Raw genomic sequence first — 72,089 nt, 5'->3', positions numbered from 1 at the left:
TTTTCCGACCTACGGTTCAAGAGTTACAGGCCAAAACGTAAAGTGGGGTGTTATGGCGCCACCATGCGGCCAAATGACACAATTATTTTTTATTTAATCCTTGAAATCATTATGAACCTCCTCTCCAAGTCTTGAAACTCTAGCCCCTATGGTTTGCGAGAGACAAATAATTGAATGTGAGTTTTTGCGATTCCCATTATAAGTCAATGGGGAAAATTAATTCACTAATAAATTAATATCAATTAAACTATAGAACCTTTCTCTTAGAAAAGTAATAGCCCACGATTCCCGAGTAAGCCGGTCGATTTGACATATGGCGCGAGTGTGTGGTGGCAAAACTGTGGGACTAGTGGCGTGCCGAAGTTTAGGAAGTTCAGGCTACATACACACACACAGACAGACACACAGACAGACAGACACACAGACAGACCCACACAGCCACGTATAGGGAGCTGCACACAGCTCCAAAAATAGCAGATCTACAAGCTTACAACGCCTCGCAGTAGATCGGCTATTTTTTGGCAAAGAGGTTTGCAAAGTACTTGACGGTTCAAGTGGTTAAATGTCTGAAAATACACTCCAACATGATGACAGTGCTGTCAAACAAGTCTAAGCTGTCTAAGAAATCTATGAACATTTCCTAATCTGCGACACAATTTTATACAACATGTAGGCCTAGTGGGGTTCCCTGCTTCATCTCTCTCTCAGCTAAGGGGTCCTTGGCCTGAAAACGTTGAAGACCCCTGTTATAAGTTACATTGAGATGCCTCCGGGCGACACATCTGGCCAGTGATGTTTATCAGACCAGTTAGGCCTACCTGTAACAGAGAGAAGTCCTCTGTTAGTGCATGGTCGGATTGGGACTCATTTTCAGCCCGGTTATTTGCATCAGACCAGCCCTGCATGCGAGCGCGCACAGCGTGCGATACATTTTTTTTAGCATTATTTATTAATATAAACAGTAACAAACAGCTATTCATACCGGCCGCTGGTGGCACAGCGGCCGACCGGGAATGCTTCCGGGTCTCCAGATGGCCAGTCCGAGCCTGTGTTACTGGTATTTGCACATAACCCTTATTGACTATTTGCACAGCACGGACACTTTACATGTTTGCACAGCACATTGGCACTTTAATTGTAAATGCAATGTTGAGTGTAATGTTTAGTGACAGAAGTGCAGGAGTATGTTTTATTGTTGAGTCTAATTGAATGCTTAACAGTACCTGGTGTGTCTTCAGTAGATTGGGCTGGAGTTCTGGACCATAGTCAGGATGGCTGAGGAGGGTTTGAGATGTGCTGTGGTTAATTATGTTGCATTTTAGTGTGAAGAAGGATAATAATAAAGTCCTATGATGTCTATGACATCTGACATAGGCCTATACAATCCCTTTTATGCCCATACATGGATATGTCTGTATAACCAGCCATGCACACAGATATGGGCTGTCTTGGCCATCTGTCTTGACCTTATACGGATTCTGTTAGTGTGGTATGTGGCCGATGTGGCCTCCATATACTGTATGGGCATTGAAGTCCTGTTAGATATGGGCTTATATTGATGACATTAGGGAACTCCATATATGGGCATAAAATGGATTCTGTTAGTGTGGTTCCCCTGACATTACGGTGAAGTCAGAGCATGATTTCAGAGCAGCAAACCCATTCTGTTAGAATGGTTCCCCTGACATCACAGTGACGTCAAAGCATGATGTCAGAGCGGCAAACCCATAGACCGGACAAAAGTGTACACGTCCGGGCGGACGGACGGAGTGTGCCGTTTCACATACTAATCTGCGACCTTAGGTAGCAATAACACACTCTACCATATTAATTAAAAAAGGTAAAGTGCTTTACAGACAAGGACAAACATCAGCAAAAGAGAGAGAAACAAAGGAAAACGAAAATGTAATTAAAAGAAGAAAAGATTGGGGGCAGCCCTCTATTCAGAAACACCCCTACTTAGAAACACCCCTATTCAGAAATACCCCCACTGAGGTTAGGTTGAGGGTTTAGGTTAGGGTTAGGTAACACCTCTATTTAGAATAACGGAAGTCAAGAGGTGTGTAACCGAAAAGATTAAAACAGAAACATTTTAGGAAAGACATGTGTTCTTAAGAGTGAAGTACATTAAAGGACAACTTTGTTTTTTTTACAACAAGGGTTCTTATTTTAGATTTTAATTAGAGAAAAGATCGCGTTTACCGTGCTAAAATGTGGGGCATGCGTACGCATGGGGGCATGCGTACAAGTGGCTAAATATGTCTTTTTAGACACAATAAGCCAGCAGTTTCTTTATTGCTATTTACTGTAACACTTCTAGCCCCCATAAGTCACATCCAACCATGAAAGGTTTCTTTGTATCTTGGGAATGGGCTTATTCTGTGTAAAATGACATATTTAGCCACTTGTACGCATGCCCCCAACCACTGAAATAAGAATCTCTAAAACAATAGAAAGAAGAAAATGAAATCATTTTAACACTCATCTTTTATATTATTTAATTACAATCTAAAATATGAACCCTTGTTGTAAAAAACTAAAGTTGTCCTTTAAGGGTGTACAACATAATACTGCATTTCATGTCAAATTGAAGCTTTTCCCACCAAAAGGTCAAAAACGTGAAGCTCACTTCCCTTGGCTGACAGAACATCACTATCACCATTTAAACAAATGTTCCAGGTATTGATTGATGCATGGATTCATGGATTGATTGTGGGTTTTGGGGTAGGCCTAACGATTAGTTTGCAGGGTTTAATTAGTTTTTAATGAGACGACTGTGCTTCTTCTCAAGGGAAATTTCAAACAGCAAGATCTTTCTGGGGAAGTTGTTTCTCAAACCTTTTCTTTCGTGTCAAGGACCCCAAAATGAATATGTATTTGGCTGCAGACCCTCATCTGAAAATACTTTGTGCCAACATGAACTCCCATTCAGGGAATATTATTATCATAATAATGTCAAATCTGGGAATACATTCCTTATCAAGAAATGTCTTCCCCAATAGAGTAGTGAAGTGTGACGTAATTTACACATCCTACCTGGTTCGGGGTTTTCTTCCCCCATTCTGAATTCCCATAGACCTTTTTCATATCGCGTCATATAAGAACTGTGTTCCAATTATAAACAAATGATCTCAGCGGTTTGACTCATATGGAAGAATCAACTGATGGTGAGAAAACGCTAATGTTGCTGTCGCCGAATAGTTACATTTTCGCTAGAAACAGGCTTTATCAAATACGAGTGACTGACTATCATAAACCACACAGAGCCACCTCGCCGACAATATTGCAAAGACTGTTTTTGGACCGCAATGCTTATATGAGACGATTTTAAGATGACTCAATGTTATTCTCCATAGAGAAATTACTTCATTGGAACCGGGGGATGAGCGAGTCACGTCATGACTTCGTTACTCTATATGTTTGTTTTTGTAAAGGTGTCTAGTAACACATCTAACACAGTTTGAAATTCAAAATCCTTAGGGTAATTTTTTGACAGCTGCTGAAAGTTTGGATCCTATTAACTTTACAAAATACAAAAAATAAGTCTGTGGCATGCGTGGGGTCAAGCTAGAGTTTTTCATGATTCTGAATCCATTGCAAGCATTTGTTTTGCACAAAAAAACATTCCTTGGGCTAAAAACGGCCCCCACAAAACTGTTAAAAGTGCATGACCAGGGCAGGAATTTCACGGCGGCCACGACGTTTCCCCTCTCTTTGGCCGTGTGCCCCTCGAAAAATGACATGTACCCACGGCCACAGTGGCCATGGTGCCCTGACTGGCGTCCACAGCAGTTCATTAGCTTCATTTTACCATTTTTCTTCTGTGTGTGTGTGTGTGTGTGTGTGTGTGTGTGTGTGTGTGCGCGTGTGTGTGTGTGTGTGTGTGTGTGTGTGTGTGTGTGTGTGTGTGTGTGTGCGTGCGTGCGTGCGTGCGTGCGTGCGTGCGTGCGTGCGTGCGTGCGTGCGTGCGTGCGTGCGTGCGTGCGTGCGTGCGTGCGTGTGTGCGTGCGCGCGTGCGTGCGTGCGTGCGTGCGAGTGAATTCATGTAATTTGGATCAAGCTGCTACAGTATATTGTGTATAAATGCATCATTTCTATATATAGAGAGAGATTATGTTTGCTCAGCAGTATCTCGTATCTCCACGTTTCAACTTTTTAAAATGTATTTCTTCATAAATAAATGCCCTACTTCATTGTACAAGTGTGTCACACAAAAGTTGTGATCTGCTGTTTCCGCTATACTCCAAAAAAGCTTAGAACGTGAACGTGGTTGTGTGTGTGTGTGTGTGTGTGTGTGTGTGTGTGTGTGTGTGTGTGTGTGTGTGTGTGTGTGTGTGTGTGTGTGTGTGTGTGTGCGCGCGTGCGTGCGTGCGTGCGTGCATGGGCGTGCGTGCATGGGTCGAACGTAATGCACATTGTGCTTTGGATCGAATTCAAGGTGCTATATTGCGTATAAATGTATCATTTCTATGTATAGAGATGTAAGTTTGTTTGGTCAGCAGTATATGGTTGTATCTCTCTTTCCTATATAGATTAACACCCTACTTCATTGTACAAGCGTGTCTCACAAAAGTTGTGAGCTTCTATTTTCGCTCTTTACTCCGAAAGTGGTCCATATTGGAACACAGGTCCAGGGGTCATCAATATGTCCTTACGGGGACAAATGTGTCCATGCCAAAGACCTGGTCTTGTCTGTGGCAAACTTTAGATTTTCTGTTTTACACACCTATAATATTCTTATTTTGATCATAATGCCCAATTACAGTACTGAACGTCAAGTTTCCAGGTTTTTAAAGGCCAAATGCCAGGGCAGGAAGGCCATCAAATAAAACAAGATGTTAGTTCATTGAAATAATTATTTGAATTTAAGGGTTAAAGATTTTAAATGTAATATGTAGACTATCTGCTGTGAAATAAATAAATTGCTATTTACAATGATCCGATCCATGCTCAGCCCTGCACAAAAGGACACTGTGTTTCCAAGACAAGAAAGAGACACGGCATGGTGTCCATATTGTCAAAACAGAGACAGGAGAAAGTGGTACAGTCAGCTTGGGCATTAAGGCCTCTGTGGCCATGCCAATTTTTGGAGGGGCACAAGGCCAAACTGAGGGGCAACGAAGGCCATGGCCTTCATCAGGGACATGCTGGGCCCCTGATTCAGCCCGGGAAAAAGAGTTGGAGAGGCCCTCATAGCGCGCTATAGAGAGAGAGAGCGCTGCTGCTACTCAAAGATTTGCCATTTCAGATCATGACAAGTGACAAGCCAGTGGGCCAAATACATGAGTTATATTTCGTCGTTGTCGGGTGGAAACCTTGTATGTCCAAAACCATTTTAAAAATGATTTAAACTAGTGAAAACAGCAGATCTACAAGCACACAACGCCTCTTGTCGGGTGGAAACCTTGTATGTCCAAAATCGTTTGTTTTGTATTTATCATTTTAAAAAGGATTTAAACTAGTGAAAACAGCCGATCTACAAGCACACAACGCCTCGCACCGCGAGGCGTTGTGTGCTTGTAGATCGGCTGTTTTCACAACTTTTGTGCGACAACCTTGTATGATGAAGCAGGGCTTTGCTTTGCGAAGAAATCTACAAATTTGAAACTTGGAGATACAAGGTTTCTGCCCGACAGTGACGATTTACCTTGTTGGCCACCCAGCCAATGGAACGAAGGCCGACATTTTATTTAATTTTTTTTCCTAATGGCCGGCCTGGGCCGGCCGGGAATGAACCGGTCGTTCGGGAGTTGTCCCGCTTTTCCCAATGGCCAGCACGTCCCTGGCCTTCATGGCCTCCATGAAATTCCTGCCCTGAATGGAATGGAAGTTCAGCGTTACAGACCTCTTAGGGTCATTCATTCATTCCACTAATTATTGTCCACTAATGGCAAAAAAAGGAAAAGCCGAAAAATGGCCACCACAAGCCAGCATGGCGAGTTGGCGACGACTCCTGCACGGGTCGTTCTGGACATACAAGGTTTCCACCTGGCAGCGACAACAAGCAGCTACACGTGAACCATGGATTGCGCTCCCTGTATTTTGGTGGCATTTATACTTTTCAAATCTTTGACCGAAAAGGATAACGAGTGTCTGAAACACGCCACTCCGTCCCCAAAGACATCCCTGGCGTCCGCTCTAATTGGGAAGTGATGGTGCAATAAGCAAAAGTATTAATACCACAATGTACTCCAAATACTCGATTATACAAGGCCGGCGTTCAAGAATTCGTCTTGAGGAAAAGCGCAAAAGCATCTGCGTGCGATGTGTTGTGAGCTTGTAGTTCGGCTTTGTTTTAGAATCGCCAAAGTGTAAAACAGGACTTTATTTCTTAATGTACGCAATAATCTAAATCTGCAGATTAACTGGTAACAAAAAAAGTAGCTATCGCCTCTGAGATGTAGAAGTACAAAAGATCTCAAATACTCATTAAAGCAGTGGTTCTCAACCAGTGGTCCTTGAGGGGGTTCCAGGTGGTCCCCAGATAAATGATGAAAGAGTTGGTAACCAAATTGACCCTTATAGATGTCTAACTCTTTAAACCTTTAAACCTTTATGGGTCAATTTGGTTTCATTTTACGCTCTCAAAAGTTAGATTAGTGTCAATCATCTGTATTAGGCCTAATTTACCAGAAGTCTGAGAATGTAGAGCAAGGGTCTTCAACAGGGGGTCCGGGACCCATAGGGGGTCCTCAGAGTTACTACAGGGGGTCCTCGAAATCTTTGTGTGATAGAAAGAAAATAATAAGCCAGATTTTTTACCAGATTCTGAGAATTTCGACCAAAAAAGATTCTGAGAATTTCGACCAGATCTATAAGCTTACAACGCCTCGCGCTGCGAGGCTTGTGAGCTTGTAGATCGGCTATTTTCGGCAAAGAGTTTTGGTGTAGAGGGGAGAAGTATTGACAGTTCAAGTGGTTAAATATCCGAAAACACAAATTGACATGAATCCAAAATACCCTAATGACTGTGCTGTCAAACAATGAAAGGATATGGAATCTTTGACAAGGTAGTGCGGGGGTCCCTGCTTCATCTCTCTCTCAACTAAGGGTCCTTGCCCTGAAAACGTTGAAGACCCCTGATGAAGAGGAATTGTTATTTTGATCAACGTTTGCTTGTTATCTCTCCTCAATCACATCAATACAGCATGGAATTGTGGTCAAAATCGTATCCAACGATAACAAAAATATTCAAAGCTTTGGGTCAGAGTCTGAGAGGTTAAATCTCATCAAATGGTGGTCCGTGGCTCAAATGCCAAATAATGGATTATTTGATACTTTAGCTATATAGCAGATCTACAAGCTCACAGCGCGGTACTCGGTGCTGCGCTGCGAGCTTGTAGATATGCTATTTTCTGCTATAAAGTTGTGAAAATATGTGCAAATCTTTGAATATATGGATTTTTTAAGCGAACATTAGTAACTCAAATTTTGCTTCTGGGGGGTCCCTGGAACTAAATATTGGGAAACGGGTTCTTCAAAAAAAGCTTAGAAGGATTTGAAATATTCACAAAGACGATTTTTCAAAAATAGTAGATCTACAAGCCCGCAGCGCGGCAGTGAGCTTGTATATCTGCTATTTTTCAACAGTTAAAGCACAAAATAATGCGTAATAATGCATTCCCCCTATGAAGAACATTCATGGGGTGCCCACAGTGAATCTTTATACCCATGCAGGGCCCAGAATTTGGTGCGACACCCCTGTCAAAGCACCTCGGACTTTGGTTACCCGAGTAGCGGTACGGTACTCTAGTAGAAGTACTCGGCTACCTTTCGAGCGGTGTAATTGGTCAGGGAAGGGTTGGTGGCATTTCGCTGGTTAGAATTCCCCAAGCTCCCCTCTGATTGGCCCAGCCGCGGCCGCGACGCCGTTTGTCAACGTCGCTGCGCTTTTGCTGACTAGTTTGTTTTCGCCCGTTTGGGCCGATAACGATCTATCAGCTGTCACGTCTAATTGGCGCTGCTACCATGTCCTGCACGCGCACACACACACACACACACACACACACACACACACACACACACACACACACACACACACACACACACACGCGCGCACGCGCGCGCGCACACACACACACACACACACACACACACACACACACACACACACACACACACACACACACACACACGGTGTCCCCTGGGTCCCAGTACCCCTCCCCCTCCCCGGGTTTTAGCTCTGTTTCCGTTCCCACCATCTTCTATAATGATAACTCCTTCAGTAAACCCACTACTCCATACGGTTCTCAAAGTGGGGTCCGGGGACACCTTAGGGCAGTGGTTCTCAACCTTTTCAGGCTGCAACCCCCAAAAGAATCATATTTGAACTGGGGACCCCCCCAGCACTAAGATTTGAGGCATTACATTTTGTATAACACGGTTCTATTGTGAAAATAGACGATCTACGTGCTCACAATGCCTCACGTTGCGAGGCGCTGTGAGCATGTAGATCGGCTATTTTCACAATTTCTGCCTCTAAGATATCACAATTTGGCCAATGTTTAGTTTGTCATTTTAGAGGTATTAAATTGTCACTTTAGAAATGCGCATATATCCTCTATACAATTAAACTTTATGTTGATTTGTTTACTGTTGAGTGAGAAAACAATGCTGCACATTAAGTTAATGAACTGGGGACCCCCCATTATAATTTGGGGACCCCCCTGGGGGTCCTGACCCACAGCCACAGGTTGAGAACCACTGCCTTAGGGGTCTTTGGGGGGGGGGGGGGGGGGGGGGGGGGGTTCCACGGGGTCCCCATAAGCATCTATCTTTTCTCACAGGTTTTGTGAGAAAAGACACGGTGACAGAATGGTCAATGAACTTGATGACATGAGGATATTGGCTTTTGTCTCCCATTAGCAGCAGTGTACAAACCATGAAAAAACTGGTCAGATATTCCAATATTCCTGACAGGCACGAGCACACATAGACACCAACGGGGGCTTCAGCCCATATGTCCTTTTACCCGCCTGTAAAAGCTTGAGAAAGGTCTTTTGACCGAAACGTTGCTTAATAAATTCTCTGAAACGGACAAGCGGCAGTGTGCGGGTCTTTCGTCTTTGTATCTGTCTACTCCTCGTCAGATCGCCTCCTCCTACATGTTTTGGTACCTATGCACCTGCTAGAGAGGAACTGGGTGTGCGAGAGCCTTCTCTTCACCCGTCTGTAAAAAAACCCTGCCCTCTCCACACCATGAATGCAGTTTTTACTATGGTGAAAGATATCATCGCTGTTGGCCAGAAACCTCGTATCTCCAAGTTTCAACATTCTTTCGCAAAGTGAAGCACTGCTTCATCACACAAGGCCGTTGCACAAAAGTAGTGAAAACAGCCGATCTACAAGCACACAACGCCTCGCGGTGCGAGGCGTTGTGTGCTTGAGATCATACAAGGTTTCCACCCGACAACGACGATATGCAAATCCTCCCCCTTTCCGTGCCATACCTGAAAGCAGCATTCAAGAGAATTGCTCCTGAACTTGAATGCAACATTTTGCGTTGAAAGAATGTGTCCTACAGTATGTGTGGAAATCCTCAGATCGACAAGCTCAAAACGCATGTGTTTTCGAGCTTGTAGATCTGCTATTTTCGCTACTTTTGTATGACACTAGTATGGCAAAGTAGGGCAATAATCAACCAAAAACAAAAAATACAATACAATGTGGAAATATGAGGTTTCTGCCTGACAGCAACGACATGCTAGATACAGTTTTCTAAGCCAGTGGTTCTCAACCTTTTAAGGCCGCGACCCCCAAAACAATCATATTTGAATCGGGGACCCCCCATCCTGACGAGCACTAAGAGTTGAGGCATTGGATTTTGTATATCACGGTTCTATTGTGAAAATAGCCGATCACATGCTCACAACGCCACGCGTTGCGAGGCCTTGTGAGCATGTAGATCGGCTATTTTCCCAATTTCTGCCTCTAATGCTTGACAATTTTGCCAATGTTTAATTTGTCATTTTAGAGGTAAAAAGTTCTTGAATTGTCACTTTAGAAATGTGTATACCAATACCCTCTATACACTTAAACTGTATGTTGGTTTGTTTACTCTTGAGTGAGAAAACAATGTTGCACATTAAGTTAATCATCTGGGGACCCCCCAAAACAATTTGAGGACCCCCTTGGGGGTCCCGACCCACAGGTTGGGAACCACTGTTCCAAGCAACATGTGGTAGTCGGGTAAAGGGGGTACTTTGATCCAGAAATCAGGAAAAAGGGGGAACTGAAGCCTAAAAGGTTTGAGAACCACTGGACTGCTGAGTATATCCTATGCACAGTGGTGGACAACGTTTTCAACCCCAGTACTTGAGTCAAGTATAAGGTAGTCCTACTCATCCACAAGTGAAAGTTTTCTGTGTCAAATGTGTGCTTGGTTTGAAGTCCTTATTCCTACTTGCATTTTCTCGAGTATTCAAATCCACAAAAATATATTTCAAAAGTATACAATAATTACAATGCAACATTAATATCAATGCATTGCTGTATTGAAATTAGTGCTGTACAATATATCGTTATGGTATCGTTATTGCGGTATGACCATGCGCAATGGAAATCTCACCGGCTTCGACTGCTCTCTTCGCATTCAATCCGACTTTTTCACCATTTCTCAGACGTTTGAATGCAGAGAGTATGCACTGGGTATCCACGGAGGAGTATCCACGGTATCCTGTTCTCCGTGCACTTTGAAGTACGCATGCGCCGATATCTCTCGCCTTGAATATTATTCCCCTCAGGGGAATCGAACCCAAACCGTGGTTTTGTTGCATCCGTGCTCTACTGACTGAGCTAATGAACGGATGATGTGACTCCTTTTTTGTGCATTTATCTTTGACGTGGATAGTGGGGTAGGCGTGGATAGTGAGGGACTGAATATTTACTATTCTGTCCATAACGGCACATAACTCGGTAACGCGGCTGAGTGGGATTGGGCGCCGTTCCCACCGCTCGTCGCGGCAACTCGGCTCGCTAGCGCTCGCCTCGGTGGCGACTCACGGGGGTCATCGGCGCCCAATACCGCGCCGCTCCGTCGGGGTCTGTGGCGTGGGCCGTTACACCGGGGAACAGAGCATACTTGGCATCTGGTTCGAGGCTGGGATTCACCTCAGGTTTTATTTTTGCGCTCCTCTGAGGTTGACCACTAGATGTCGACATTTTACTACTAATATCTCTGCATTGGTGAGATATTGGATACTGGATATCCAAGTATCCTGGATACTTTCTGCATTGAAGAGTCTGAAAGCACGTGAATATTTCGCATTAAGTGCGTTGATATCATTCGAAACAGGTGGAAATCTGGAAGTCTCAGTTGGAACTGTTACCCCCGCGACCCGATTCCGGATAAGCGGTTGAAGATGGATGGATGGATGGATGGACATTGGGAGGCTTTAACTTGCGACCCATACAAATGGGTTTGGGACCCAAAAAGTAGGGGTCGACCCGCTGTTTGGGAACCACAGGCGTACAGGACAAATACAAGACTTGAGAGGACACACACAGGGGCGTCACAAGGGGGGGGGGGAAGTGGGACTGAGTTACTAGGGCCCAAGGTGGAGGGGCCCTAGTAACTTTAGCTATTGAAAAATAGCAGATATACAAGCTCACAGCGCGGCACCGAGTGCCGCACTGCGAGCTTGTAGATCTGCTATTTTTTGAAAAGTCGTGAAAATGTGTGCAAATCTTTGAATAGGCCTATATGTATTTTTTTAAAACGAACATTTGTAACAAGATTTTGCTTCTGGGGGGTCCCTGGAACTAAATATTTTGAGATGGGGGTCCGTGGCCTAATACATATCATCTTGGGGGTCCTTGACATAGAAAGGTTTGAACACCACTGACATGGAAACATAGGTTTCTTGCACACATTTTAACAATTAAAAAAAAAATAGCAGATCTACAAGCTCGCAGCGCGGCACTCGGTGCCGCGCTGCGAGCTTGTATATCTTCTATTTTTCAATAGTTAACATTCATGTGGGGCCCGCAGTGAATCCTTGTACCCAGGGCCCAGAATCTGGTGTGACGCCCCTGGACACACGCTGGCTGGGAGGAGGGGGGGAAAATGACACCGGAGGAGCCGTCATTGACCTTCCTTCAGGCGGTGTGACCTTGCAGTTGAAAGAAAGCCCATCAGCCTTTTCATATCAGAGCAGGATCAATGACGGAGCTGATTGATCACCTATCAAGTGCAAATGTGAGGCTGGATATCATTTAACAATGAATAAAAAACTGTAGTCTCTGGTACCAAAGTCTGTGTGCCCTCTAAGTGACGGACAGCCTCGAGAGTGCCGGTCACAACTAGAGCTGGACAGATGTATCTGTATGGCCGATATACTGGAAGTTATTTGACTTTTATATTGCTGACATCAGCAGACCGATGCCTAATCAAAGGCTCAGAACATCTGCTGCACTCAGGCTGCACTGCGTGAATCTTGTGAAGCCATGTAAACAAGCACACAGCGTCATTTTCAACTAAACGTTGCTCTCAATAATGTTTTTGAAAACATTTGAAGCGAGAAATAGACAATGCTGTAACCAAATATATGGATTCTATTTGATTAACACTCTTCCTTGTTTGCGTCGAGGCGAGCTCAGGCAACGTTGCACTCAGCGGACGGCCAGTGCAACACTTTAACGTCTGTAAGCAAGGAAATATATATATTCTTTTACTTGGGTTAATGCATTAATTTATTTAGTAAGTAACCGTGCAATAAGCGGGATAACGTCTCGCTCAGCGGTCGCTATCGAGTGATAGGAGCCGTAGAGTTTGATATGCTACCTCCGCTCCGTGTCGGTGGAATATATCGACCACTGAGCGAGATGTTGCCCCGACGTTTAGCCACTTTCCACCTATTGTTACCAATCCAATACCACAATGTTACAAGTACAAGTCCGGTATTAAAGATTTAGTTGAGTAAAAGTACAAAAGTATGTGCATCAAATTTACTTAATGTACCAAAAGTAAAAGGAATTAGTACACAGAATATCCCATTTCACAAGTTTTCAAAATGTATAAAGATCCTTGAAAATAGCAGATCAACAAGCTCACAAGCATTTAAATGAAGTCATTTGTGTTCATTGCTTTTATTATTCATTTTTACATATTGTTACTTGAGTTAAATGAGCAGTTTATTTGAATGATCAGTCGATGGCTTGAATCAATGGAACTAACTTAGTAATATTTATTTATCTGTGTCACAATGGAAACTAATTTTCCAAGGTTAAAAAAAACAACTAATACAAAATCATGAATTCTTTTTTTTTATTAAAATGTTTGTGTTTTGTCAATCATTTGGGGGCCCACTTGTAATACCCTCACGGACCACCAGTGGGGCCCTGCCCCATAGTTTGGGGATCGCATGGTCTAGGACACTCCAAAATCGGTATCGGCATCGGACCCAGAAAACGTGCATCGGTCGTACTCTTTAGTCACCTCCTCAGCAGCCCTGAACGAGCTGTAAGCACGTGAGTGTGTGTGTGAGAGTGTGAGAGTGTGTGTGTGTGTGTGTGTGTGTGTGTGTGTGTGTGTGTGTGTGTGTGTGTGTGTGTGTGTGTGCGTGCACGCGCGCGTGTGTGTGTAAGCACGTTGGAGCGCCTCCAAATGCTCCTGAACTGTGTTCACAAGAGCATCCTTCACTATATCCTCCCTAATGACTTGGTTATCCTTGATCTTGGGCCAGGAAACTTGTATCTCCAATTCTCCATACTTCCACTTTTTATGCCTCTTCATAAGTTCATGCCCTACTTCCTCATACTATCAGTGTCGCACAAGAGTAGCTAAAGTAGCGGATCTACAAGCTCAGGCTAAATGCCTAAATTGTATTAGAGCATTAGTGAGGACCAATTGTATGAGGATTAGGGCTGTCACGATGTGACATTTTACATGCCGATTAATTGTCACCCAGATAATTGCGATTAACAATTCAATTGTGTTTGTGACAATTACATTTATGTTTGGCTTTTAGTCTTTGAAGTTGCACCTGTCAGATATGATACACATACAGTACAAAGAGATTACTGACATATTTGACAACTTTATACTTAGAAAAGAACATTGATAGTGGAAATAGCAGATCTACAAGCTCATAATGTGACGCGTTGTGAGCTTGTAGATCTGCTATTTCCAATTGATATTTTTCAAAATGTTTGAAAATATACAAAACATTTTCAACATGGAAATGATTTAACGATTATGACAAAATGATTGCGATTATGTTACATTATTGCGATTAGATAATTATGTAATAATTGTGACGGGCCTAATGAGGACAGGTTGAAATCGTCCTTTACGATAACAGAGATACTGTACAGTACGAGGTTGCTACCTGACAGGCAGCCACATCATAGCAAGAGAATAACGTTCTGTAGTCATAGTTATTTTTAGGAGCAGTTACAGGTAGCGCATGACGATGGAACCCTTCCAAAACAAAGACAAGGAGGAACTGGTGGAGTGACGGTGACAATTATTACTGCTCAGCACTATTCTGGTTCTGAACCACTTCCAAGCTGGTGTCCCTATTCTGGGCACATGTCCTTAGTTAAAACAAAAATAAGGGGGAAAAAAAGTGAATGACAATTAACAGAAATAGTGACAAAAAGACAGCAAAAACAAACACACACGCACACACATACAGACAGACAGACAGACACAGGTAGGCCCTAAAATAGTCTGCTAATTAGTCTGGCCAGGCCGGGCCTTGGACCGTCCTAGTTAGGGCCCAGTTAGGGCCGGGCCTTCATTTTCAGACCCGCTGAGAACTCTTAAGGCCCTATCAGAGTACAGTCTGCAGTGATAAGTCATCACCACAGTGTAGTTTTCTAACTATGACCTATAGCTTTGTAATACATTTTAGGTGATAGCTAGAAAACTACAACGCGGTGATGACTTATCACCGCAGACTGTACTCTGTTAGGGCCTTTACACACACACACACACACACACACACACACACACACACACACACACACACACGCACGCACGCACACACGCATGCGCACACACACACACACACACACACACACACACACACACACACACACACACACACACACACACACGCACACACACACACTTAGATACGAGACATCAGCGTGAACTTTACTGTATCGCAACGGACCGCCATGCAAGCCTCCATTAGAAATAATGGGATGCGTGCGTTCACACACGCATCACAGAGTTGGTCTGAACGGCGCTTAACTGCTGTAAGTAGCAGCAACGATGCAGCATACATCCTATTCTGTGTACTGTATACTGTATATGAACATGCACTACTGTACAGTAAGCATCCCTGTTGGGAATCACTGACCCTGATATGTCAATAGGTGTACCTTAAACAAACTGCTGCAAAGCACCAAGAGACTTACAGTGAAGAAAGTAAAGCAACACAGTTTTGAAATGCACAATGCTGGTTGCAAACTTAACCAGAAAATACACGGGTCCGCATCAGTGTGCCGATGGGCCGGTATGCTGACACTAAAAACTAACCCTAACCCTAAAGGCCTCTCCATACTTTGACCGAAATGTTCGGTGAGTTGTGTTTTCCGACGTGCAAATTTCCGAACTCTCATTCGGTCCAATGCTTTTCAGAAGTCCCGAGGGATATAATTTTATGGTAGAAAAGGACCTTTTGACCGAAAACGGCGGTTTCGGTCGAAGTATGGAGAGGCCTTAACCCTAAACTTAACCTCAGTAACCGTGACGAGTAACTAACCTGCCTACGCTACGTCGGAACAGCGGCCCGTCGGCATATTGAGCGGACCCCAGAATACACTAGCATTCGAGCCCTGAAGGACTCCACTCAATTCAAAACATATGTTTACATTGCCAAAGCAAGTGTCAAAAATAAAATAAGGACAGTTGAAAATGGGGAACATATAAACAGCTGGAGGGGGTACAGCGTTGTGTATAGGGTTTAAAGGTGATACACCATGCATTTAAAAAGTATTTATGTCATATTGTTTATAAGTCCCAAAAACGTTTTTCAAAAGGTTTGAGGCTAAATTACCACTCCTGAATAGAGAGCCTCTCACATTTTTGAATGGCTCTCAGAGCATTTCAGCTGCAGTACCACCTTTGGCCTGAACTGCGCCACCCCCCCCAAAATCCTTTTGAAAATAACATTTTTTTTGAAAAAAGTTTTTTTCTTGATTTTTTTTTATTTTTATTTTTTATTTTTTTTTGTGATTACGTCACAATCGGCAGATGACGTCACAATCGGCAGCAAATCTGGACAGCCTGTTTTGAGAACCCGTGGGATACTTTTAACCTTCGCCTTCTCAAAACCAGAGAAAGACACAACGGTCAGAAATGGGACTTTGTGAGGATAGAAGGTGCTATGGGACCCCAAAAAAAGGTTTTAAAATAGGAAAAGTGAAATTTCATGGTGTATCACCTTTAATTGGATAACTGTCAGTCTGAATTCAAACTTCAAAGTAAAAATAGTAAAATACCAATCTACACACTCGCAAGTTGGCGCGAAGTGACCCGTTGTGAGCTTGTCTCAAATTAAAGTTGAGAATCACAGACCGCCACTGTCACAACAAACAGTCCACAGTTGGACATATCTGGTATAATATTGAGTTATTTGTTTGTTCCTAGGGATTAGTTACCAAGCATTGTATTCTCACCAGCCTATTGTTGAATGCTTAGCTGTAAAAGAATAAATAACTAAATAAAAGAAAATACCTTCCTTGGAATTACTGTCAAAGCGTATCACAAACAAAAAAGCTACTAGTCTGTTATGGACGTTGCTTTTGACATAGACCTACTATATTATGTTTACTATTCCAGCTGTTATTCTTCTCCTGTTGAATATTGGTATGGGGCTGTTAAGTATGACATCATTTTGTAGGCAGAGAAGCATTTCTGCCCCCAGTTTCCGTGAATCTTTTTACTATTTTTACTATTTACACGTTTATCTTCTCTTTGTTGTTGAAAGGAAAGTGTTAGAATTATACTTTAGTCGTTATTTTTGTCTCGGATCTGTTGAAATAGCGAGGGACAGAAAATGCTCTGGGGGCAGAGTTCTCCTCTGCCTACAAAATGATGTCACGGCTTAAAAGCCCCAATGAATGGTAAGAGTCCTGTTGTGACTTAACTATTATATTGAGTATTTACATTTTGTTGAGATGATTTGATTGGATGTTGTATATGTAGGGAATAGAAAAGCAATGGACTGGACTGGACACTTGTCAGTTTCTTTTGTGCGACTGTTCTGTTGGTATATGGAATAATGATTTTTGGTGATTACTTACAGTCTATTCTTATATTGGCATGAAAGAAAGAAAGAAAGAAAGAAAGAAAGAAAGAAAGAAAGAAAGAAAGAAAGAAAGAAAGAAAGAAAGATTGGTAAAACAAACAAACAAACAAACAAACAAACAAACAAACAAACAAACAAGTGAAATGTACTCGCGGACCCCAAAAACGTTCCGCCTCGCGACCCCATTCGCGGGTCGCGGGCCCTATGTTGGTCACAACCCCGGAAGTGAGCGCTTGTGTTTTGTGGCCGTGTAGGAAACGTTCCTGCACAGCACAGTGCACACACACAGATGGCGGATGATGTAGACACGGAGAGCATGAAGAACTACCAGATCGCCTGTGAGAAGATCGACCCGCAGCACTGCAGGTTCCCCTACTGCGTGGTCTGGACGCCCATCCCCGTGCTGTCGTAAGTGGTGCGCGTGCGTGCGTGCGTTTGAGCGTGCGTGCGGATAGACACACACACAGAGAGAGAGAGAGAGAAGGCAGACAGACTTCTAGGGACGGGAGTGCGCTGTGCAGTGACGGCTGGGAGCCGTGTTGCCATGTACCGCTGATTATAAGCCACGTTGGGCTTATTTCTCTATAGTTACTTAGGCTAAATATTTACTTGTTTTTTTTTTATAAAAATAAATATATATTGATATTTCAAGATTTCCTTTTTTTAATATAGTCTATATATATATATATATATATATATATATATATATATATATATATTTAATATTTTTATACATTTTAAAACAAACAAAGTCCACATTCCTTAAATACAAAAGAATTAGACTGCACTCTGTCGAGGTGCCAACTTGCAACTATGCACTCGTGGCCATGTAGTATGCACTCGTGGCCATGTAGCACCAGCAGAGCGCACAAGTACTGTGACCAGTGCTGTCTGTATGTTGGTGGGCAACTTGCACCTTGTTATTTAGATCAGATCCACTTGTTGATGGTGACATGACGTCACCAAGAATGATATTTTGTAAATATATATGGAATGGAGAAGAAGAGTCCCGCACACTGTCTTCACTCACAATAGATTTAATACAACGTTTCGGTCGTTCAGACCTTCATCGTTCAGACCTTCATCAGGATGCCTGATGAAGGTCTGAACGACCGAAACGTTGTATTAAATCTATTGTGAGTGAAGACAGTGTGCGGGACTCTTCTTCTCCATTCGTTATTGTCACTGTTCCAACGCACCTGTCCCTGTAGGTGTGCATAAGGCCTTCTCCTGTAAATATATATGGGGAAAATTAATGGGAGATTCTTTTTAGTGGCACCAGTAATCCACACCCACTGCTATGCCCTATAGTTTGTTGGTTCTCAAACTGGGGTCCAGGGACCCCCATGGGTCCTTGAGGGAGTTCCAGGGCCAGGGGGTCCCCAACAAAATGATATTTAGGAACCAAATGAACCCTACTGGTTCAATTTGGTTACATCTGTACACTCTCTGAGTTGAATTAACATTGATTTTATAATATAAAATCAGAGATAACAATGTCACTAAATGGGGGTCTGTAGCCTAAAATGCATGTCAAACTGGGTCTGGGGGCTCTTAAATTAAAGTTGTAGGGAAACACAGCTAGAGCCATAAACATCTTCTCTTAATAGTTATGGGGGTCCCTCCCTGGCATATCTTTTCAAATGGGGGTCCGTGGGCTAATAAGTGTCAAATTGGTGTCATTGACATGAAAATGTTTGAGAGGCACTCGCTCTGGGCTTGTTTTCACAGACACTGGTTCCTTGTTTCTGTCGCACTCGCAGAACCTGGCAACAGTGGTTGTGGAGCTGCTGTAGCGCTAGCAGAGCTGCTAATGTCGCTGTTATAAAATGATAAAGAACAAAAGGAAACAATATACATTAGTGTGACGTTGTTCTGTCGGCTCTTTGAAGAGGGAACAATGTGACGCTTTTTCTTCCTTTGATGTCTGAGAACGTTTCAGCTTGGCTTTTTGCAGAATGACTGCTTCACTTTGTTAGTCAATGTTGTGTCCACTGCTCTGTTGCTGTGTGTTAGAGGAAGCTGAACTTAGTTTAATGAATAGGCCTACTTTAGTACTTTAGGGCTACATTTACAATGCTATTTTATTTAAAATAATCTGAATTGTAACCAATAGTTTATGTTATAACTTATAAGTGCAATTAAACTTTTGACTCAAGTTAATTGTTGTTGGATAAAGCTCTAGCAGTGGCGTCAGTTCAGCAAAAGCTAGGGTATGGCAAAGATGGGAGGAAAAAAAAGGTTTTCCCTGTTTTCCCTGGGCCGTTTCTACAGTTTCTTGGGCTGGATATGGCAGCCTGGAACGGTTGTTCAAGTGCAGCTAAACTTGGCATGTTAGTAAACGTGCCACAATTAACAATAATGCATTGCACCTGTGCAGCTGACCTGCGGAACCTGGGAATATACCATTCTGTCAAGACAGGGAGAATATAAGTGTGGAGTATATAATTATAATACCTTGTTAAAGTGACCATTTTGTTAAATTTTGCATTTGTAGTTATTTTACTGTAATTTAACAACATAATAACCAGCACAGATAGACAAAGAGACATCCATGGATTCATATTTAAAAGTAACTTTTATTTTCCCCCCTGGACCCAGAGTATGGCAGCTCCATACCCCTGCCATACCCAATTGACACCCCTGAGCTCTAGTCTTGTGATAGCGATCATTGCTATAGAGCAGTGGTTCTCAAACTTTGACATTTTAAGGTCTCCTGTCTGCTCTTCTTTGACAGTGTACAAATGGAACAGAATGGACCTGTTAGGGTCCATTTGGTTCCATTTGTACATTTTCAAAGTTACAGACTTGTAAGGGTCAACTTAGACTCCCATAAAGGAACCTAGAGAGTCCCTGAAATCCACTTGGAGAAGCAGTTCTTGAACCTTGACATTTCAAGGTGCCTTCCTTAACTGTCTCTGACACTGCAGAATTGGAACCATACACTGTCAGAGTTACAGACTGCAAGGGTGCATTTATAACCCCTAAGAGGAACCCTGAGAGTCCCGGGACTCCACTTTGAGAACCGTTGTTATATAGAGCAGGGGTCAGCAACCTTTTGTAATCTCTCAAGAACAGACTTTCTAGCCCTTTTTGAAATAATTGCCATGTTTTTATTTTCTAGATAGTCAGCGTGCCGTGTCAACATAAATTTTAATGACACGCCTTCAAACATTCTGACATATTTTGATTGTCAGGACATTGTTATAATGATCATTAGAACCCACCTATATCTCCCCGACTCCCTCCCCAGTCAGAGTTTTAATGAATGTAGAATGATGTGCAGGATGGAAATATGCTGTAAATCAGGTGAATTTATTTAAAGCTGTACTGTGGAAGCTGCTCAACTAGTGGTCAGTAGCGGTATTGCTTTTTTCGGCCGGTGGTCCGCGGACCACCGCGGCCGTCGCGAGCAGCTCCGCCTTGCCGATACGATTCCGTAGAGCCGTCTCCCATCATTTTTAGACCAGAATTGAGGGAGTAGCAAGCAAGATTCCTTCACCAATGTAAACACAGTTGCTGAGGGAAGCTACTTCCTTTAGAGACAGCAAGACTCGCTGTGATTGGCCGGTGGTGTATGATCGGCGCTGTGATTGGCCGGTAGTGTATCATGTGGGAGATGACATCATTTTGCCGGGAAATTCACCCCCCCTCACAACTCATAGAAAACATATAAAGAGAAGGCTTCAGAAGCTGAAAATAACAGAGTGGGGGTTCTAAAACTTTAGCGATTTAACAGTTAGGACAATTTTAAGATTTGTTTTATAAAAAAAGTTACATGGTATAACTTTAATTGACCACGTTTAACTCCTGATATATAGTGTCTGTTCATTCAGTAGTCTAACTGGAGTGTCCTTGTCTCAGCAGCTCTTTATAGACAGAGCAATACATTTTCAGGTCGCTATACCACGTTAGCAAATAAGGAGAGTTAGCTTGTACGGCATGCGGGTATAAACAATTGAAACCAACATTTGGAAGTGATGACACATACACGAGGAACCACACGTCCAGAAACAGACAGTCAGAAAACTGTTTTTGATTGATTGATTATTTTATTAGAGAAGAATTGAGAACAGTACAAGTATGGTCAATACTATTGAAATGTAGTACAGTACATGTACAGTTGAACACCCTGCCTAAAATGAACATCCCAAATAAGACCTTTTACTGTATTTTTATATATTCTTTTTTTTTACTTTGGAAGCCCGTTTTAAGTTGGAAGCCCTCAGTATTTAATTCATGGACAAAATAAATAGCAGATGTCATCATCCGTTTGTCATGTCTGTCCATGAAAATATATTTTAAAGTAACTACATTTTAGTTTTTGAATTCCCATTTCTGATCATCAGCAAGCCATGCAGTCTTATCATAAGAAAAACTAGACTAAATGTTAACATGTTAGAGAGATCCAGTAGAAGTGAAAGACAAGTCATTTTATGCTTGGTTGCGCTTGGTCACATTTTCACATTAGAAAATATTAAAACACTCAATTGCTGACTATATCTCCTAACATAATGTACTTTGGGTTGGACCATAACAAAGTCACATACATACACATGCACGCATGCACGCAATTGTGTCAGGTGTGTGCTCTGAACAAAACACACATTACTCACATTACTAATGTAACCAGATGTGCAAGGTAAAAGAATATAGCATAATAGTCTTTCTTTGACCCCTTCAGAATGAGACAACAGGGAACAAGGAATCCTGACAAATTATACTATAAAATATTCATGTTTAACGGCTGTTAACGTCATATGATGGTCATATGATGCAAAATGCTTCATATGACCAGTTGTAGCATGCTGAAAAACTAAAATATCTAAAAACATAAAAAAATAACTCAGGATTGTGTTGATCATGTCCCAAACAACAATAAAATAAAATCTGGTTGTCCCAGAGGTGAAGTGGTCCTTTAAAAGGATCCCTGGCTAATACGACAAATATCCCTTAATACATTATAATTGTCCTCTATAACTACAATGTACAATTAAAAACACCTTAAATATTTTATTTCTTCTAGAAATAGCTAATCTTTCACTCAATAGGGGAAATGCAAGTTGATGATGTCATCAATGTCATGTGTCATTTTTATGGCATGCATGTGCAAAAAAGAACAAAACACAAACACATTTGAAATATTGTTTTGATGCTCACATTAACCATAGGAAGTATTACGTTTGTTTTTATTTGCACATGCATGCCATAAATTCCATAGGGATAGATCACAAATTACATTTATGACATCATCAACTTGTGACGGGCATTTCCCCTATTGAGTGAAAGATTAGCTATTTCTAGAAGAAATAAAATAATTAAGGTGTTTTTAATTTTACATTGTATTTATAGAGGACAATTATAATGTATTAAGGCATATTTGTCGTATTAGCCAGGGATCCCTTTGAGGCTCCTCCACCTTGGGCCCTAGTAACTCAGTCCCACTCCCCCCCCCCCCCCTTGTGACGCCCTGATGCTCTCAGACGGCCGCTTCTGTTCATCGGACACATGTATCATGTTGTTATCATGTTGTTATCATGTTGTTAACATGTTGTTAACATGTCCCTTCCTCTCAGATGGCTGTTTCCGTTCATCGGACACATGGGAATCTGCACGTCCGCCGGCGTGATCCGTGACTTCGCCGGACCTTACTTTGTCTCGGTGAGTAGTCATGACCAGAGCCGTGTGTGTGTGTGTGTGTGTGTGTGTGTGTGTGTGTGTGTGTGTGTGTGTGTGTGTGTGTGTGTGTGTGTGTGTGTGTGTGTGTGTGTGTGTGTGTGTGTGTGTGTGTGTGTGTGTGTGTGTGTGTGTGTGTGTGTGTGTGATTGATTGTGTGCTATATTGTGTATAAATGCACCAGTTCTCTATATACAGAGATGTACGTTTGTTTGCTCGGCAGTATCGTTGCTGTCGAGGAAGAAACCTGGTATCTCCGAGTCCACATTCTTCATAAATAAATGCCCTACTTCCAGTGATGGAAAAAGTACTCGCATGTTTTACTTCAGTAAAATAATCAATGCTGCAATGTTGAAATACAATGTTATAAGCCAAAGTCCGGGATTCAAAATGTACTTTAGTAGAAGTACAAAAGTATTGGCACCAAAAAATCACCAAAAGTAAAAGTATAAAATGGTTGAAAATAGCAGATCTACAAGCTCACAATCTCAATGCGTTGTGAGCGTAAATCAGCATAAATCAGCTATTCTCAAATAGCCTAGTGTCTCCGGGTGGTAGTGGCTCAGGGGTAGAGTGGGAGGCTTAGAACACGGATGTGTTCCCGAAGGGTTCCCAGTTCGATCACCAAGCTCCCCCGGAGTTAGTGTTTTAGAGTCCTTGAGCAAGACTCTGAACCCCTAGTTGCTCCCGGTGAGCAGGTTGGTGCCTTGCATGGTTTCCTCCGCCATCGGTGTATGAATGTGTGTGTGAATGTGTGTGTGAATGGGTGAATGTAATGCACAATCTATGTAAAGCGACTTGGATAAAGGCACTGTATAAATGCACCTTCACTTAATCCGGCCCTCACGTTAATGTCGGAATACTGATATATTATTGATTTCAGCTGATAGAAATCCAAACAACATGACCCGCTTTAATTACTTCAATCTATAGTAGCTTAATAACTATTACCAGTCTTTTTTTATGTCAATGTATTTCTATTTAAGTTCATAAAGTTAACGTAAGAACATTTCAAATTATATAAAAAATTTACATTTCAGGAATCCAATTAAAAAATCACACCCGTGTGAACTGAGCGGTGGTCGTGGAGGCTGCGCAACAGTCTTGCAGAAAAAGCATCATTTGTTCTGGTAGCTACAGAGAAAGGTCCTTGTCTTGTGTTTGTGTGTGTGCGTGAGTGAGTGAGTGAGTCCTTTGAATTGAATTGAAATTGAATTGAGTGAGTGACCCACCAACCCCCCCCCCCCCCCCCCCCCCCTTCCCCCCTGTGTGCGTGTGTGTGTGTGTGTGTGTGTGTGTGTGTATGTGTGTGTGTGTGTGTGTGCCTGGCCTGGCCTGAACGTTTGTGTGTGAGTGTGCCTGGCCTATCCTGAACAACAGCGCCCCTCCCTTAACATGTGTGGTCATAAAAGGTACTGTAGGCTACAGACACGCAGACAGACAGACAGACAGACAGACAGACAGACAGACCCACACACACGGCCACGTATAGGAGTGTTGTGACCACCGCTCAAAAATAGCAGAAAATAGCCGATCTACAAGCTCAAAACGCGTCGCAGAGCTTGTAATCTGCTATTTTTGACTGTAGCGTATGCATTGTGGCCCTCTGGAGTGAATGTGAAAATATAGTGGCCCTCACCATCATCAAAGTTGCCCACCCCTGATTTAGAGCAAGAGAGTCGTGTCCTGCTTTGATCTCGCCGCTCGCTCGTTCTATGTCAACAAGGAAGTTCCAAACATTGGAACCATAGATGGAACTATCACATTTCCACATTCCATTCTTACAATGGTCGTCACTCTCATACCAGATCATGCTGGTCATGACCAGGTCATCTGGGTTCATGTCGTGCAGTGATATGTCTTTATCCGAGTGTGTGTACTTGTGTATCGGAATAGCCGTGTGTGTGTGTGTGTGTGTGTGTGTGTGTGTGTGTGTGTGTGTGTGTGTGTGTGTGTGTGTGTGTGTGTGTGTGTGTGTGTGTGTGTGTGTGTGTGTGTGTGTGTGTGTGTGTGTGTGTGTGTGCCAGGCTGAGTGCGAGTGTGTGCTGTATCGTGTGTAAATGCATCAGTTATATATAGACTAGAGAGATGTACATTTGTTTGCTCAGCAGTATAGTGTTGGTATCTCCACATCGTTCATAAATAAACGCCCTACTTCAGTGTACAAGTGTGTCACACAAAAGTTGTGTGTGTGTGTGTGTGTGTGTGTGTGTGTGTGTGTGTGTGTGTGTGTGTGTGTGTGTGTGTGTGTGTGTGTGTGTGTGTGTGTGTGTGTGTGTGTGTGTGTGTGAGAGAGAGAGGGTGCGTACGTGCGTGTGTGCGTGCAGACATTTTCCGGTTCAGGTCATTAAGGCAAGTTTGGCCAATTTAAATCGGTGGCCGGCCGATAATAGCAGTGGTTCTCAACCTGTGGGAGACAGTGAAGTGAAAATGTAATGACTTATAAGAGCTTTTTAATGATTAAACAAAAAAGGGAGAAAAGTAAAAGGCCATTAATGCATCAATAGTTATCAACAAACTATTCTATAAAAAACTGGTCAAGCATTGGCCAAATTGTCAAATAATGAAAAGAGGCAAGAATTGTGAAAATAGCCGATCGACAAGTTCACCCGCGAGGCATTTCGAGCTTGTAGATCTGCTATTTTCACAATATTTATCCGTGGAGCCAAGTCGAACTAAATGTAATGCCTCAACTCCTACAAATGTCATGGTGGAAGGTCCCCAGTTCAAATATATTCAAATCTGCAATTTTGTAAAAAAGTTAGAAAACCTTTTGATTTTCACCTACAATTACATGCCCAAAAGTTGTAATTGTAGTTGGTATGAAATGCCATTGATGATGAATTAATTCCATGAAATTATAAACATTGTTTCTGAATGTGTTTTGCACAGGAAGACAACATGGCCTTTGGCAGACCAACAAAGTAAGTCCATTAAAAAACATCAGACATTTCTCTTCTTTTTTTTTTTGGATCAATTAATTCCAGTCGGGCAAAATGTGTTACAGCATCACAATCATTTTACCCACTTTAACCATATTTAAGTGTCTATTCAAACTACAGCCACAGTTTGAGAACCACTGACTTACTGTACGATGCCTGTAAATGTTGATGTTTCCAGGTACTGGATGCTGGACGTTAGCAAGGTGTACGCCAACGGTTCCAACGCCTGGGACACGGCGGTCCACGACGCATCAGAGGAGTACAAGAACAGAATGGTACGACTGCTTTACTGATCTACTTTTGTTTTACGGAGCACAAAAACTTTCATTTTTATATAGTTGAAACCTCGATCGCATCTCTATAGTTCAGCCTCCCCCTATCTTTTTTAACACATTTCGTGCAGGAGATCTTTTTTATTTTTTATTTTTTTTACACATTTCGTGCAGGAGATCTCATTTTTTTTAAGGTATCTGTTTTGTGCCGAGGTCGGAGATCTCCGTTGTTTGATCTTTTTGAGTATACACAATGGGTGCTAGAAAATCCCAGACTTCATACCTGGTTGCCATGGTTACCAGGTAAACAGGTGCCAAATAGGGTCAGTTTTCGCTGCAGGTGAGCTAATAACACTACATTTCCCATGCGGCCGCCCTCGAAAATAGGTTAAAACACTGAAAAACCCTGGCAGAAGCTACTGAATTAATGAATCAATACCCGGCACTGTTTGCGTTTTAACAGTTTGGCTGCTCTCGGTAGCCAAACACGTTCACAGACGAGATAAGGTTTCCATGGTAACCCGCATCTCAGACGCTTGCTACGGGTGCTGGTGAAAGAAAAAACTGCATACGTCATGACGCAACGCAGCCAGAAGCAACCGAGAGCGGCCATTATCCATTGACTCCTATTCTATACTGAAACATAAGAACGGCTTTATCTCGAAATAAGGTGCAAATAACGCCGAGGAGGCCGAGATCAGCTTGTCTTCACGGCGACACTATGCCGTGATGGTCGGCCCCGGTTAGGATTTTAGTTTTCGCGAGCGTTTGTAAACAAACAGACGTCCATCTTGGATCGTCAGTGTACACCCACGTGCACACGCACGGAGCTTCCGGGGCTCTTCAAAATAAAGCGTAAGTGAATGGTGGCGTCCTGAGTGTTCACTCATTCTGAGCCCCAGACATTAACGGATTATAATGTCCAAAGTGCCTCCTTCAGGTCCCATTCACTTGCGTTGTCTTATTTTGAAGGCCAGAAGTCCACACGCGAATCACTTCCGGTCTGACGTCATCGGATCGTGCGCTGGAACCGTTCCGTGTCCACGTGGAGTTGTGTAATGGCCGACCGGGAGCTTTTATAACTGTGTAACATAAGCGAGCATCTGCCTCCATCCTAGCTTCTAAAGTGTAGTTTTGAGATAATGGACATTAAAGATGAGCTCCCCCATCCACCTCAATGTTATGGATGGGACTATTTTGTGCTCGTGGAGCCGTGATGATGCGAAATCAGCGACGGATTTCGTTTCCGGACCTCCGGCCATTCTTCTCGGTAATGTACTCGCCGTTACAGTAATAGATTACTTTTCCCGAGATATCCCGTGAATGGCACTACTGTAATAGATTACATTTCGCGAGACATCTCGCGAATGGCACTAAATGAGTTAATATGCATGCTTCAGACCTTTTTACCCACATTACTGCCTCTTTTCAGATCAAAGTAAATGTTGCGTTTCGTTTGGAAATCAAAAGTCCCTAGAGTCTGGAGGCAGAGTGGAGAGAGCACACAGCTAGGATCCAACATGATTGAAGTCTAGTGTGAAGTTTCCACAGGCAGTGATGTGGTGTCACTGCGTGTTATTGGGTCCAGAGTCAGAGGTTTGTCTCAGGGCACCCCTGTGAACAACCTCTTCATCCACATCACCCCTGGATTAGGGCTGTCACAATTATTACATAATCGTCTAATCGTGATTATTTGACATTATCGCAATTATTTTGTCATAATCGTCATAATCGTGAATGTTGAAAAATGTCCGAAATAGTGGTAAAAAAAAATAGTGGAAATAGCCGATCTACAAGCTCACAACGCGTCGCGATGCGACGCGTTGTGAGCTTGTAGATCTGCTATTTCCACTATCAAAGTTATTTTTTAAGTAGTAAGTTGTCAAATATGTCAGTAATGTCTTTGTATATTTAGGTTATGTGTCATATCTATGTGTCATATCTACCATGTACAACTTCAAAGCCTAAAAGCCAAACAGAAATGTAACACAATTAAATCGTTAATCGCCAATTATTTGAGTGACAATTAATCGTCATGTAAAATGTCATATCGTGACAGCCCTACCCTGGATTACATTAGTTACTTTATAGCAAGGTTTCCCAAACCTTTTTGTCTCAGGGCACCCCATGAATATTCTTTTAATCCGAGGCACCCCTACATTATAATGTTCACTCCCAGCACCTTATATTTACAGCATATCCTCGTTGTCAGGTGGAAACCTTGAACGTTCAAAACTGTTCGTTTTGTATTTATCATCTATAAAATGTACTAAACTTGTGAAAACAGCCGATCTACAAGCACTGCGAGACGTTGTGTGCTTGTAGATCGTCTGTTTTCACTAGTTTTGTGCGACAGTCTTGTATGATGAAGCAGGGCTTTGCTTTACCAAAAGACGTACACATTTGAAACTTGGTGATACGAGGTTTCCGCCCGACAGTGACGATATTTTAGTGATTATGTTGCGAGGAAAACGTTGAGATAATAGCCATTTTGGTTAGAACTGACTGAAAATAACTTTGTACTTCAAGTTTAAAAGGATACTAAATATTGTGTCCAAATAAATTCCAAATATTATCAAATTATCTCGCGGCACCCCTGGACTGCCGTCACGGCACCCCAGGTTGCCCCGTCACCCACTTTGAAAACCCCTGCTTTATAGCACCGTACATTTATGTTGTGTAAATCTTTTAGTTGGGGCAAATCCGATACTTCCGTGACCACGAGAGCGAAGGTCCGTTTCTCAATGGATTTGTCATCTAGGAGGGTTATTAAACAAATTTGGCCGGGGTGTATTTTTTTTAAATGGCGGGGAAAATGTTTGACAGCTTGGGTAATTTTCAGTCTCATTCACTTACTATACACTACACCAGGGCTACTCAACTTGAGATGGCTCAGGGGCCACTCAGCAAAATACCAAAAGTCCAAAGGGCCGCAAGCTAAAAATGACGGTCCTATTTTGGACATTTACATTGATTTTGTAACACACTTCATGACAAGTCTAATAATTAAGGAAACGCACAGAAAACAGCCACATTTCCATCTATATAAGCCAGGCCAAACCTCATTGAACCAAAAGATTGTCATGGATGGAATGATGAAATTGATGACATTTGACATTTTTATCAAATTAGGCTTTATTCACAAAATGTTAAGTGAAAATGAACAGATCTGGTTCAATCTTTTTGTAACCCCCCCTGTGTCTGGGTATGCAAGGCTAGTGAACTTTGGCAATGTAAAGGTATGTTTTCTCATGAGTCATGCCACTAACACTCCTTTTCATTAACTCAGTCGGTGCCATATTTAAAGTGGGATGACCTCTTATATTGCCGGTTCACCAACAAAGGGTTAAAAAAATAGTGTGCACGCTGGTGCACACATTCGTGCACAGATCATGCACTATGCATGTGCATGCTTTTCACAGCTTTCAAACAAAAAAATCCGCTTGGAAATCCGTTCAGGCATTCAGGAGAAAGGGACCCTTATGTTTTCTTCAAATGTAAACAAACATGGCTGCCATGTTTGAAAGATGGGGTTGGTATGGGGGTTAAACATGCAATTTCGCGATCGCGATCATGCCTAGTACACTGTTGGAGGTCCAAAAATTTTTTTTTCAAAACATTTTTTTTCAATTTTTTTTTTTTTTTTTTTTTATTATTTTTTTAAAAAAGACGTTCAGAAGACGTCTGGCAGGGAGGTCCATAGTGAAAAAGACGTTTTAAAGACGTTTTTATCATAGAAACATATTTTTTGGCAGGGTATGAGTTAATAGGACAATTTAAAATAAATAAACGTTTATACTTATTATTCAATCACTCAAACCCCAGCATCCCTATTCTTGGGGGACATTTACCAAAAATAGCCGATCTACAAGCTCACCACAAGATGCATTGTGAGCTTGTAGATCGGCTATTTTTGGTGAAGAGAGTTATTGTATGGAAAAATAACTCAAGTACAGTTCAACTCAGCCTCAGATGCACTGTACTTGTAAAACAGTTTGATGCTTTGAGCTTTGTAAAACACAGCAGCTCGTTGGAGGAGATTTGTGGTAATAAGCATAGTTCCTTGGCTGCTGCACGATCTGTTCATGCTTGCACTGTCTGTCGGTGCTGACTGGCGGAGTCGCGGAGGCAGAGACAAGCAGCCTGAAACATGACGATCGCGACCGTTCATATCGCACGACCGTCATGCGTCTCCACTCCAGTGAGCCCGACTGTGGTTGTCTGCTGCAAAATCTCCGCAGATTAGTCTGTCTGACTGTCTCGTTGTACTATTAGCTCTAGTGTAGCCGCCTGCATCTCCGCACTGCTGTGCTCTATGCATTGACTACATTCGCTTCCTGACTCTTATCCCTACCTACGGAGTGCACGGAGGCTCAAATATCACCGCGTTTTGCGTTACGCGTTAACTTTGACAGGCTTAGAAAAATCATATTTTTATTGGCATGATCATGACGGGCCGCACAGACATGCGGAAAGGGCCGCATGCGGCCCGCGGGCCGCGGGTTGAGTAGCGCTGCACTACACTATAAAGGAAAAGATTACTCCCAAAAAATCTGCTTTAAGTGAGATGTGAGGGGTCAAACTAGGGGTTTTTAATTATTCAGAATCCATTGCAAGCATTTGTTTTGCATGAAAAACATTCCTTGGGCTAAAAACGGACCCCAAAAGACTGAAAATTGATGACTCATCACTAAACCATCATTTTGTGAGGCAATTTCTTGCCCAAGGAATGTTTTTCGTGCAAAACAAATGCTTGCAATGGATTCAGAATAATTAAAAACGCCTAGTTTGACCCCTCACATCCCACTTAAAGCAGATTTTTCTTCAGTCATTTTTTTCCCTTTATAGTGTGTAGTGTATAGTAAGTGAATGAGACTGAAAATGACCCTAGCTGTCAAACATTTTCCCCACCATTTTGAAAAATACACCCCGGCCAAAAAAGAATTATAACCCTCCTAGATGACAAATCCATTGAGAAACGGACCTTCGCTCTCTTGGTCACGGAAGTGCCATAAATGACCCAGCTATTTCCCACTAAGATACAGTCAGGCAGGAGTTCTCAAACCTTTTTCTAGCACAACCCCATATCATGAGGGATTTGTTTTGGCTGAGCCCATCAAAGCCCTTTTTGTTTTGTTTTCTCCTCAGCACAACCTCTGCTGTGACAACTGTCACTCTCACGTGGCGATGGCGTTGAATCTGATGCGCTACGAGGACAGCACGTCGTGGAACATGATCAAACTGTGCGCGCTGGCCCTCGTCCACGGCAAACACGTCAGGTAAGACAGGACGACGTGAGACGGCTCTCGTAACATGTTTTCGCCAAGGGCCCCCTGAGTGTTGGGGCCCCTGAATGTTAGGACCTGTGAACATTAGGGCTTGGGGCCTCCTGTATGTGAAGTTGAGGCCTCAAAAGATGGAAAACCTTTAGAAATATTTCATATTTTATTTTTAGAAATTTGAAGAATTGTATACATTTTCAGACAAAACACGCAAACACATCTAAGAAATTCCATAAATAAAATATAATTATAAAAAGTAGTGAAAATAGCCGATTTGTAAGCTCTCAACGCGGCGTGAAGTGACACGTTGTCAGCTTGTAGATCTGCTATTTGCACTACTAGTTTGGGTCCCGGCCGAATGTCTAATTTCTCTTTTTTTTTAATTTGTTAACCACTGTTTTAGAGCGTCAAATTATAGTATATATAGAGTTTCAGGTGGTTGTAGAGAGTTAAATATGTTTGAGAAATACTATTCCCACCCTGCAGCGTCCTCGTGTTCTGCCCGCTGCGCGCACCCTCACATAACATAACCCAGCCTGGCGAAGATCTGTGCTCTCAGGAGCGCACCTTTCTCTTGAACTGTTTTTTTTTTTTAATTCCCTCTGAGGAGCGCACTCTTCTAGTTGTGATTGTATTCGTGCAGGGCCCTTGACAGTCTCAGGTAAAGAACAAGAGAAACTCTTGCTGAGTTAAAGCCTTGAGCTCTTCAGTCACCTCAGGCTTTTTTGGCCCGCCTGACGCGCGGCTCAGCGATGTTGTTTAGGGTTTGGCGGGTTCACTCTTTGCTTTAGTCACGTTGCTGTGCTGAGAGGCGCTCCTTACTATTCTGTGTGCGTGTGCGTGTAAGCGGATCTGTACCCCGCACAGGTGCTGTGTGTGTGTGTGTGTGTGTGTGTGTGTGTGTGTGTGTGGGATGGTACGATATGTACGTGATTTACGATGTTATCGCGATAATCAAAATTCAAAATCCATAATCCTGGGGCGTAACATTTTGCCAAAAAATAGCCGATGGCGTTGCGACACGTTGTGAGCTTGTAGATCGGCTATTTTTTTGGCAAAGACATTTGATAAAGAGTGAAAAAAAGACTATATCAAGCACGTATATTATACCTTAAGTACCTTTTACCAATTATAGAGGGTTTAAATGGTACCGAATATGCAGCTCGGCAAATAAAAAGGTGAATTGATCCCAGTGCATGACGGAGGACGATATCATGATAAACTAGAAGCGGTGCTCTTCCGAGCCAGGTCTCCACCAGGCCAGGCGGCCTGTTATAGCACCACCATGAGGCTGATTTGAAAAGTTTGAAGTGGCATTTCTTCCTCGGCCTAATGGGAATGTGCGTGCACAATTTCACAAAAATTGCACGCTGTGTTCGTGATTTGAGGCATTTTGTTCAAAACTGACCAATCTTACAAACTTTGAAAGCCAATCTCAGCCAATCAGGATGGAATATGTAAATCTCCACGTTACGATTATCGTGAGTGTTTTTTATCACGATAAACGATAACATCGCTTATCGTCCCATCCCTAGTGTGTGTGTGTGTGTGTTTGTGATCCACGCAGCACACTGAGTGACTAAGTAGGCCTGTGTGTGTGTGTGTGTGTGTGTGTGTGTGTGTGTGTGTGTGTGTGTGTGTGTGTGTGTGTGTGTGTGTGTGTGTGTGTGTGTGTGTGTGTGTGTGTGTGTGTGTGTGTGTGTGTGTGTGTGTGTGTGTGTGTGTGTGTGCGTGCCAGTCCCCTGGGACTGTGCCATGGGTGGGACACAGTGTGCTTGGTCGGGGTACACTGTTGTCACAGAGAACCTGGTTGTTCTGGGGGCGGGGGGGGGGGGGGGGGGATCTATTTAGGACACCGTTTTTTCTCAAGCGTGTGTTTTTATAACACCGTTTGTCAACATCAGGTCCGGGGACCAACCTGGGGTCCCTTATTAACACATCTGGTGCCAACCCCGAGTTTCCCGAGTTTGAAAAGGTACTACCGCTGTGCCAACCCCGAGTTTCCCGAGTTTGGGCCGTTTTTGATTTTTTTTTTTTTTTTCAAAAACATTTTTTTCAAAAAAAAAATTTGGACCTCCAGAAATGTATTAGGCATGATCGCGATCGCGAAATTGCATGTTTAACCCCCATACCAACCCATTCTTTCAAACATGGCAGCCATGTTTGTTTACATCTGAAGAAAACATAATGGCTGATAAATCATGAATGCCTGAACGGATTTCCAAGCGGATTCTTTTGTTTGAAAGCTGTGAACAGTGGGCACACACGTGGTGCATCATCTAGGCATGGGCGTGCACTTTTTACACAATTGCGCAATTGCATGGAAGTCTATGGTAACCATGGCAACGTGGGACATTGAAGAGAAAAAATCATAGCAACATAAGTTAACAGGGTCTGTAGTAGGGATGGGACGATATGAAAATGTCATATCACGATTATTGTGACAAAAGAAATCGCGATTTACGGTATGGAGATCAGCAATTTTTTGGCAAATACATTTGATAGGGAGCGGGAAAAAAAAGACTGTATCAAGTACGTATATTATAAGTACCTTTTACCAATTATAGTTAAGCTCGGCATATAAAAGGTGAATTGATCCCAGTGCATGACGGAGAATGATATCACGATAAATTAACTCTTTTACTGCTTCGGACCTTCCCGTTCGCCCCAATTTTCAACCCAGCTCGTTGCCAATACGGCTCGTTCTTTTTACCTTGTCTGATGACTGTAATCTGATGAGGGGTCGCGCCGCCGTGTACAGTAAAAACATCTCCCGTAACGCTGCTCTCAAAAATCCACCGCACGTTAGCAATAATGGAGTCCCAAATCACTTCCTGGCTATTTTCTGTGGATCTGATCTAGAAAATGCATTTCTATGCTCTGAGGCTGCGCTCTGCCGCCAGCTTGGCTAAAGTACACAAGCGTTATATTGTAAAAAGAACTAGTTTTGAAATAATCAATAGATAATTTTCTATAACATCGCAAAGGTAAGCTGCTTTTTGCTGGCACCAGCCCCAATAAAGAAATAATAAATCTGGCAATAGAACTGTTAAATCTCCAATATACGATTATCGCGAGTGTTTTTTTTTATCACGATAAACGATAATATCGCGTATATAGTGCCATCCCTATAGTCTGTAGCTCTGAGAGAGGGGGTACAAAAACGCCACAATATGCAGGGTCAGTCCGGTTCCGTTTCTGTACCCCCCCTCTCTCTCTCTCTCTCTCTCTCTCTCTCTCTCTCTCTCTCTCTCTCTCTCTCTCTCTCGGAGCGAGCCGGTTCAGGATGAGGAGGCACAACAAGCCCCGGAGACGCAACGCACAGCGAGAGAGAGAGAGAGAGAGAGGGATAATCGTGACTTTGGGGCTGCTGGTTGCCATGGTTACCAGACAGTGAGCACGGGATGGCCGGTGATGCTGAGAAGCAGGAGGTTTTTGGGGGTTGCGGGGGGGGGGGGGGTTGAAGCACGACGGTTTGATGAGCACTCTAGGAGCATGGGGTGGGAGCAGGGGCGTCACACCAAACACCAAATTCTGGGCCCTGGGTAGACAAGGATTCACTGCGGGCCCCCCCCCCCCCATGAATGTTAACTATTGAAAAATAGCAGATATACAAGCTCACAGCGCGGCACCGAGTGCCGCGCTGCGAGCTTGTAGATCTGCTATTTTTGAATTTTTTTTTAAATGTTGGGCAAGAAACCGATGTTTCCATGTCAGTGGTGCTCAAACTTTTTCATGTCAAGGACCCCCCCAAGATGATATGTATTTGGCCACGGACCCCCATCTCCAAATATTTAGTTCCAGGGGACCCCCCCAGAAGCAAAATTTGAGTTACAAAGTTAAAAAATACATAGGCCTTGTTCAAAGATTTGCACACATTTTCATGACTTTTCAAAAATAGCAGATCTACAAGCTCGCAGCGCGGCACTCGGTGCCGCGCTGTGAGCTTGTAGATCTGCTATTTTGTAATAGCTAAAGTTACTAGGGCCCCTCCACCTTGGGCCCAAGTAACTCAGTCCCCCCCCCCTTGTGACGCCCCTGTGGGGTGGGAGCCCAAGCTTTCTGTTACCCACGCACAGGCACAGGGGTGGACACTAACTAAGCACACTTATGGTTTTAAGTGCTGTAATTAAGTGCAATTTTGAGCTACTTTTGCTTTACTTGTGTATTTCTTTTTCTTTTTTTCTAACTGTTTGACAGCTTTAGTTACGAGTTGCTTTGCAGATTTGGATTACCGATTACCGGAAAAAACTACAGCGTATTTTTCCGTTATATGCTTAATGAAGTCGGTCGGAGGCGGTTATTGTCGGTATATAAGCCGAGATCGCTGGCAGTCTATCGGCATTTCCGACAGTCTATCTGGGTTTCACACTGCGCTAGACCCCTGGGAGATGGTATAATTGCGACCGTTAGATCGCAGGTTACTTACACTTATACTATCCAAACCTCCACCGGCTGTCAGTCCGTCAGTCACGTCACACGTCACACTTTTCCCCTACTCATATCTCCGCCACCGTTGTCCCCATCCATGCCAAGCTTTGCACCCACACTCCTTGGCTGCCAAATCTCAACCCCCATCCCTCATTTCTCACATAGCCCTCTTCTAGCGCCACCAGGAGGCCGATTCTTGCAAGACACATTTTTGGACACTGCTCCTACAGATTTTGCCCTAAAATCACGCAAACCAGTACACAGTATCTCTACAGTCATGTCATCAACATGCATCGCTCCCATCTAGCACCACCATCTGGACGATTTTTGAAAAACACATTTTTGGACACTGCTCCTACAGATGTTGGCCTAAAATCACGCCAACCGGTACACAGTATCTCTACAGTCATGTCATCAACATGGATCTGTCCCATTTCCCATATTACCTCCTGATTGCCTACCATTGCCTTCCAAAGTTTGTGTATGCGACCTGACGGTCGCTTATCTCCCAATTTAGGGAGTCTTACTGGTCTACTCACTCTTTGTCTCAAGAGCAGGGCTGTGGTCAGTTCAGAATCCTCGATGGGGGATCCAAGATAATTAGAAACTGCAGGCTTTCTATTCCTGGGATGTTAGCTATAATAGGAAGCCATTGTTCTCACGTTAATTAAAAGCTGCCTAAAGATGATTTCACGGGTTTCTGAAGAGTAGAAAAGAATTCGTACCATTTTATCATGAACATTAGTGAGGAGCAATTATATGAAGATAGGTTGAAAATGGGTGAAGTCGTCCTTAACGGTTAATTTATAATCCCTGTAAGTTAGGCTTCCAGGGAGACATAACATCTTCAGGTCTCGGCTAAGAAAGTTTGGGAACGAATGCTTTATTTGACTTTATCACGTCTCGTTTTCATCATTTCCTCTCATCTCGTTGACCAGTGGTGGAAAGTAACTAAGTACATACTAGAGCATTAACGAAAAAGTCGACAAGTCGACTTCATTACACAAGTCGACTCCCACCAGAGAAAGTCGATGTTGAAAAAAAAAAAAGAAATCCTTTGTATTTCATTTAATATTACAGTTAATATTAAACTCAACCTCAGGCCGCAACCCCCAGAATAATCATATTTTAACTGGGGACCCCCACCCTGACGAGCACTAAGAATTGAGGTGTTACATTTGGTATAACACAGTTCTATTGTGAAAATAGCAGCTCTACATGCTCACAACGATGCGAGGCGTTGTGAGCATGTAGATCTGCTATTTTCTCAATTTCTGCCTATATATTTGACAATTTGGCCAATGTTTAATTCGTCATTTTAGATGTATTAAAAAATTGGCACAATAGAAATGTGCAGATACCCTCTATATACTTAAACTTTATGTTGGTTTGTTTACAGTTGAGTGAGAAAACAATGTTGCACATTAAGTTAATCACCTGGGGACCCTCCAAAATAATTGGGGGGTTGTGTGTGATGTGATGACATCATCAAACGATAAAGTTGACTTCAACTCAACTTTTTACTGAGTCGAGTCGACTTGCAAAAATCAAAAGTCGTAAATGCCCTAGTACATACGTAATGTACTTGAGTAGTTTGAGGTATTGTTTACTTGAGTATATTTCCAATTTCCAATACTTTTACCTCTACTCCACTACATCTGGGATCCAAAGATTGTACTTTTACTTATTTGAAAACTTTAGTTACCTTAGTTACTTTGCAGATATAAATTATAATATTATAAAACATAAACCTTTAACCATAAACCACTTTACCCTTATTTTATACCGTGGCTATTTGAAAATAGCCGATCGCGATGCGACGCGTTGTGAGCTTGTAGATCTGCTATTTTCAAACATTTGAATGCCAATACTTTTATACTTTTACTCAAGTAAATTCTGAATTCCATACTTCTACTTGAGTATTTCTACACTGCAGTATTGATACTTTTACTTAAAGATGCGGTGCCATGATTTCTTTCCGTCCTAAAACATGATGATCAGGTATTATGATTATACTAGGAGGAAGAATCTTTCCAAAAAAGTGTACAGAAAGTGTTAAAATGAAGGTTTGTATGTGGCCACACCCACCTGTTCATAAGTATGCCTGGTTGTCAGGTGGGTGGTAGTCTGGGATCACTTCACTTTTCGGGCTTGTAACCGGTCTGGAGCGGAAACCACAAAACGTCATGTTGTAGTACTCAAAGGACTACAATTTGGCCGGAACTATCCACCGGAATCAGTTTTAACCCAAAATATTCCCCTGCGCTCAAGGACATACTTTTAGTGCCTACCTAATAAACTCCTTGATGCGGAGTAGTTTTGCTTTTGAAAAATTCGTTTGGTATACATGCATCTTTTACTCCAACTGTTAGCGACTGGCAAGACTACACTAGACTACTCCAGCATTTTAAAAAGGATTGGGGAAACAAACGGAGGGAACCAAATCAAAGCGACGCCGCTTCTTCTAGTGGTTTCCGCGCTTTAGGCGGAAACCAAACGGCCTGTTGTGAACGAACACCAGGCTGGGCGAGTTTAGGTGGGTGGTGTCCCAGCTGAAGTTAGCCACACCCACAGTGTTGGGTGCATGGTAAAAGGGGATGGGATGATTTTATGACACCCAGTGTTTTTCAGTTGGGCCTTTTAACTCCGAAGCTTTCAGCTTTCAGGAAGTAACCAACAATACACAAGCAATGTTTCCATAAACTTATTCGAATTAGGGAAGCGAATTATCAGAAATGCGCATTAAGACAAAGCGAATTTAGCCTGTTTCCATGAAACTGATGAAATGCGATTCTTGGGAGATCCTGCCTGGGTCCGTCTGACCAACCTGCTGTAAATACTTCCCACGGCCTTGCACACAGTGCACGGAGCTGGGATGGGGCTGATTTTTTTTAGACCGAATCCGAGACGTGAGCACTGCTGTGACTCGCTACACACTCATCCTGCAACGTTGCGGATGCAAGCTGCTGTGAGCTTGTAGATTTGACACGCAACACGGTGTGATGACGAAGGGTCACTCCGTGTGTAACAACCAGTTTGTTTTGTGGGCTAACGCTATACAATGGACGATAATTACGTGGCGGGGGAAAGTGTTATAGGAGGACGATATGGACCAGAACGTCATAATTTATTCGCATTTATTGTCTGACCCGTTTCCATTCACAAATGTGCGTTTAGTTCATTCGATAAAGCCTCAAAATCTTTGCGGATTTGTGGATAATGAAAGTTTATTCAAAGTGTTTCCATAAAAAGATTTATTCGCAAAACCCTTAATGCGCATTAAGAGTTACCTGGTTAATAAACCAGACCGAACACAACAACACCCCCTGGCGGTAGTGGTGTTGTAGTACGGTCTGGCACCGATCCATTGAGATTCTATTTCCTCAACCAGCTTCAAGGGTTGGCCAATCAGGGTTGTATGCTTGGGGCACGTGGTTTCTGTAGGCTTGGGGCATGTGGTTTGGGGCAAACCCCAGAAATGAAAACTCTTCCTGAAATCCCAGACTCTCTTCCCAAAACGAAGTGTGTGATAGAGGCTGGCAACGCCAGGCAACATTAAGAGGCTTTATGGAAACACAGCTACAGACAGGGAAGGCAAATTTGCACATTATATCCCCAGCCTGTGGTCTATTAGAGTAATGTTAACTTCATAGACACATACAAAACAGAAAAAGTACAAAACTATGGCACCACCTCTTTAACTCATACCCTGCCAAACCCGAGGAACCCGAGAATTTCGCGATGTCCCTCCCTGCCACGCCCGAGGAACCCGAGAATTTCCGCCATTTTGAAAAAAAAAAAGTTTTGGGACCCCAAAAACGTTAGTAGGCATGATAGCGATCGCGAAATTGCTTGTTTAACCCCCATACAACCCCCATACAACTCAGGTAGCAGACCTCCAAGCTCACAACAGTGTAAAACATAATGGCTGCCATCTCATGAATGCCTGAACGGATTTCCATTCGGATTTTTTTGTTTGAAAGCTGTGAGCAATGTGGACACACGTGGTGCATTATCTAGGCATGGGTGTGCATGATCCGTGCACTATGAATTACATGGAAGACTATGGAGACGAATGGCAGTTAAAGAGTACGAAGGTATTGTTAAATGGCAGCATATGAGTTAAGTAAAACCTGTGCATACTCTTCCCTCCACTGTGGTTGACATTACAGCTGTGCAGGCTTCCTGAAGACCTGGCTGCCTTTCCTCATGTTGATGTCCATCATCCTGACCGTGGTCCTGGCACTCAACCTGCGGTGACCACAGCGCCACCGCCCTGTGACGGCAGGGAACTGCAGGTCAGTCGCTCACAGCTTGACCTTCTTAAGCCAGTGGTTCTCAAAGTGGGGTTCCGGGGACCCCCAGGGGGTCCTTGAGGAGGTTCCAGGGCCAGACCCTCGCAAAACGAGTGAATAGCGTCACAATCACTTAAGCTACTTTAACCCAGGGGTTCCCAAACTTTTTTGGCTTAGGGCACCCCTATAAATATTTGTTTCAACCGAGGCACCCCTATATTATATTCATCATTTTCACTCCCAGCATCTTATATTTATTCCATATTTTAGCGATTATGTTGAGGGGAAAACGTTGAGATAATAACCATTTTGGTTAACTGACTGAAAATAACGTTGTACTTCAAGTGTAAAATGATACTAAATATATTTTTAAGTGTCCAAATAAATTCAAAATATTATCAAATTATCTCGCGGCACCCCTGGACTGCCGTCACAGCACCCCAGGGTGCCCCGTCACCCACTTTGAAAACCCCTGGGCAAGACCTAGCCCCGTTGAGCATCTAAGCGGAAGTACCAACATCTGACGGAAGGGTAACCAGTATGTTGGGTTCGATTCCCGCCGGGGACGCTGGGGGCGTGTTCTCTCCTCCGCGTCATCAGTTCCCACACCCTGGGTGGGGTTGGCAAAAGGGCCTTTCTGTGTGGAGTTTGCATGTTCTCCCCGTGTCCCCTAGGGTAGATACCCTCACAAAAAACATGCAGTAATCCTGGTCTCTATAAAGCCTCCCCCTGGCCAGCCGGGGCGCCTGATGGAGGGCAAAGAAACTGGTTGGAATATCGTTGCTTCCACGCGCTACGTCCAAACCGGGGAATCTCCCCCTGTCAGGTGAAAAGAAGCGACTTGGACTCCTCATGCATAGAAGGAAGCATGAGGTCAGTCTGTTGCTCTCCCCAGGTTGGCAGAGGGAGTGCTCTGTTTCATGGCAGTTAACAACATTAATCTTCTGCTTTTCAGATGGGGGCTCTGCGGACAAATACATATCAGTTTGGGGGTTCCTTGACAGGAAGATGTTCTAAGCAGCGTGGGATTCATCGCTCTGCCAAAGACCAGGACCCCCCTCACTCACACACACACACACACACACACACACACACACACACACACACACACACTGTCACCCGCATGCACACACGCACGCACGCACACACACACACACACACACACACACACACACACACACACTGTCACCCGCACACACGCACACACACATGCTAGGGATGGGATGATATGAAAATTTCATATCATGATTATTGTGACCAAAGAAATGGCGATTTACGATATCATCGCCATAATCAAAATATCCCCCCATTATCCTGGGGTGGAACATTTGCCAATAAATAGACAATCTACAATCTCTGAAGCGTTGTGAACGTCTATTTTTTGGCTAAAAGATTTGTTAGAGAGTGAAAAAAAGACTATGTCAGGGTACGTATATTATAAGTAAGTTTTACCAATAGAGGGTTTAAATGGTACTGGATATGCAGCTCAGCAAATAAATGGTGAACTGATCCCAGTGCATGATGGAGAACGATATCACGATAAATTAAATCTCCACGATACGATTATCGTGAGTGTGTTTTTATCTCGATAAACGATAATATCGCTTATCGTCCCATCCCTAACGCACACACACACACAAACACGCACACACACGAACATGCACACACACGCGCGCGCATCACCTCGATATATCCAAACAAATCACTTTATGCCTTTTTATAGGAGTTTGTTGCATTTCCTGCTTGATTTGATACAGCTCTTATACAGCTACTATAATGGACAGTTTGTACCGTCTTTCTTACAGCATTTTACATTGAATTCTATATGACTCTATAGGGAATCTATAAAGAGCTGCATCTTCCTTGATCAGGGGTTTCCAACCTGTTGTGGGCCGCGTGGATATTGCAGGTGGGCTCCCAAATATTTGATAAAACACTGATTTTATTCAAAATATAATAAAAAAGCATGGAATTTTTGTTTCTTTAAAGGACCACTTCACTCATTTTCAACAAATCTTCAAGTAATTGGTCCTCACTAATGTAGAGTTCTCAAATTCTATCTAGGCCTTGGGCTCAATGAAAAAAGAAAATATATAACGTCCTTGGGCCATCCTAGTTAGGGCCCAGTTAGGGCCGGGCCTTCATTTTCAGGCCCGTTGAGAACTCTACTCTAATGCTCATTAGTAGATGGCACCATGTCTGTCTACTCACAATGGGGCCTTTTCCACCGGCAAAGAACCGGTTCTAGTTCTTTCTCCAGAGGTGAACCAGAGGTGAGCTTTTCCACCGAGAACTGAGTCGGTTCCGAACCGTAAAAGTTGGTTCGGAACGGGAACCACAAAATCCTTGGTTCCTCTGGTTCAATCTGGTGGAAGCGCAAGCCGGTTCGCAAGAACGAACCAAGGTTCCAAGAAAGTTGAACGGCACGGGTTCTTGAACCACGGTTCTTTTGGTGGAAAAAGGCCCCTCTGTGTCTCAGAGGAGGACCGTGGACAGTTCAGAAACCCAGCCTACCAGTGACAGTGGATCAGTGATGCGAGACTTTCAGCATGCTAACTATTCCAGGAGTTTCCTGCGGTTTATATGGACTTGGCATCCCAAACATTGTGAAAAGAGATGAGCTACAAGCTCAAAGCGCCTCGCGCGAACTTGTACTTCGGCTATTAATATTTATTCGTGGAACCGAGTCAAACTAAACGTAATGCCTCAACTCCTACAAGTGCTTGTCAGGGTGTGAGGGGGTCCACGGTTCAAATGGGATTATTTTGGAGTGGGCGTTTGCGGAACCGAAACGTTTGGAAACCCCTTGGTCTTCAGCATGGGCATTTGGATCCCTTTTTGTCGGCACTGTGAGCATTTTGAGATGTGTGGCATTACGATACCACTTCCAATGGTTTTCTGATGGCCTTCATAACAACTCCATACGTCTCATTATTAACCCATTTAGGCCTAGGATTATTGACTGCTTTAACTATTGAAAAACAGCAGATATACAAGCTCACGCGCGGCACCGAGTGCCGCGCTGCGAGCTTGTAGATCTGCTATTTTTGAAAAATCGTGAAAATTAAAAATCTGACCCGATTCTATAAGTGTCTTTTGAATCCTTCTAAGGTTTTTTTTGAAAAACCTATGTTTCTATATGTCAGCAATCTGGCCAGCCATCGTCAAAGAAAAGGTCCCTTTCGCTTAACTGGAGCTCAGTTAGTCTGTTCTTGAGAGACTACTATGTCAGTGGTTCTCTAACCTTTTCATGTGAAGGACCCCCAAAATGATATTTATTTGGCCACGGACCCCCCATCTCAAAATATTTAGTTCCAGGGACCACCCAGAAGCAAAATTTGAGTTACAAACGTTCGCTTTGAAAATACATAATATTCAAAGATTTGCACAAATTTTCACAACTTTTTCAAAAATAGCAGATCTACAAGCTCGCAGCGCGGCACTGCGAGCTTGTATATCTGCTATTTTTCACTGGTTAAAGCATTCAATAATTTTAGGCCTAAATGGGTTAAGGATTTGTTTACAGGGACCATGGTTAATGTGATTGTTAATGACGTGCCTATACAGTCAGTTTGTACTTCTCCTTTTGTACGCTTTGTTTTTTTTTTCCAGGGCAGAAGAAGAATATTGTACTGTATATGATAATAGATTTGTATTAACGCGGCACTTTTCATACAACGGACCTGCGACTCATACAGAATGAAATGAATGATGCACGATGTATAACTTATTGTGTTAATAAAGCAACTCTGATTTCAATGGAAAATATCTTTTTTTGAGCGGTGGTCACACCGTCTCCTATACGTGGCCGTGTGTGTTGGTATGCGTCCGTCCGTCCGTGCTGCGTGTATGTAGCCTACAGTACCTTTGCTGACCACACATGTTAAGGGAGGGGCGCTGTTGTTCAGACCAGACACACACACGCATGCAGCCTCCACCGCTCAGTTCACACAAGTGTGATTTTTACTGGTTCAATTGGAAGAACAAAACCCCAGTCTGTATTTAATTCAACCAGAGGCCCTGCTTTGATTTCCCATTCATAATTAACACCATAAGTGCCATGATTCCCGAACTAGTTTGGCGTCATCATGATGCGTATAATCTCCAGACAATAAAATAAAACAATGCTGTTTAAAGAGACTTCTCTCCTTCCCCCCCCCTCCTCTGAGAACAAACTACCTTGATCCTTAGAACACAGTACACCATTAGTAACTGTAAAAGGACATTGTCTAGTATGTGATATTAAGATACTTGCTGCATGCGGATAAATTATTTTCATCAACGGATAACGGCGATGACGAAAGACAGAAGCAGGATAATTCATTGCGCTGCAAAGAAAATACTTTATCTCGGAATCTTTCTCCAAAAACGCTTTGATGGCAGAGAACCGCGGCCCAGAGGGGACTGCCCCATTGGTCGAACTCCCGTTGGGTCGAACAGCGTCGGCAGGTTAGATAATCACCCGTGTCACGGTTACTGAGATTAGGTTTAGGGTTAGGGTTAGAGTTAGGCATAGTTTTACTGAGGTTAGGATTAGGGTTTGGGTTAGAGTTTGGTGGTCGATCCGAAGGGTGTTCGACCTAATGACATGTTACTGGCCCAGAACGGTGACACTGGGCCGCGACGGTCGGCCGCGGTGACAATTGTTCGAATAACGTATCCCATAACGAGGTCCGGATCTAGTGCAGTGGTTCCCAAATTGCGTTACAGGACCTCAAGGGGTCCCCAAATTATTATTAGTATTATTGGTTATCATACAGTATGTACAGGGTATCTGCACATTTCTAAAGTGACGATTGAAGAACTTATTCTTATAATAATGATACTTTTTTTAACACCAAATTGGCCAAATTGTAAAATGTTACGTGAGGAAGAGGCACACGCCTTGTGAAAAAAACTGAAAATAAGCCGATCTACAAGCTCACAACGCCTCACAGTGCGAGGCGTTGTGAGCTTGTAGTTTGGCTTTTTTCACAACATTCATCTGGAACTGATTGAAAAAAAAAGATATAATAATGCCTCGACTCCTACAATTCCAAGTGCTTGTCAGAATATAGGGTTCCAAATTAAAATATGATTATTTCAGGGGGTTCACAGTCTTAAAAGTTTGGGAACCCTTGATCTGGTGTGCACAGGCTAACTTTGGCTGCTTCTTCTTTTGGGTCTTTGATGTTTTTTTCAGGCCAAGGACCCCTTAGCTGAGAGAAAGATGAAACAAGGGACTATGCTGTACGAAATTGTGCTGCAGATGAAATGCATATAATATTCTAGCTCTGGTCCATAGCGTTGGAGGCAGTTCTCCTTAACGCTATGCGTGGTCTGAATTCTGAAGGATGCCAAACAAAAACAGGTTTTACTCTTGTGTACCTGTACAAAACACGTAATAACTAGAAGAAGTGCTCTTCCGAGCACAGGTCTCCACCAGCCACGCGTCCTGGTGGTGCTTTAATTGGCCAATGTAAAAAGGGTGGCATGTGTTCTTCACCAATCTTAGACCTTTCATGGTGCCACCATGAGGCTGATTTGAACATTTTGTAGTGTAATTTCTTCCTTGGCCTTTTGCGATTGTGCGTGCACAATTACAATTGCATTGCTGTGTTTGATTTCAGGCATTTTGTTCGAAACGGATCAATCCTGCAAAGTTTGGAGGCCAATCTTGGCCAATCAGGATTGAATATTTAATACGGGACAGATCCGTCTTGATCATATGACTGTAGAGATACTGTGTACTGATTTGTGTTAATTTTGGGTAAAATCTGAAGGAGTAATATCCAAAAATGTGTCTTACATAAGTCGGCCTCCTGGTGGCGCTGTAAAAGGCTGATGTGAAAAATACAAGGAAAGGGTTTTTCCTTGGCCTATAGGGAGTGCGCTTACAAAGTTTGAAACTGATCGGTGGAGTTATAGGTAAAACCACGAATAGTAATAGTGCCACCATGATGCTGAATTCAAAAATTGGAAGTGGCATTTCTTCCTCGGCCTAGTGGGAACGTGTGTGCGCGATTTCATGTTAATTGCACTCTGTGTTTGTGATTTGAGGCATTTTGTCCAAAATGGACCAATCTTACAAACTTTGAAAGCCAATATCAGCCAATCAGGATGGAATATGGACAATCAGATAGATCCATGACGATCACATGACTGTAGAGATATACTGTCTACCGATTTGCGTGATTTTTGGACAAAATCTGTAGGAGTACTGGCCAAAAGGTAGTTTTGCATAAATTGGCCTCCTGGTGGCGCTAGAACAGGCCCATGTGAAAAATGTGGGGCAGAGGTTCTGAATTGGCATCCAGGGAGTGCGCTTACAAAGTTTGAAACTGATCGGTGGAGTTATAGGTAAAACCACGAATGGGCCTGTTATAGCGCCACCATGAGGCTGATTTCAAAAATTTGAAGTGGCATTTCTTCCTCGGCCTAGTGGGAACGTGTGTGCGCGATTTCATGTTATTTGCACTCTGCATTTGTGATTTGAGGCATTTTGTCCAAAATGGACCAATCTTACAAACTTTGAAAGCCAATATCAGCCAATCAGGATGGAATATGGACAATCAGACAGATTTGTGTCGATCACATGACTGTAGAGACACTGTCTACTGATTTGCGTGATTTTTGGACAAAATCTGTAGGAGTACTGGCCAAAAGGTAGTTTTGCACAAATTGGCCTCCTGGTGGCGCTAGAACAGGCCCATGTGAAAAATGTGGGGCAGAGGTTCTGAATTGGCATCCAGGGAGTGCGCTTACAATGTTTGAAACTGATCTGTGTAGTTATAGGTAAAACCACAAATCGGCCTGTTATAGCGCCACCATGAGGCTGATTTAAAAAATTTGAAGTAGCATTTCTTCCTCGGCCTAGTGGGAACGTGTGTGCGCGATTTCATGTTAATTGCACTCTGTATTTGTGATTTGAGGCATTTTGTCCAAAATGGACCATTAATCTTACAAACTGTGAAAGCCAATATCAGCCAATCAGGATGGAATATGGACAATCAGACAGATCCGTGTAGATCACGTGACTGTAGAGACACTGTCTACCGATTTGCGTGATTTTTGGTCAAAATCTGTAGTAGTGTACAGAAATATGTTTTGCAAACATCGGCCTCAAGGTGGTGCTAGACCGGGGACATTTGAAAAATGTGGGGCAGAGGTTCTGAATTGGCATCCAGGGAGTGTGTGTGCTCATTTTGGCAGTGACCGGGCCAACGGCGCCGGAGATTAGCTGTACACAAACTCGGAGGACGGACGGACGCACGGACGGACAGACAGACAGACGCACGCACGGACAGGGGCGAAAACATACTCAGACAATAAAGTACCTTGAACCTTGAACCTTGGTACCCATGAGCCCTTGCACTCACACCCACGGCAGCCCAGATTGCTCAGCCTCTCGTCTTTGGTAAAAAATAAAAATAAAAAGATACACTTTCGCTACCCACCAAAACAAAAACGGTTTTAAAATGTTGAAAGCCTACGTCCCTTTAGTGGGAAAACTCGGAGCCACCCCACCCCACCATCTAAAATACACTCTTTGGCAAGAAAGGAAAATATTTCACCAGAAGAAAACAAATGATTTAGTTTAAGCTCAGAGTGTTCCCACTAGGGAAAGTAGGTTTTCAACTCCCGAAAACCGTCTTTGTTTTGGCGACTAGCGAAACTTTTATTTGTATTTTTACTAGAGACGGCAAGGGCTCATCATGTCCCCTAGCGCCAAGGAGAACTCTTTCTATTCTCTGAACCAGACACCAGAGCTAATACTATTCCTATCACACATAGATTTGGCAGTAGGGAACCCCCTGTTGGAGGACCCCTGGGCTAGTAGTGTGTGGATAATCTGACTTCTTATTAATTATAAGCGGGTGGGCCTGCTTTAGGTAATGCCAGCTAGCTTAAACCAGCTGGCGTTCATCTCCTGATCTCCATCCATTCATAACCAAACCTTCTGAGGATGGTGAGGGACAGCTTGCATCTCCAGATGTCCTTCTGATGAATTATCAATGAATGGCGGTCGTTGCTGTTGGATGTTTTCTATAGTTCTTTAAAAGAATAATTGCTCAAAGTGATCCGTCATTTGCGGCTACGGTTGTCGTTATATTTGTGGTGTGAACTCTGCTATCCACTTAAAGGGTTCATAATTAGATAGTCATTAGAGAAAAGAAAAGATGAGTGTTAAAACGTTTCATTTACTTCTTTCTATCACTAGTGATTTTAACGATTTTGATTTGCATGTATGCATGCAGGTGGCTAAATATGTCTTTTTTAGACACAATATGCCCATTCCCAAGATGCACCGCAATCTTTCATGGGCAGATGTGACTTATGGGGGATGGTGTAAATAGTAACAAAGAAATCGCCGGCTTATTTAGCCACTTGTACGCATGCCCCCACCCACTGAAATCAAACTACTAAAATCGCTAAAACAATAGAAAGCAGTGAATTAACTTTTTAACATATTTTCTTTTCTCTAATTACAATCTAAAATATGAACCCTTGTTGTAAAAAAAACAAAGTTGTCCTTTAAGCTATTAAAAGTAATATGGCTAAAATAGATTTTAACCACTTTAACCATTACTTTATACTTTGGATATTAAAGTTCAAATATGATTATGGGGGGTGTCGTGGCATGGAAAGGTTGAAAACCACATGGCCTAACATACTTTGAACCAAGTGGACCCTTACGTGCTGTAACCAAAATATTCAATTTGTACACTCTTATTATGGCCTTTGGCCTAATAATGCAATGGTTCTCAAATTGCACTTAATTGGGGCTTTATAGATGTTGGTTCCATTTGTACACTATCAGACAGAAAGAAATGCTTTAATTACACCCCATGAAGCCTTGAATTCATGGAGATTATTTCGTTTTTGTCGCATTCCTAAGCCAATAATAATGTGATGCAGGGACGTGCTGGCCATTGGGAAAAGCGGGACAACTCCCGAACGGCCGGTTCATTCCCGGCCGGTCCAGGCCGGCCATTAGGAAAACAATAAAAATAAAATGTCGGCCTTCGTTCCATTTTGGGGGCTGGGCGGCCAACAAAGTAAATCGTCACTGTCGGAGAGAAACCTCGTATCTCCAAGTTTCAAATGTATAATCTTTTTTGCAAAGCAAAGCACTGCTTCATCATACAAGGCCGTTGCACAAAAGTAGTGAAAACAGCAGATCTACAAGCACACAACGCCTCGCGGTGTGAGGCGTTGTGTGTGCTTGTAGATCGGCTGTTTTCACTAGTTTAAATCATTTTTAAAATGATAAATACAAAACAAACGGTTTTTTCCACCCGGCAACGACAAAATATAACTCATGTAATTGGCCCACTGGCTTGTCACTTGTCATGTTCTGAAATGACAAATCTTTGAGTAGCAGCAGCGCTATAGAGAGAGATCTCTCTCTATAGCGCGCAATGAGGGCCTCTCCAACTCTTTTTCCAGGGCTGAATCAGGGGCCCAGCACGTCCCTGATGTGATGACAGGTGGAGTCTAACTAGTATAGACTCAAAGCTAAGCAGCCACCCGGTCATCAAATTATTGGTGTAGGAATGCGAGTAAAACATTAAAAATCTCTAACCATTCAAGGCTTCACAGGGCATGTAATTGATAGGAAATTAGTAATTTGTTGGGGTGAACTACTCCTTGAAATGTAAAAATTCGAGGAGAACCACTGCTAGCGCTTCTTCAGAAATGTAACACTTAGCCTAATCAGTGGTGGAAAATAATTACTCAAATGTTTTACATAAGTAAAAGTATCAAAAGAAAAGATCATCCCCCAAGATCATCCCATTTCCAAGTTTTCAAATGTATAAACATCTTTTGAAAATAGCAAATCTACAAGCTCACAATGTGTGGCATCGTGACGCTAGCCTGACTGCAAGCGTCAGACTATCACACACTTCGTTAGGGGGTGGTGATGTGCGGACTGATTTATCAGGCTATCGTGACGCATTGTGAGCTTGTAGATCGGCCATTTTCAAATGGCCGAAATGTATAGAACTATAGGGTGGAATTGGTTGATGTATGTTTTGTAGTGATAATGAGTTTACAAAGTAACTAGTAAGTTTTCAATTAAACGTAGTAGAGTAAAAGTACAATATTTGGATATGAAAAGTAGTAGGGAACGCTAGAGTAATAGTAGTACTAGGCTAGGTAAAAGTAAATAGGCCTAATGGGCCTACTCAAGTAGAGTACAAAACCCTCAAAATGTACAGTACTTAACTAATAGCACTTAATCACTTCCCACCACTGCACTTTATTTTAACAAAAGCTCATCACTTTACACTTTCACACCAACACTCTCCATCTGTCTCAGGTGGCGTTTGTTTTGTTGTTGTCGCCGTCGTCTCGTTTTGAATGTCTAATCCCCGGATGGTGATGATGATGATGATGATGTTGAATTAATGATGATGATGATGATGATGATGATGCCTCTACAAAGCCTTGGCTGGCACTCTGTGCATATCCTGTGTTACCATGGCGTTCCTTGGAACACGTTCACTCCAAACACGTCCAAAAAACCCCCGCCTTTCATTGTTTGCAATCAAACAGAAGGAGCGTGTGAAGCAGCAGAAGAAGCCCCCTCCCCTCCCCACTCATAGCACTCTGCCTGCCAGACACAGCAGGTACCCAGGATGGCTCAGGTCTGTTACTTCACACGCTTTAAACCCCCCTCCTCCCTCAGGGGTGTCACACCAAATCCTGGGCCCTGAGTACAAGTATTCACTGAGGGGGCCCCCCATGAATGTTCTTCATAGAGGGAGGAGGGGGTTTAACCCATTTAGACTGGGAACGCGTTATTATTACGCGTTATTTTGTGCTTTAACGATTGAAAAAATTGCAGATATACAAGCTCGCAGCGTGGCACTCGCGGTGCTCAAACCTTTTCATGTGAAGGACTCCCAAAATTATATGTATTTGGCAACGGACCCCCCATCTCAAAATATGTAGTTCCAGGGACCCCCCCCCCCCAGTTACAAAGGTTCGCTTAAAAAAAACATTTAAACACATTTTCACGACTTTTCAAAAATATCTACAAGCTTGCCACGCTGTGAGCTTCTATATCTGCTATTTTTCAATAGCTAAATTATGAAATAATGAAGGCCCCTCCACCTTGGGCCCTGGTAACTCAGTTCCACTCCTCCTCCCCCCCCCCCCCTTGTGACACCCCTGCCCTCCCCCTTCCCTTCCAAAACACCTCATTGCTGCTCTGTAGTGCTGTCTGTCTGTCTCCTTTTAGAACATTTTAGAACAGTTTCCCCCCCCCCCCCCCCCCCCCAAGCAATATGGGTCACGGACACATTTTATTATTAGAATTATTTTTTTTAAATACATACTTTTTTTCCTTTTCTAATGCATGTCAGTCATTACAAAACTTTTTAAGAAATAGTGAAAATAGCAGATCTAGTAAATAGAATGTCTGCTATTTTCACTTAAATTGGACATTTATAATACATTTATAATGCCCTGTTTTGTACACACGCGCGCGCGTACACACACACACACACACACACACACACACACACACACACACACACACACACACACACACACACACACACACAAAACACTTCTTGTCATGTTCAGAAGGCCCTTGTCATTACTTCAAAACATCCGAGATCCGTCAAGCCAATGTGCCTGTGTGGGAAATGACAGGGAAGTGATACAAACAGAGTGACTGTCAAACAACAACAGCAGCACCCAAGACAAATCTACGTGGCGGAGCCTTTGCGGACGGGAAAATCCCAGTTGTCCGGTGTCCCAGTTGTCCGGTGTCCCAGTTGGGCGAACAGAACAGACTGTAATTATTGTCCACGACATTGCAAGCGGCGCGAAGGCCAGCGGACCTTGGTCCTGCGCTTCGCGCCCGAGCGCCGCAGGCGCGAGTGCACGCGAAGAGCGGGCCAGGGCCGGCCGCGCGAGTTACGAAGCCGTGGTGAATGCAATCGTTATATTGCGGCCTGGGCAAGCGCACGATAAACGCATGAATGGGATGAAGATCGCTTGCTTTACAGTCTGTTCGCCCAACTGGGACACCGGACAACTGGGACTAGCCCTTTGCGGACGGGTGGCGGACAGAATTGCGTTCTATACGTTTAGACTGAGTGTCCTCGGACCTGGTGTGGAAGCACCTGTATTCTCGCCACTATTCTGCAGAAACAGCAGATATGTCTGCCTGAATGTGTGCATCAACCTACATTCACACCAAAGAAACACACACGCAGGGTTAGGGTTAGCATAGGAACACAATTCTGTGCGCCTCCAGTCCGCAACGGCTGTTGTCGATTGACAGTCACTCTGTCGGATCACTTCCCTGTCATTGCCCACAGCCAATCAACAACAGCCGTTGCGGACTGGAGGCAGACATAATTGCGTTCTATGTGTTTAGACTGCATGTCCACGGAATTGGTCTGAATGTCCCCAAAGGTCAAGAAATGTAAATAAAACAATTCACAGGAGGCAAGCAGTGATCACCCCATGATGATGCTTTGAGGCGAATGGTTTAGGATAAGTCTAAGGAAAACTGTATCGTCCATCAAATTTAATATAAATGGAAATGTGTCTTTGGCACCCAGGCAGTCAGCCAGTATACAACAATAAAACATACATTGAATACACAATGCATTCAAATCTGTATGAAATGCATCCCATTACATACCAGCAGTGCTCAAGGGCTGTAGGGAGCTTCAGCGTTTTCAGGGCAAGGACCCCTCAGTTGAGAGAGAGATGAAGCAGGGACCCCCACAACCTTATCACAACCTTATCATAGATTCAATAGTTTCATCTTCTGACAGCACAATCATCAGTGTATTTTGGAATCATGTACATTTGCGTTTTCAGATGTTTAACCACTTGAACCGTCAATACTTAATGAACTTGACCTTTCACTCTGTGCTTAGTCGGCTCTTTTCCCCCTCTACACCAAAGCTCTTTGCCGAAAATAGCAGATCTACAAGCTCACAATGTACAGCCGATCTACAAGCTCACAACGCCTCGCAGCGCGAGGCGTTGTGAGCTTGTAGATCTGCTGTTTTCGGCTAAAGTTACCCGAATATGGACGCTATAGGGCATACATGGGCAACTGGCGGCCCGGGGGCCACATGCGGCCCCCACCTTCACTTAATGCGGCCCGCAGGTTAATACCGGAATACTGATATATTATTGATTTCAGCTGTTACAATTCCAAACATGACCTGCTTTAATTCTGGCAGTCTATCTTAGTAGCTTAATTTTTTATATTTTTTATGTCCAATGTATTTGTATTTATGTTCATAAATTAACATGAGTATATAACTAAATGCGTTTGAAATTAAATCAAAATGTTACATTTTCAGGATTCCAATTAAGAAATACAAAAAATAAGTCAGGATTCCAATTCAAAAGACGCAAAAATAGCAGATCTACAAGCTCAAAACGCATCGCAGCGCAATGCGTTTTGAGCTTGTAGATCTGCTATTTTTGCTTCTATTGTATGAGATACTAGAATGACAAAGCAGGACGTAGCAATATGCAATGTGGCCCTCTGGAGTGAAGGTGAAGATATAGTGGCCCTCGCCATCATCAAAGTTGCCCACCCCTGCTATAGGGGCTCAAGTGGTTAATATAAAAAAGGAGAAAAAAAGGTTCTATCACACAAAGATTTGGAGGACCCTCTGTAGTAACTGTCCCGGACCCCCTGTTGAAGACCTCTGCTGTAAGGATTGGATGGAAGAGCTATTTTAGTTTATAGCTTAGCTATAAACTAACATTGACATTTGCTGTACAAGCACGAATGGATTGACAAACGTATTGTCATTCTGTGCACATCGAGCACTCACTGAACAAAATATGAACGGCCAGTGTAGCCAAATGTGGACTGAAAACCTTTTTTATCTATTATTTAGAGTAGTCAATTATTTTGTACCAACTTTTTCTCCCCAATTTAGTCCTTATGCCAATTGATTCTTCCCCACACACATTGCTGTGTGTTGTCGCTGCTGTTGTATCCTACTGACTCACCTGCCAGTAAGGAGCCCCCACCGGGAGGAGGTACTGTTGTATCCTACTGACTCACCTGCCAGTAAGGAGCCCCCACCGGGAGGACGTACTGTTGTATCCTGCTGACTCACCTGCCAGTGAGGAGCCCCCACCAGGAGGACGTACTGTTGTATCCTACTGGCTCACCTGCCAGTGAGGAGCCCCCACCGGAAGGACGTACTGTTGTATCCTGCTGACTCACCTGCCAGTGAGGAGCCCCCACCGGGAGGACGTACTGTTGTATCCTACTGACTCAGCTGCCAGTGAGGAGCCCCCACCGGGAGGACGTACCGTTGTATCCTACTGACTCACCTGCCAGTGAGGAGCCTCCACCGGGAGGACGTACCGTTGTATTCCTACTGACTCACTTGCCAGTGAGGAGCCTCCACCGGGAGGACGTACTGTTGTATTCCTACTGACTCACTTGCCAGTGAGGAGCCCCCACCGGGAGGACGTACTGTTGTATTCCTACTGACTCACCTGCCAGTGAGGAGCCCCCACCGGGAGGACGTACTGTTGCATCCTACTGACTCACCTGCCAGTGAGGAGCCCCCACCGGGAGGACGTACTGTTGTATTCCTACTGACTCACCTGCCAGTGAGGAGCCCCCACCGGGAGGACGTACTGTTGCATCCTACTGACTCACCTGCATGCCAGTGAGGAACCCCTACCGGGAGGTCATATAGAGTGGTGATGGGCAATCCCGTTCATTTCAGTGAACAAATATTTGTTCATGTTCATGGTAATGATCCGTTCAAAAGATTCGTTCACCTTCACCTTCACCATTTTCATTACATCGCGAGTACAGCCCGACCTCCGTCCTGTGTGCCGGGGTTTATTAGGGGTAGGGGGCGGGGGTGTGAACGAAAGTGTGAACAACACATTTCAGGGATTTGAACGACTCGTTCACAAGTCTTGCTAATGATTCGATTCTTATGGACGAATCCCTCATGAACGACACATCACTAGTATAGAGCCTTCATTCATGGCTTAACGACAACAAATTATCAATTCACCTGGGAAAAACGGAGTCCATCCTCTTTGGATCAAATCATAACCTCAAAAAAGTCGAAAACTTCACAATCAAAGTGGGTGACAAGGTCATAACACGAAAAAACGAAATCTCTTATTTAGGATGCATCCTTGAAGCTAATCTTTCCAGTGAAAAGATGACTTCTAAAGTAATAAATAAAATCAACCAACGAACTCGTTTCCTACAGAGGATCGCCCCGATGGTCAATTTCAACACACTGAAGACCATAGCTGGTGCAATAATCCAGCCCCTCTTTGACTACGGAGTCCACGTATGGTATCGTGACGCACCACAAGCCCTGAAAACGAAACTCCAAACAGCCCAAAATAAACTAATTAGGGTCCTGCTTATCCTTCCCTATCAGACTCACCTCACCGCTACTCACCAGTTAAGAGTGGGGTGGCTCAGAGTAGATGACAGAGTACAGCAACTTGCAATGGGCCTGGTGTACAAGATACACTACACCACTATGATACCCAAGTACCTTTCAAAATACTTTATAAACATTAAGGATGTCCATAATTACAACACCAGAGGCAGCGCCACAGATCACTTTCAACCCAGAGTCAAAACCAACAAAGGGTCAAACTCTTTTTTCTGCTAAAAAAAAGAGTTTGACCACTTACAGGCAGCAGCCGTTCGCAACTGGTAAAAAATGAACCTAGCCCAACCCTACCCTCCCCTGCCCCTTCTTTGTATATACTGTTTGTTTTAGAGTTACTGTCTTTTTTTTGTTTTTCTTTACATATCTACTGCATAGTACTGTGTTCTATTTGTCTGTCATTCAATGTTATATGAGATACTTCAATGGTTTCCAGTGGAAATAAGCTTAGTCTTTTCATGGATCTCCTTTTAGTAGACCTTGTACCAGTGAACTGTACCGTCATGAAACTGTACCTTTTCCTATGCAAACTTCTAATAAAGTCTTCAATCAATCAATTCTACTTCAAACACGGCTCGCATTGACGCCCGACAAAGCCGGACGCACCACGATGGATTCGAACCCACGTCCTCCGTGGTGACGGTGCTGAAAACTGATTGCGAACAACGTTTTGTGTCCATGATGCTTATTGCTGCTATTGTTTTTGGTTTTGTTCATTTTCTTTTCAGGCCCAGTGGTCCTTGGGGGTGTTCCAGGGTGTCCCCAGCTAAAACGATTAGGAACCGTCTAAAACACACTCGTTTATTTTCCAGTTATTCAAAAATAGCCTGTTTAAAAAGGTTTTTTAGCAAACATATTGGCAAATCTCTCTCTTATGAGGATCCCTGGCAAGATATTTATATATATATGTTCAGATGGGGGATGTTGTTTGTGAAGTACTGATTTAGTGGGAGATTTTCAATGTTTTTGTGTGTTTTTCTTTATCCAGTTGGAAGGTGACACTATAAAAGTAGGAGTTTGGGGACAGGCCAGTTTGACACAGGTCCAAATCTGTGACCTTTATAACCTAACAAACTGCTGACTAACAGTGTGTACACACACACACACACACACACACACACACACACACACACACACCTGCGCACACGGACGGACGCCCAAATTATGCTGCCTTTGCCAAAATCCATGGCGAGTGTTCGAAATGGTACAATATTTATCACTGTTCTCCTGCTAAGTATAATGGAGAGGGCTGCAGTCCCAGTATTGACATAAGCCTGTAATTTATAGTTTGACGTGTCTTATATCGCCGAAAGTAGTAGATCTACAAGCTCACAGCGCAATGTGAGCTCGCAGATCCTCTTTTTTTGGTGAAGTATACATTTGGTTCCATATGTGTGCACTCCAAGTTAAATTAAGAGTGAGGAGTTGACTGAGTATAGCCTACTGTGCAGTCTGATATTATCCCCCCATTATGTCTGGTTATAATTAATGATACAACGTCAACAGTTTGATTGATAGGTGATGCTATCCCCGCGACACACTGAGGAGAAGATTTTCAGACTCTCACATCACTTTTAACCACTTCAAACCCGAGCGAGCAGCATTGTGGTTGGTTCTAGGTATGTGCCGTCCACTTGACTTGAGAACGACGGGCATGGCGTCACATTTTCTGACTATTAGCAGAAGAAGTATTGTTCAAGCATGCAGGATTGTCTGGAGAGAGAGGCAGAGAGAGGCGACCGCGGTTTTCCCCGTGAACCTGAGCGCAACGGTGGGGGCGTGGGAGTGTGGGTAACACACACCACTGCATGACTATTGCCCATGATGGAGAGGTTATATTATAGCCGTTATGTATTGAGAATGAGAGGCACTCTTGCAGATTTGGTAAGAGACTCGTCGCCAATTGCAAGATATTTAAAAGTTATTTGGGGCCATGATGATAACCTTTTCTTCCCACTACTAGACTGAGGATTTATATTGTCTGTGTTATTGTTTACAACCACAATTATTCACGAGTGGCAAGATTGCGGTTCCACTAGTTTTACTAGTAGGCTAGTGTAGTCTTAGAAGCCTTTTCAGAAGTTAGTTTAATGTTTTCCATTTAATGATTTCCTTTATCCTCATCTAATCTTGCGCTAATATACACAAATGTTTTTGCCTGGTTTTAAGGCCTAGTAGGCTTTTCAGAAGTGAATTTAATGTTTTCTATTTAATGATTTCCTTTATCGTCATCTTGCGCTAATGCACGCAACTGTTTTCGCCAGGTTTTAAGGTCTTATTTTAGTTGTTTCTCATAAGCTCGCAACCCTCCTTGCCCATCGGCCCCCACCGTTGCGCTCAGGTTCACCGGGAAAACTGCGGTCGCCAGAGAGAGAGAGAGAGAGAGACTTTGCACCCACTGCGCACAAAGTGGAAACTGAACTACACTTCCTAACCGCCTGTCCACTGTACCAAGACATCAGAGACACATACTTCCCACAGATCATAACCACACAAGGAGAGTTTGAAAACATGATGAAAAACTCCCATATCTGCCGGGTGAAGTATGACAATGTGCAAACACAGCAGCAAGATTCGTGAGCTGCTGTGATAGGAGAAGGATATCAAATGGAACAACCATCTTAAAGACCGATCATGGTGTATACTTTCCTGCACTGTCTGCTTCGAGTCATCTCCATACAAACTGTTTCACCCCTTTCCTTTGAACATATTTCATTTCGATTGCATGATTGATTGTATTGTGCTGTGTACACTTCTGCTTTGGCAATGTGAACATATGTTTTCTCATGCCAATAAAGCCCTTTGAATCGAATTGAACTGAGAGAGAGAGAGTAGTCAGGGGATATCTTAAAAAAGTCCTGGAATAAATTCCTTACCAAAACAATTCTTCACCAATGTGTTTGTAAAGGTGTCTAGTAACACATCTCACAAAGACTGAAATTCAGTTTCCCTTGGAGAATCCTTGACAGCTGCTGAAAGTTGGGGTCCCATTAAATTATATACAGGTTAAAACACACCAAAATATATATATGCTTTAAGTAGCATGTGAGGGGTCAAACTAGGGGTTTTTCATGATTCCGAATCCATTGCAAGCATTTGTTTTGCACAGAAAACATTCCTTGGGGTAAAGACAGCTCCCACAAAACTGAGAAAAGTGATGACTCATCACTAAACCATAGTTGTGTGGGGGCGTTTTTAGCCCAAAGAATGTTTTTCGTGCAAAACAAATGCTTGCAATGGATTCAGAATCATGAATAACGCCTTGTTTGACCCCTCACTTAAAGCATATTTATTTTGGTGTGTTTTCTTGTATAGTTAATTTAATGGGACCCCAACTTTCAGCAGCTGTCAAGGATTCCCCTAGGGAAACTGAATTTCAGTCTTTGTGGGATGTGTTACTAGACACCTGATTTATTCCAGGATTTGACACTATTTCTGAAGATATCCCCTGACGAGAGAGAGAGAGAGAGAGAGAGAGAGAGAGAGAGAGAGAGAGAGAGAGAGAGAGGACAGACAGACAGACAGACAGACAGACAGACAGAGTGTGCAGTGCTGTATCCCAGCATCAGAGGGAGGAATGTGACCACCTGTGGTTGCACCTATTCACCCTGTGCACAAAGACACTGTGGGGGAGCCATTCTATACGTATACCTACTGATAGCAGGCTCTACACCCAATAAAAAAAAAACTTTTGTTTTCATAATCCCTGCACACTAAACATACACACACATCCTGGCTGGTTGCTGCTGGAAACCTTGTATGTCCAAAAACCTGTTGGTACTGGTATTTGAAACACATTTTAACCCTTTAAAACCTCAGGACAAGTGTCTTCTAAATCCTACTGGTTCTCTGAAAGAAATTAGTGGTGCTCAAACTTTTTTAATGTCACGGACCCGTAGAAGAAGAATGTATTTGATTTGCGGACCGCCATCTCAAAATATTTTGTTTCCGGAGACCACGAGAAAGAAAGTTATGTTTTTTTTTATGGGGCGGCATTGGCTCAGGGGGGGTAGAGAAACCCTGAATAGAACACAGGGGGTTCCCGAAGGGTTTCCCAGTTCGATCCCGGGCTCCCCCAGAGTTAGGGGAAAACCGCGCTCTTTGGAACGACCATCATTTCGACCGGAGGTTTAGCGACTCACTCCACGGAGGTTAGGGTTAGGGTTAGGGTGAGGGTTAGAGTCGGGTGTCGAAAAGATGACATGTAGTAACAGCGACGCGCTCCTTGAGTTAGTGTGGAAGTGTCCTTGAGCAAGACTCTGAACCCTAGTTGCTCCCGGTGAGCAGGTTGGACATGGTTTCCTCTGCCATTGGTGTATGAATGTGTGTGAATGGGTGAATGTAATGGATAAAGGCGCTATACAAATCCACCATTTACGCCTTTACAGTAGACTGACGGGAAATGGGGAGAGAGACGGGGAGCGACACGCAGCAAAGGTCGCCGTGATCGGGACTCGAACCAGTGACGACACACTGCCAGGCATCAGAGCTATGCGCCTGGACCGCAAGGCCAGCGGGCGCCCCGAGAAAGAAAGATTTGAGTTACAAATGTTCACTTTAGGCCTATAGTATATTCAAAGATTTGTGCAACGCATTGCGAGCTCATAGCTATTTTCAACACTTGTGTGGCAACTCTTGTATGATAAAGAAGAGCATTCATTTATGGATAAACAGAACGTTGAAATATGGAGATACAAGGTTTCTGCCAGTAAGGATGTACCCTTTATGCGGCATATCGTCGTTGTCGGGTGGAAACCTTGTATGTCCAAATAACCGTCCTTTCATTGTTATTGTTTTAAAAACGATTTAAAATAGTGAAAATAGACAATCTACAAGCACACAAGTGCTTGTAGATCGGCTATTTCCTCTACTTTCGTGCAACATTTTGTATGATGTAGGGTTTTTTGATTGATTGAAGAATTTATTAGAAGTTTGCAATAGAAAAAAAAGTACAGTTTCATGACAGTATAAATCACTGGTACAAGGTCAACTAAAAGGAGATCCTAGAAAGCCGAGGCTTATTTCCACAGGAACCACACTTTAAGTATCTCATATAACATTGAAAGACAGACGGATAGAACATAGTACTTTATCTAGGATAATATCAGTTTCAAAAGCATAACATCAAATACAAAAGGCAGAATACAAAGAAAAAGGGGGGGGGAGCATGGGGGCTTAGTCTGTTTACAAGTCACGGGTAGCTGCTGTCTGAAGGTGACTTTTCATACCAATTTTGAAGGAGGCTAGGGATTTGCTCTCCTTTAGGGCTTGTGGAAGGGCGTTCCACATGTTGATGGTATAGCAGGAGAACGAGTTAGCGCCTTGTTTAGTGTTAAATCTACGCTGATGATGATTAGTGGAGCTGCCTCTGGTGTTATGATCGTGAACATCCTTGACCTTTAAGAAGTAGTTTGTCAGGTACATGGGAATCTTGGAGGTGTAGTGTATCTTGTACACCAGGCCCATTGCAAGATGCTGTACTCTGTCAGCTACTTTGAGCCACCCCACGCTTTCGTGGTGATGCTCGGTAAGGTGGGACAGAGGAGGGAGACCAAGCACAACCCTAATTAGTTTGTTTTGGGCTGTTTGGAGCTTTAGCTTTAAGGCAGCTGGGGCGTCGCGATACCAGACAAGGACTCCGTAATCAATGAGAGGCCCAATAAGAGCACCTCCTAGTGTCTTTCGGGATTTAATATTGATCAGTGGGGCAACTCTTTGCAAGAAGCGAATTCGTTGATTGACTTTATTGATTACCTTGGTGGTCATTTTTTCACTGGATAGGTTAGCCTCCAGGATGCAACCCAGGTAGCAGATGTGTTTTTTTCTTTCTATCACAGTGTCACCTACTTTAATTGTGAAGTTCTCAACTAGGCTAAGTTTCTGACTAGATCCAAAGAGGATACATTCAGTTTTGCCTAGGTGAATTGAGAGTCTGTTGTCATTGAGCCAGGGGCAGATCTTGTTAAGTTCACAGTTAAGGGCCTTTTCAACCTGCAAAATGTCTCTGCCTGAGACTAGGAGAGCCGAGTCATCCGCGAACAGAAACAGATTGCAGTCACAAGCAGATGACATGTCGTTTACGTATATTAAGAACAACAGTGGTCCTAGTATACTCCCTTGAGGTACTCCACAGTTTACTGGGAGGGGGGGGGACAGGGTTCCGTTGACTTCCACCATCTGTTCCCTCCCCACCAAGTAAGAGTGCATCCATCTCACTGCTGTGCTATCAAGACCAATAGCTTTGAGTTTTTCAATCAGAATAGAATGATCGACGGTGTCAAATGCCTTCTGGAGGTCCAGCATGACCATGCCGCAATATTTGCCATCGTGAATTTCACGTTTGATGTAATCATTCAAATAGATGAGGCATGTATCTGTGGAATGGGACTCTCTGAAGCCAGACTGGAACTCGTAGATCAGTTTATTCTCTTCAAGATATTTAGCCACCTGTTCATAGACAATTTTTTCCATTACCTTAGAGATGGAACTAAGGATTGAGATTGGCCTGTAGTTGCCAGGTAAGATACAAGGTTTCTGCCAGTAATGATGTACCCTTTATGCGGCATATCGCAGGGCTTTAATTTATGACAGAAAACATACAAATTTGAAACTTGGAGATACAAGGTTTCTGCCGGACAGCGATGATATAAACCTATAAGCTCATAGGAAAAGGTTTAAAGAAACTTGCTATAAGTACTGTGTGAACAATATGAATGTATTTTTCTATAATAAACAATAAAGATAAATTATATATTTTTTTGTATAAAATGTGTATGTTCCCATTATCAGAATATTGTCACATCACAGGTTTAGGCCTACGGGTGTAAAGAAGTGGGTGTCGACTAAAGTTTATTTTGACAGGCCTCTATGGGTCGTATAATGTCTGATCTTACACTTGGTTGCGTGCTGAAAATAGCAGATCTACAAGTTCACAATTCGTCACAGCAAACGTCTTTAAAAACAACACAAGACGTGTCTATAAACACTTAAACGTTATTCTAGAGCACTCTTACATCTGTGTGTCATGACTTGATTGTTTATTCCTGTGGCTTTTAACTAAAACGTTCAACGTGGAACAGGCAGTGTAAGGAAACGTTTAATGCACATAGAAATAAGTGTTCCTGACCTATCATTGTATGACCTGTGGGCAAGTAGACCATGACCTGTACTTACCCGACGGGCAAGTGCCTCTCAGACCTTAGCGTCGACCCCTGGAAAGAAATAATAATAGATAAAAACAGGTCAGATATTGAAATATTAGTGATGTGAGTGCAGACTTTGTTAATACAGCATTAAGATCAGTAAAACGACTTTATAAACCTATATACATCGTCTCTTTAATAAAATAGCCTCTCTACAAGCTCACAACACACTTTGTAGATCGTTATTTTTACATTTTAACAACACAAATCTTGTATGGGGGTCCCTGACACCAAATATTTTCAGACGAGGAACCACCAGACAACTACAAAGCAATTTAGGGGTCATGAAAAGGTCTGATAATAAACTGATTTAAACAACATTAGCGAATAAGCAACGGCACTTTAGACAACAAGCCCAAATAAACTGCAACCCGTAACTGCCAATATTCACAAGCGACTTTATGAAAACAAACAAGCCCAAAGTCACTTGGAATAAGCAGACTTGGCAACACTGACTTCAAACGGTCAACGTGTCAGACTGTGCCTGCCTGTTGAGCATTCTTCTCCGACACTTCACACTGACACCCTAGCAACGCACATCAAAGGACTCGGATTCTAACCCCCAACCCCCCGCCTAGCTGGTACCTGGGGTGGGATTGAAACAGACCTAACTGTGATTCCTTTTTTATTAGCCCAGTGGTTCTGACAAAAGAAGGCTAGAAACACAACCACCCTAAGGACTATAAACCATGGATTGACATCTAGACCTACTGCACATACAGTATGAAACAGAGATGATACCTTTAAAATGCATTTTGAGAAAGAATAATGCTGTTATTTGTTCCAAAAGCTTTATACCCTGTACATATATAAAATGTCACAATGCGAGATAGCTCTGTTTATACAATGCTGTACCCCCTTCCAATGTAGGCCCATTTCCCCATTTTAAACTGTTTTTATTTTATTTTATATTTATTTGTGACACTTGCTTTGGCAATGTAAACGTATGTTTTCTCATGCCAATAAAGCTCCTTTGAATTGAAAATTTGAATTGGTTCTCAACCTGTGGGTGGGGGCCTGTGAGTGCACTGCAAAGTGGGCCCCTCCAGATCATTGGCACAACACTATGATTTTAATGAAGCGAGCATGTTAGTTTATACAGGACACGGGAGTCGTCCCGCCCAGCTGTAGTCAGCTGTCAGTCAGCTCTGTTCTCATTCCCCATTCTCATATCTGCTGGTCATTACGTCACATGACTGCCATACTCCAATCAAAGCTCTCAATCAGTAGGGAAGGCTCCTTTAAATACAGGGTGCTTCCTCTACCTATTCTTGGTTTGCGAAGCTTCGGAATCATTTGCTGCTAGCCTCCTCCACCCCAGCCTCCTTTGCACGATCAGTCTGGCTAAGCACAAATACTTGTGATTGTCCGATTAAGTTACATGTCAATGTTGTTAAGCTCAAATACTGTGATTTTGACTAAGTTACATGTCAATGTATTGCTATTGTTCTGCTATTGTATCCCTATGGGGGGTAGTGCTTAGTGTTCCCTGATTTTGCTTAGCATGCTCAAAAAGCATGCACAAACGTCTCCAAACGCGGAGCCGAATAACACAGGTATTAATCTCCCTCTGCCAACGTCTTTCATTGTTTTACCGTATTATTTTGCCGTCATACTGAATGCACGCTGTGACCACGATGTGTAAACGCGATGTTTGTAACATCCAACGATCTTTTAATTTCCTCTTTCACCCGGAAAAGAAGAATTGTAACTGCGAAGATCCATTCTTTACTTATGGTGTGTTGGAAAAAAACTTGTTTTGACGAAAACACAATCTGGGAGAAGATTCGATTCTATGTCTCTCTTAAAATAAATGACATCAATTCTAGTTTCAGTAGTCTCTATGGGAAAAATATTTTTTTATTTTTTTATTTTGTTCTGAAGCTGCTTGCAGAGGGCAAAGATATATATAATTCTTGTTTGTATCGCCCGGGAATTAAACCCTCGCCTCTCACGTAGAAAACCAACATCTTAACGAAGCCCTTATGGAGTGGGCTGTTATAAGGCGTTTGGTCATCTGCCAAAAAGGCTCTGAGCCACACATTACATTTCTCAAGTTTTTAATTGTTTTATTTTTGACACTTTGCTTTGGCAACGTTTGCTGATGCCAATTAAAGCTGGACTATAGGTGTTTAAGAGTCCTTGAGCAAGACATTGAACCTCTATAATTGCTCCCGATGAGCAGGTTGGTGTCTTGCATGGTTTCCTCCGCCATCGCTGTATGAGTGTGTGTGTGTGTGTGTGTGTGTGTGTGTGTGTGTGTGTGTGTGTGTGTGTGTGTGTGTGTGTGTGTGTGTGTGTGTGTGTGAACTCAACTGTTGCGATAAAAGAAGGCTATAGAAAATGGAATACAAGCACCCTAAGGACTACAAACCATTGAGTGGCCTCTAGACCTGTACTGCACAAATAAACAGAGCTGCTACCTTTTTAAATACATTTTAAATTGAGGCTTTTTGTATACTATATACCTAAAATCATTTTGAGGAAAAAGGTAGCTTTTTGTCCCAAAGGACAGCAAAAGATTGCTGCGTTTTGTTTTCCGAAAAGCTTGTGTACAAAATGTGACATGGCTCTCTTTACACAATGCTTTACCCCCTTATCAATATATTATCGTCGTTGTCGGGCAGAAACCTCATATCTCCAGGTTTCCAATTGATATGTGTTTTTTTCACGAAGTAAAGCACTGCTTCATCACACAAGGCAGTCGCACAAAAGAAGTGAAAACAGACGATCTACAAGGCGTTGTGTGCTTGAAGATCGTCTGTTTTCTCTAGTTTGAATCATTTTTAAAATTATAAATGCAAAACGAAGAGTTTTGGACATACAAGGTTTCCACACGACAACGACGATATAGGCCTACAGTATGTTCCCCTTTATCAACAGTTTTTATTTGATTTTGACACTTGCTTTGACAATGTAAACGTATGTTTTCTCATGCCAATAAAGCTCCTTTGAATTGAATGTGAATGTGAAATACATTGTAAAGTGCTTTGGAGAAACGCTCTATATAAATACAGTCCACTTACATGCATTGCTTTACCCCAAGTTTTAATTGTTTTGCTTTTTGACACTTTGCTTTGGCAATGTTTCCTCCTGCCAATTAAAGCTCCTTTGATTTGAACTGGTGTCGTCCATGAGAACGAATCACAAGAACGAATCGTGAACGATTCGTTCATTTCCTTAAACTGTCCCCTCCCCCTAATCGCCCCCGGGACACATGCAGGACGGGAAGGAGGGCGGGGGGGCTGTATAGGGTGTGCCAATTGTAGTTCTAGAACAGCCATTTTTTGGGTCAAACACTGCTTACACAGGTGTTCTGATTGGAGTAGTAGTATTAGTTATATGCCAATCAAACAATTGAAACACCTGTGTTTGACCCAAAATATGGCCGCTATAGGACTACAATTGCGTCACCGTTGGCACACACTATTGGGATTGCGCTACTGAACGAAGGTGAACGCGAACAAATCATTTGAACAAATCGTTGCCCTGAACGTGAACGAAATGATTCGTTCACTGAAATGAACGGTTTTGTCCACCACTGATTTGAACTGAGCTGATGTTAAACCAGTGACTCTCCTTGCCCTCTGTTTCAAGGACGACCCCCCCTGTTTGATATGAGATAAAGACCCCCGCTGACCTGAGTAGGCCTACTACCAGCACACAAACACATTAAATATTTATACTTTAATTCACTGCTTCTCCATGTGGGGTCAGAGTCTGGGGGACCACCCAGAGGTCCAATGGATCGGTAAAAAATCTATAAATACATTAATAAATTAGCTTTTTTTTTTTTTTTTTTTTAGTGTGTGTGTGTGTGTGTGTGTGTGTGTGTGTGTGTGTGTGTGGTTGATTGGTTGATATTGATTGACCTACGGTACTTTATTTTGCAGTTTGTAGAAAAAAAGAACAGCAAAGTCTTTATTAGAAGTTTGCATAGGAAAAGGTTCATGACGGTACAGTTCACTGGTACAACTTAAGGTCAACTAAAAGGAGATGCTAGTAAGCGTTCCTGCTTATTTGCACAGGAAACCATTTAAGTATCTCATATCTCAAACAGATAGACAGACAGACAGCCATGAAAGAAAGAAATAATAACCTCCCTCCTTCATTCCCCACATATTGCATTTCTCTACGGGCTGCTCCTTTAATTCACATTATTGGAGAGAGAGAGAGAGAGAGAGAGAGAGAGAGAGAGAGAGAGAGAGAGAGAGAGAGATAGGGGGGAAGAGAGGGAGAGAGAGAGAGGGGGGGGGGGGAAGAGAGAGAGAGAGGGGAAGAGAGAGAGAGAGAGAGAGAGAGAGAGAGAGAGACAGATAGAGGGGGGAGAGAGGGCCGAAGCGACCAGGGGTGTCGCACCAAATTCTGGGCCCTGGGTACAAGGATTCACTGCATTATTTTGTGCTTTAACCAGTGAAAAATAGCAGATATACAAGCTCACAGCGCGACACCCAGTGCTGCGCTGTGAGCTTGTAGATCTGCTATTTTTGAAAAATCGTGAAAATGTGTGCAAATCTTTGAAGGTTTTTTGAAAAACCTATGTTTCTATGTCAGTGGTGCTCAAACCTTTTCATGTGAAGGACCCCCAAAATGATATGTATTTTTGGCCACGGACCTCCATCTCAAAATATTTAGTTAATTAGTCCCATGGACACCCCCCCCCCCTCAAAGATTTGCACACATCTTCATGAAAAAAATAGCAGATCTACAAGCTCGCAGCGCCTCCACCTTGGGCCCTACTCAGCCCCCCCCCCTTGTGACGCCCCTGGAAGCGACGCCCCCTCCTCTCCCCTGCTTCTTGCCTCGCTGCCAAACGGCGGAGGAGGATCAAATAAAAAGAAAAGCACGTTCCGCCAAGAAAGAAAGAAAAGAAAAGAAAAGAACCCCCCCCCCCCCCTCCCTCCCTCTCCCCTTTTTTTCTCATGGAAATAAGACCCCCCCCCCCCCCCCACACACACACACACACACACACACACACACACACACACACACTCAGTCACACGTGGTGGCGGCGCTGTGGCCGGTGTGGGCTTCACAGAAACAGAACAGAATCACTTCACACACACAATCCTCTCTCCACTCTCCAGTCCAGTCCACACACAACAAGGCAAAGTTGAAGGTTTTGAAGCCCACTCCACTCCTCTCCTCTCCTCTCCTGTCCTCTCAATCCATCCATCCATCCATGCAGGACTGAAGATTCTTCTGGGGATTTTTTGGGGGGTGGAGGGGTCCTCCTCTGTTAACCGAAACCAGACCGGGACATGCAGACAGAAGAAAACAGCAGACACGCAGGAGCAGCGACAGAGATGAATTATTCGTCTGCAACATCACGGACTGTATGATAAAGCCGAGCAAAGCCGAAAAAACGCAAGTTTTTTTTCTCTCTCTCTTCCCCTAGGGGTTTTTTTTTTCCCGGTAGTCCATCTGTTCCGATGATCGACACAACCGTTGATCGTCTCGTCGTCATCACCGGGGCAGCAGCTGCTGCAGCATCATCGTCGTATAGCAGCTTATATATCGTTGTTGTCGGGCAGAAAACCTCGTATCTCCATATTATTTTGAGTGTGCTGTGCACTTTAACTTAAGCACCCAAAAAGTAGCAGATCCACAAGCTCGAAACGCGACGCGAAGCGGCGCGTTTTGAGCTTGTCGATCTGCTCTCCGCGTTCGATCTCATCGATCAGGCTATTTTGAAATCCTGAAAAGTAACACATTTGGACCAAAAAAAAAGAAGAAAACGACACGTAGGCCTATTAAAAAAACACAAAAAATAATGCCGGTATTATTGTTATCGTTGGCGCAGCAGCGCGTGCTGTTCTGCGCGCTGGTGGTGTGCTCCCTCTCCATGTACGCGTCGCGGGCGACGTCGTCGGCGGCGACGTCCTCTTCGTGCCCGCCGCGCTGCGAGTGCTCGGAGGCGGCGCACACGGTGAAGTGCGTGGCCAAGGAGCTGCGCAGCGTGCCGCGCGGCATCCCGCACTACGCCCGCAACCTGTTCATCACCGGCAACCACCTCGGCCGCATCGGACCCGACAGCTTCCGAGGGCTGGACAACGTCACCACGCTGTCGCTCAGCAACAACAGGTAATGTAATAAGAGGGAGATTGATTGGTTTTAATGTCACCCAGTGTCAGTGTCTGTAATGTATCACCTCATGTTGAGTTCTCCCTTCAAGCCAGTTGTTCTCACTTTTTTCATGTCAAGGACCCCCAAATTGACACTTGTTATTAGCCCGCGGACCCCCATTTGAAAAGATACGCCAGGGACCCCTAATAAGAGAAGATTTTTTTTAAAGGTTCTATCAGTGGTTCTCAAATATTTTAATGTCAAGGACCCCCAGTTTGACATTCATTAGGCTACGGACCCCATTCAATGGCTCTTTCTTGAGACCCCAATTTATGTTGTTAAAGCAATTTAACTCTGAGAGTGTACAAATGGAACCAAAAATGGACGTCACCTCTGAGTTGCAGACGCATAAGGGTCCATTTGGTTCCTATAACTATTTAGCTGGGGACCCCCTGGAACTCCCTCGAGGATCCCTGGGGGTCCCCGGACCACACTTTGAGAACCAATGCTTTAAGCAATATCCCAGCCTAGGGAATTAAGATTGTTTTAATGTCACTGCAGTTGTCAACTTGTGTCCCAAGAGCAATAAGAGGGGACAGTCGGATTTGTGTTGTTGGATAGGCTACTTGTCATTGTATAACCTCAGGGGTCCTTGAGGGGCTTTTCAGGGGGTCTACAGTAAAATGAATGTTTAATATGGCATCGAAATCAGTGTCCACTTTAACTCCTATATCATATGGTTTATAGGCTGCTATATGCATTGGATATTTGGAAATAGGCATCCATAAGCTCACATTGTGCACATGTTGTGACATTTTAACGACAAATATCAATTTAGGGGGACCTTGACATGACAAAAGTTTGAGAACCACTGGCCTGAATCATGTGGTTCTCAAACATTTTAATTTCAAAGGACTCTCATTTTGATTTGCCGATTTGATTTATATCTGAGAGAACACTGTGGACCCCCAACGAACGCTCAGTGTCAGTTGAACGCAGAGAGTGTTCAAAATAGGACCGGATGGATTCTTACGGGTCCATTTGTTGTCCACGGACACCACGGTGAGAACCAGTGCACCATTCTCTGAATTCATGTCAAGAACCCCCAAATTGTATTTAGCTAGTAGATCGCCATCTGAAAACATTGTGTGCCATGTTTTCCAGTTTCCCCTTCAGAATGCAGCAGCTGTCATAGCATAGAGTGGAGCCTATAAGCCTATCGCTTTACACTATTTGTTGTGTTCAAAAGTGATTTTCTTTTTCATGAATGTGTTACTAGTTGTCATTACAAACACATCCATGCCTTGGTTTTCCCACACAAGCCACCACAATCTCATAAATAATGTTTTGGCGTGATCATTCGGCACAAGTGCCAATCAAGTGACTGCACTGGCCAATCACAGGGAATCTTTTCCGGGACTTGGCAAAACACATAAAAGCATAACATCTGTTTAGCAGAGTGTGAGGGCTTGTGTGGGACAACGATGACATGGATGTGTTTGTAATGACAACTAGTACCACATTCATGAAAAATAGAAACACTTTTGACCACAACAAATAGTGTAAAAGTGATAGGCTTATAAACTCTGCCTAATAGACCCCATGGACCGTCTTTTTTGAACAATATAAGTAGGAAAATTAGCCTAGAAGTGTTTTAGGGAAGAGTTGTCCTTTAAGATGGACAACATAAGGGTCCAATGAAAGACAGAAGTTATCAAGTATCATACAGTAAATGTTGTCATTTAATCAACTGGCCCCTTGCCATTTTTGTAATGTGGCCCACAGGTCCAGAAGTTTGAGTATCCCCACTGTAAGGGATAGGCTAATATGGATGTCATAAGCAGCCTATATTTACACTCAATGTAAAATAAGATCTCCACATTTATTTGTGTTTTATCCTTTTGACAGATGTGTAGAATTATATTGTCACTGTCAGGCAGATCGAAACCTCTGGGACAACCAGATCTTATTTTATTGTTGTTTGGGACACGATCAACACAATCCTGAGTTATTTGTTGTGTTCAATCTGTGCTTTGAGACATTGTAGTATTTCAGCATGAAGGATGTTGCATTTTGCATCATATGAGTCATCATGCTGCATCATATGATGCTAAATGCATCATCATTCATGCCGAAATACTAAAATATCTCAAAACACAGATTGAACAAAAACATTGTGTTGATCGTGTCCCAAACAACAATAAAATAAGATGTGGTTGCCCCAGAGGTGAACTGGCCCTTTAAGTGTGTGGGTTTTATAAATATTGAACCAAGTAGGCTAAAAGTAGTCTATTAACAAGAGCCTGTGACTCATAAATACACTGGATCCATAGGATCAATGGCCTGAAAATTAACAATTTGGACACACAACCGTGCAATATGGTTTTCTTTATCAATAAGAAAACATCAGTTAATCAATCAATCAGACAGACAGACAAACAAATTGCAGTGACATTAACCACTTGAACCCCAAATAGCCAAAAAGTAGCACATCTAAAAGCTCACAATGTGATGCATTGTGACACATTGTGTCAGATCTGCTATTTCTGGCAAGGAGAGATTGGAAACAAGAGCACAAGGGAGGAAAGATAAGAGCTGATCAAGTTGCATCTGAGGTCCGCTTCACTTGAGAACGGAGGTTTTCAGTGGTCATGTCTTCCTCTGTGGGAGTGTGTGCCACCATATGTAGGATTTGGGAGGCGGAGTCTCACACCCAGGGGTGTCGCACCAAATTGTGGGCCCTGGGTACAAGGATTCACTGCGGGCCCGGCCAGTTGGTGGCCCTATAGCCACGCTGCTACACAGCTATAAAGGACTTTGATTTCGGAGCCTGCGTTCACACATTGCGTTTCATGAGTGGACGAGAGGCAGGCTTTGGATGTCATGTCCATAGCACTCGCACAAAGTGCAATGTTCACAAGCGCAATGATCGCATGAACGTTGTGTCTATGCACAGCAGCCATATTGGGAATAAATCGGGCCCCTTCCTTACTTACCAATGATACTAATGATACCAATTTCTTTCCAATGTGGCTGCTGTGGATAGAGCCCATTATTTAGCCTATTGCTTGGCGGCCTGAAACAATGAAAGTGTGCACTTCCCATGGTTGTGGTAACGATTGACTGCAGGTAAATGACAGCGTTGTGACACAGCCATGAGCAAAATAATGAGCAGCCTCCTCTCCTAAAGCTTAACTAAGTATATCGTCTCAAACTGTTACTTTAGAGGATAAAAAAAAAAAA

At 43.2% G+C, this 72,089-nt stretch overlaps 2 protein-coding genes across 2 annotated transcripts in view; both read left to right on the top strand.

Annotated features, from left to right (window-relative positions):
* Positions 1-17,542: 17,542 nt before the first annotated feature.
* tmem222b (transmembrane protein 222b) lies at positions 17,543-43,918 on the top strand. Its single transcript, XM_080734781.1, has 7 exons — positions 17,543-17,669; positions 22,838-22,922; positions 25,830-25,861; positions 26,058-26,154; positions 31,300-31,430; positions 40,037-40,162; positions 41,115-43,918. The coding sequence occupies exons 1-6, from the start codon at positions 17,551-17,553 to the stop codon at positions 40,122-40,124; spliced, it is 552 nt and encodes a 183-aa protein (XP_080590907.1). The 5' UTR covers positions 17,543-17,550; the 3' UTR covers positions 40,125-40,162; positions 41,115-43,918.
* A 24,635-nt stretch (positions 43,919-68,553) lies between these two features.
* Positions 68,554-72,089, top strand: part of tpbg1b (trophoblast glycoprotein 1b) — a gene marked incomplete at both ends in the record, with an annotated part of 6,862 nt that continues 3,326 nt past the window's right edge. The window contains one exon of the mRNA XM_080735255.1: positions 68,554-68,864. Within this exon, the coding sequence (XP_080591381.1) occupies positions 68,554-68,864 (311 nt within the window). The remainder of the gene's footprint in view (positions 68,865-72,089) is intronic.

Source organism: Nannobrachium achirus, assembly GCF_963921795.1.
Source record: "Nannobrachium achirus genome assembly, chromosome: 10".
Lineage (NCBI taxonomy): Eukaryota > Metazoa > Chordata > Actinopteri > Myctophiformes > Myctophidae > Nannobrachium > Nannobrachium achirus.
The sequence above is the reverse complement of the archived record's forward strand: the minus strand, read 5'-3'. Positions and strand labels throughout refer to the sequence as shown.

What these genes read in the sequence shown, in the direction of transcription:
- tmem222b (XM_080734781.1), top strand. Translation starts at nt 17,551, where the DNA reads ATGGCGGATGATGTAGACACGGAGAGCATGAAGAACTACCAGATCGCC. An exon ending in ACGCCCATCCCCGTGCTGTC is followed by an intron (nt 17,670 to 22,837) that starts GTAAGTGGTGCG and finishes CCTTCCTCTCAG; the next exon opens with ATGGCTGTTTCCGTTCATCG. An exon ending in GTCCACGGCAAACACGTCAG is followed by an intron (nt 31,431 to 40,036) that starts GTAAGACAGGAC and finishes TTGACATTACAG; the next exon opens with CTGTGCAGGCTTCCTGAAGA.